The 64,770-nt window shown below is 40.8% G+C and overlaps 1 protein-coding gene across 1 annotated transcript; it reads left to right on the top strand.

The window, feature by feature from the left end:
* The first annotated feature begins 26,611 nt into the window (after positions 1-26,611).
* Positions 26,612-49,262, top strand: OLFM4 (olfactomedin 4). The gene is made up of 6 exons (XM_018071042.2): positions 26,612-26,715; positions 28,918-28,995; positions 32,589-32,741; positions 39,048-39,260; positions 40,193-40,346; positions 48,382-49,262. The coding sequence occupies exons 1-6, from the start codon at positions 26,635-26,637 to the stop codon at positions 49,173-49,175; spliced, it is 1,473 nt and encodes a 490-aa protein (XP_017926531.1). The 5' UTR covers positions 26,612-26,634; the 3' UTR covers positions 49,176-49,262.
* Positions 49,263-64,770: the final 15,508 nt, after the last annotated feature.

Genomic DNA, 64,770 nt, shown 5'->3' with positions numbered 1-64,770 from the left:
TGTACTCAGCGCTGGTGAGGCCACACCTGGAGTGCTGTGTCCAGTTCTGGGCCCCTCAGTTCAGGAAGGACATTGAGGTGCTGGAGCAGGTCCAGAGAAGAGCAACGAGGCTGGTGAAGGGACTCGAGCACAAGTCCTATGAGGAGAGGCTGAGGGAGCTGGGGTTGTTCAGCCTGGAGAAGAGGAGGCTCAGGGGAGATCTCATCACTCTCTACAACTACCTGACGGGAGGTTGTAGCCAGGTGGGGGTTGGGCTCTTTTCCCAGGCAACTATCAGCAAGACAAGAGGGCATGGTCTTAAGCTGTGCCAGGGGAGGTTTAGGTTAGATATTAGGAAGAATTTCTTTACAGAGAGGGTAATCAGACATTGGAATGGGTTGCCCAGGGAAGTAGTGGATTCTCCGTCCCTGGAGGTTTTTAAGATAAGACTGGATGAGGCCATGGTCTAGCAACCACAGCGGTAGTGGATCAAGGGTTGGACTTGATGATCTTGGATGTCCCTTCCAACCCAGCTGATTCTATGATTCTATGAAAGAAATTTAGAAGTGCATGTATTTTAATTTGGTTTGAACAGTCAACATTGGTAAAAAGCCCAACTGTTTACTATAAAATTGCTTTCTGATTCAGCACTACCTCACAGATCTACATCTGTTACTCTTCATTTGAATACGAAAATTACCTCTAGTCACCTAGTCTAAGGGTTAGGTGACAGGAAGAGCATGCAAATTGAGGTAGGCTGGTTTTGTATCTTGACTGGTATCACTTTCTTTCCCTTGTAGATCTTTTTAAACTGTGACCTGAAAAGGGCTTGCATCAGAATTTCCCCTCCAACATAGTAAAAGCATTATTTCTCTTAAATACATTAGATTGCCTCTGAAAAAAAAAAAATCCAACATCCTGGCAATAACATTTTTTTGTGTGTGTAGTAATTGTTTGCTTGGAAAAGCCTCCTGTTCCTGCAAGCCTATGAAAACAAACACAGGCATATGCAGGGAACAGTGTGTGAATTTTTTAGTAGAACGCTTCCATCGACGCTACCTCCGTACAATCCTAAACATCCACTGGTCAGATTATGTGACTAATGCGTCTGTTCTAGAACAAGCAGCAATCACAAGCATTGAGGCCATGTTGCTGAGAACACAGCTGCGCTGGGCAGGGCACGTCTCCAGGATGAAGGACCACTGCCTCCCTAAGATCTTGCTTTATGGTGAACTTGCCACTGACTGCCGCAAGAGAGGAGCCCCGAAGAAAAGATCCAAGGACTCCCTGAAACAACATCTCAGCCTTGGCCATATCGATCAACATAACTGGTCTATTCTGGCCTCCAATCAGGAGGCCTGGAGACACACCTGGAAACGCTGCTGTTTCCTTTGAGAACACATGCAGGATCACTCTCGAGGAGAAAAGATAACGCAGAAAGAATCGTACCTTGCAGAATATACCACCTAAGGAGTCTTTCTGCTTTGCCTTTTGCAATCGGACATGTCTATCTCGTATTGGCCTCATTAACCACCAGTGTGCTTGTAACAAGTGTGGATAGAGCCTTCCTAAATCTTCGTTCGCAAAGCCTAGCCATGATGATGATGATGATGATGATGATGATATCTTATGATAAGTGACTAAGACAGGCAGAAAAACAGTAGTCTGAAGTATTCATGTAACATTTTATATTCCTATTTAAGGTTTCCACTTCCTGTAACTAAGAGAGGACATCGGTTTGTCTTTTCAATGTGGAGATGAGTGAACACAATATAATAAATGTCATATTTGTTTCTGATCTTCTAGTAAATCTTGTGAAATTGCTTTGCAAATTTCAGGTGGAATCTATTTCACCTAGCTTCAAAAAAACCCAAAACACCAGGAGTCGGCTAGCATAAAGCAGCCATCTAGGCTTCACTTTTAGTCAATGAAGAACAACAGATTTCTCCAATTTGTGTTGTATTCTGTCCTAGTGGAGGTATGTAACAGAAATGCATTGGAAAGAGACCTTTTCTAAGGGCTTGTAGTGACAGGACAAGAGGGAATGGCTTCATACTCAAAGAGGGTAGGTTTAGAATAGGTATTAGGAAGAAATTCTTTACTGTGAGGGTGGTTAAGACACTGACGCAGTTTACCCAGAGAAGCTGTGGATGCCCCATCCGTGGAAGTGTTCAGGGCCAGGTTAGATGGGGCTTTGAGCAACCTTGTCTAACGGGAGGTGTCCCTGCCCTTGATGGAGGGGTTGGAACTAATTGATTTTAAGGTCTCTTTCAACTCAAACCATTGTATGAATCTATGAAACGGGGTCAGCAACCTTTGGAGAGCACTGACAAATGTATCTCCACAGTGACTGTGGAGGAGGAAGCTCAGGGAGCAACTGGCTTACATCAGATGCCTGATTCTCTGGCAGTTAGAGTTAGTTGAGGTAAAGGTCTCCCACTATGGTGCTGTTGCAGGTCTGTAAAAGGGAAGGGCACTCCAGTTGGTGGTTTTAGTAGATCAGATGTAGATGGTTAGATGTAGATTTGGTAAGGTGAATGCTGATTGCAATGTCGCTGGCATTCCTGGAAGACTTTTGTTTCTTACTGTCGTTTCAGGTTGTGGTACATTACAGCAACTTGTCGTTCAGCATTCATGTGTCATGTCTGGATGCTCTATCAGAACTGAGGTTAGTGGGTGCTTGGCCACCAAGAAGAGCTTTAAGCCTGTAAGTAGTCTTGGATGTGCCTAAGGCCCCCTACTGTCACAAATGAGGAAGTGTGTGCCATCTTTCTTGCCAAAGATAGAGGATTGTAGGATCTGTGAGAGAAGCTATTTGCATAGGAGTGAGGCGGGACATGCCATACATGTGGCTGCTCTGCAGACCTCTTTCACTTCAAAAATGTTCAGCACCTTGACCTAATTCCCCAGATAAATTATTTACCATTAATATTAGATTGTCCTTTTGGAAAGTGTCAAGACAGACAAGTTTGATACTACTTTGATCTTTCAAAGAATTCAGGCCCAATTATTTAAAAATATGGCATAGGATTCATCTTACCTACCTCTAGAAGCCTGCAGCTTAACCGATGTCTATTTCTGAGCTAGCACTACCAAAAGGCATGTCTTCAGCTCCTGCTCTATGAGAGACGACTCATCCAACTGCAAGTGCTTAACTCTTCCCACTGACTAGGCTAGCCTGGAGCAGTGAAGTCAGACTAGACACCTTGGGTTTAGACATTCAGCAATAAGTGGGATAAATCCTGTTCCTAGTAGGTGGGTATGGCTATTTAAAAATTACAGATAATATTAATGGAAAAGTTGCTACTGATGTGCATGGGAAATGTGACCTTCCAGCCCCATGGGACTTACTCACATGAGTAAAACCCATGTGACTATTTCACTGATCACTGGATCTAAGCCATGCTTACTGCTGTTTAAATAAAAATAACAGTCTTAATTGATTTTAATTCGTTTCGTGTTAGGATTCCACTATAGATCCTCCTCAGTATAATCCCTTGTGCACCAGGATGAGTTTTCTAGTTTGACATTGGTACTTCCCATATCAGAGCACATACAGGAAGTTTCATAAGTCTCCATTGCAGCCATGGAGAGCAGCTTTAGGCAGTAGGTATCTTTGGAGTACCTGTATGGCATATTGTGGCAGGTACTCTATGGGCAGCTGGGGGCTACACTGCTATGGGCTTTTGTGGCTGAAATGTGAGATCTGCTTCAGCACATCAGATATGGTTCGTCACCTGGGCTGCTTGCTGAGTACTGCTGCCACTGTCTTGTTACTGCTTGCTCCAGTCTACTCTCCAGCAACCTCTTGCTCCTCTGGTTCCTTCTGCTGTGCAGAAATCAGGCCAGGATATCAGAGCTGGCTTCAGGTCCTGAGCATTGTGATGTGTTTGTGAACAAGAAACGGTGCAAACTGTCTGTCCCAAACAGCCTCTCCCTTGTCCCTCATATTCCCCCTTGGACTCTTGTTATTTCTGCTGCTGCCTGAGATTGAACTGCCACTAATGATTGCTCTGAGCAGCCAGAGGAACACGCAAGAAGTTAGAGAGTGGAAAATAAAGGAAGATGGCAGGGACAGAAGACTAGAAGTCTTGTTACCCACCCATAGCACATCTCCCAGTTATACATCCAGTGTACGTATCTATCTCTTGCTATCCTTCTTATGCTGCCAAGTGCAGAAGTGTGTTTGCACCAGTGGTCATACTGCTCTTGTCATGTCTTTCATGGGGAGTGGCAGAATACAATGCAGAAAGGAAATTGTTTTCCAATTTTGGGATTTCAGGGCATATGTCTCCCTTCTTTCACCTCCCGATGTCCTTCGGGGAACGCAGGGAAATTAACCCCATTCACAATGTGAGTACTTGTAATTAGAATTCTCATTCACTCTTAATAGCCTCTGGTATCCATCTAAGGCTTGATTTCCAGGTCTGTTGTGTAGTTCAGTGAAGAGGAAAAGAGCTGAAGATACTAAGCTTGTTGGCAGAATGTAAGCAGAATGAGGGGAGCTACTCTGCTGGCTCTGAGAGCAGGCTTGAGAATTCCTAGCTATGCTTGGCAGGCCCCAGGGTGCTATGTGGTCTTGAAAAGCTGGAGGAGTGAGAGTGGGGCTTTTAAAGGCATTTTATTAGACGCTAGGGGCAGGCCAGGAATGGGTTTATAATCTGTTGTCATGGTTCAGCTGACAGATGGCAACTGGTGAGCAGTGCAGTCTTGAATGCTTCATGGGACTGAAGCCTGTGCTAGCTACTCTAACCTGATGGTAAGCTGATGAAAATGTCCCTGTGCAAAGAAGCTGTGCTAGCTAAAGGCTGAATGAATTGAAAAACTGATTTTAATTATACTAGTGCAAATTTTGTGAGCAAGCACACAGTCACCTTGACAGTAAGGAGAGAGATGCTATTAGTGGGGTGTAAGACTCATCCATGCTCTCTAGACCAGGCTAGCACATACTGGAAAGAGTATCAGATGCAAGGTAATTACCATAATATAAATGTTCAAAGTACCCTTATATTATGATGGTACATGTTCACCTGTCCCTTGTTAACAGCATCTAACTGATGAACAAGCTGTAATTCAGAACTCAAAACTGCGAAAACCCACTAAATGGTACTCTATAAGGTATAGGAACAGTGGATTAATAGGGTACAAGGAAGCCTGCCAGATTTGTGTTGTATCCTAAGCTCCACCATCCCATTTGGCAACCTCTTTACAGTGCAACAAGTGTCATGAGCTGGCTGCATGCTGACACATCGGATTTGTGACCTCGCGTTTCATCCCTGTGCAGCTGAACTGACCCCTGCAGCCAGGGATCAGATGGAAAGCCATTAGGGCTGATTCTGCACCAGCACCATGTCCAGACTCATGTCACTGCTGCTTCAAGTCATCCTGGGAGCAATCATCCATGCATTGATTTTATGGCAGTGCTGACACTTGCTTTCATTCTTTTGGAGCCGGGGAGAATTGCTCTTAACCATGCCCCCTGCCGCCTCGGGATATAATCTCAGGAGCATAGTTTAGGGGCACAGCCAGCTTCAAGGAGCATTACTTTGCTTCAGTGCATTTTTATGTATTTTCTTTTCCCTGCAGGCCTTTTTCTGCTAAGGGGGATGTTTGAACCAGCAAATGCACTTCTTTTTTCTTCTCCTAAGTAAAGCAACAGTCAAAATGTCTAAGTCTGTGTGCTGTTGTAAAAAAAATACAAACATTTGCCCAATTTGTTTCCTGGGTAGCATCCTGGGCAGCATCCTGGGCTTATGTCTAAGATTCCAACTTGGTGATAATATCCTCCCTTAAAAAAGGACTTTGTGAAAAAATCAGTTCATCAGTATAACTGCAGTTTGAAGCCTGCATTTGCCAAATCCACAATCCCGGGAATAAGTTTTAAAGGATAAAGCTTCAGTAAGACTATTTATGCAAAAAATTTTTTTTAGCCCCAGGATCAAAATAAGATTTTTTTTTTTTCTATCGGTCAGGAATCCCTTGAAGTCCTTTTTTTTTTTTTTTTTTTAAATTTAAATTTTATTTATTTATTATTTTTATTTTTTTTTCTTTTCTCTGTAATTCTCATTAGCTAAATTAATTGTTGCTCTCTCTTGAAATTAAGGAGAACAAATTGTTTTGCTGGTACTGAAGGGTACAAGAAAATAATTGCAAACAATCTGTTTGTACCTGAGTTTTTATTGTATTCCTCTTGAATGGAATCTCAGGAAAAAAAGGGAGAAAAATTTTTCAAAGAAAAAAAAAAGCACAGTACATTAAAGAAAAAATATATTTGTGTGATGATTTTTTGTGGATGCATACAACATTGCAGTGTTCTGATAATGGAAACAATTTGTTTTAGAAACAGTACAAAGCTTGCTAATTTCCAAATAATGGAAAATGGTCTGCTTGACAGGCTTTTCTCTTTGGTATTTATTCTGCGTATATAGTAGCAAAAGAGCAGGAGCAGAGGCAAGGCTGGGCAGGCAGGGCAGGCTTTCCAACAGCTGCATCGGACCCCTGCTGTGTTGCTGCCAAAGCCAGTGCAATGGGACAGCGACAAGGAGACAGGCTTTTGGGAGTGAGTCCCCTTATGTGATTAGCCCTCTCCCTTTGGGCTGAAAAGGGAGAGAAATGTTTTTTAGAGGGGGGTTTTTAGAGAAAAATGAAGGCAACACCCACATGGGCAAATGGGTTGTTTTCCATATTTTTCTACTGCATGAACAAATATCTCTGAAAAACAAGCAAGATTTGGAAAGGTAACCTGGCTAAGGATCTTTCAGAGCTACATTTTTGCTAAACCATTTTTCATCTTCCTATTACATTTCATGCATCTGAAACAAGGGAAGGAATCTTATGCTTATTTTTTGCTGTTGTATGGGGTTGGAGGTCTGTGGATTAATTAGAATGGGAGATGGTTTCCTGCCTTCTGTTGGTGGGAGATAAAGGTGCCTTCTCACCTCATGGGTCTTTCTGAAACAGTTCATGAGGTTCGGTATTAGAAAAGAGAGTGGATGAACTGAGTGCAGAGCAGTAGGTTTCTGGAGTAGAGTGCATACTTTCTACTTACTGACCAATGATCTTATGAGTGTACTGGTCATATTGCTCTGGCAATATTTGGGACAAAGGGCAATAGTGGACCACTGAGGAAACTAGAGCTGATTCTTGGGAAGAATGGTTAGCCTGGCCCCTATTTAGCTGACGAATAACCTAGAATTGGAATGGGAAAGCATGAACAAAACTGTCCATGCATACCCTATTTACAAGATAGGAAGGTTGAAGAAGGGCTGTTATATGGGCCATTCACATAAAAGTTGGACTCTATGATTCTTGTGGGTCCCTTCCAGCTCAGAACATTCTGTGAAATCTGTGAAATCTACTGCATTTAGCAGCTCGTTTCTTCCTCTATCTACATAAGAAAGCAGTTAGGATGCAAAGGATTGGTTTCTTGTGGGTACATAGTAAGAATGCGTGATGATTGATACATAGTAAAAATATGTGCTGGCACAGTAAGTCACTGAAAAGCTTCACATATTTTGATAGAGGATGAACCATCCGTGCTACTCTGTAGAGGTAAGGTCAAGTTTTCAGTCTTTTCAGTTTCCTATTGAATTCCTTACGGTGAAATGTCTTTCAAAAAAATTTTAGAAAGGTTAACAGTCCCCTAAGAATCCTATAACCTTCTAGACAGATAACAATAGAAGATCTTCAAATTTACTGTCTTTTGGGATTTTAGACTCACTAAATCATAGAAAGCTTTACATGTACCTCAAACTGCAAGTATATAGAAAGTAAAGAGTAGGACTCACAAGCATCCTGTTGATAACAGGAACATGCAAAACTTCCCTCAGTGGGCTAGTTGAATACTATCTGCTCAAGGAGGGCTAGAAAGCTACCTGGTAAAGGAAGGCTTGAAAGGATTGAAGAACAACGAAAGAAAAAGTTAAAGAAGTGTTATGAAATACCCGTGAGAAAAGGAGGAGAAAAGAAGACTCGTACACATGTGGGCTTTTAGGCTCTGTGGAGCAGGGGCCGGCCACCTTACACACTGTTCACAAGGCACTTTGTACATGCAAACACACATAACAAATCTTAGTATCATTCCTGATATGATTACTTTGATAATTCAGTGTATCATGGGTGAGAATGAGTAATTAAAATAAAATTTAAATGTAGGTTTTATTTGCACAGGTACTGAAAAATATTGCTTTAGTAAAGCCTTTTGCTATTGCTCTTTGTACCCTGGGGAGTCTTCAGATGCCTGATCATTTCCCTTGGCTTCCCAGCTCTGGGGAAATCATATCTTTTTGTTGGTTCCCTTGGCTTCCCAGGCAATGCAAAGAGCTGGCTCAATGTGGGACATAAATGTCAATTCACTGCCAGGAGGGAAGTAATTTTCAGGCCTCCTCCCCTTCTTTTTTGCCATGAATATAATAATACACTTTGGAAACATTACTGGGGTAATCTAAAAACAGCAATGCTGTCAGAATTTAGAAAATGCCTGATAGAACTGATCATTCACATAGCTTAGCTATGATGTTTAGAATCACTGTACATCATATTTCATTCTTCACTAACATCCTGCTGGATTTTTCCCCAGTGAGAAGCTGTCTTTGCACTAAACTACTTGTTATTTTTCTTCTCCTTCCTTCCTGTCTACCTCTTTTTCTTCCTTTTTTCTTTTTTTCCCCCCTTTTTTTCCTTTTTTTTCTCTTTTCCAAAAAGCTACTTCATGTTGCAAAGATCATCAGATGAAATGAATGCAGCCCAGCTGGGATTTGCTGGAAATGTGTTCAGCTTGGCAACACCTCTCACAGAGTAGCTGTGTCCCTAAAAGCTTTGTTTAAAACGATGAAATGAAAACAAAGGAGACATAATTAGCTGGTGTGTAATAATAGAAAAGGCTTGTATCCAGCTACTGTAAAAGTCATTTAATGAAGGGTAATCTGGACATAAGCCTGCACACTATAGCTGTAAAATATTTAAGCTTTTTAATGAGAGAGAAAATGGAGAGAAGGGTTTGCTAACGTGATTAGGAAAAATGCCTTTCATAACCATTTTTACAGGGTCTTACAATTCCTAAACTGAGGTTTGTAGCTTTCTTCAAGCCAAAGCAGCAATAAAACTTTTATACTGCACCAACCCTTAAAAGCTACATACATCACATTGGTTTTATATGTCTGAGTGGGAACATCAGCATACTGCTTTTTATGTCTGCAAAGGGCTGCACTGGCTATTGAGTAGCAGCTCCAATTTCTTCCACTTACCTCAGATTGTAGAGTGTTTGTGGATGAGCAGTCATTAATCTTGAACTGCAGTAAAAGTTGCTTTCAGTGATGTTCTTTTTCATCTCCCCTCCTTGTTCTGTTTCTTCTGTCTATGTTCCCTATCCTCCCCTTCTTTCTCCATCCTGAAAAGCTCCCTTCTCTCATAGTTCCTCCACTATTGGAACCAAAACCAATGCTGCGTGGACCAGCTGCTCTGATGTGATGAATACATAGCACTACTTTTAGTCCATTCACGGGTTACTAGGCAGAATGCAGAAATCAGCTGGGGATTTTCTATCATGGGAGAATCATAAATGATGTATTAAAGAATTATTGTACCCCTGTGAAATATTTAGAGGTGGGTATGATTATGGTATTTACCTAACCTGAGTGCAAATGTGTCTATGTTTTTGATACCTATACCTGGGAGGAAGGGATAATCCTGTCACCTGTAGGGGACACCTTCTCTCTAATCAATGGAGAAAGGTGGACACTGAGAAAGGTGGGCACATCTGTAAACCTTCTGGATTTAGGTGTCCCTCTCTTTGTTCAAGAAAATGAATGGAGTGTCCCAGTGGTACACCAAGTTTCCAGTTCTTTTCTAAGACACAAGAATGGCTGAGAAGGGCCACATGATATTGAAACAGAGTGCATGGCTCTCTGAGATCCGGGCAGGGAGATAATGGAGACAGGATGGTTTCCACCCTAAACCTCTCTTTGGTAAGTCTGATGCTTGTCAATAGCAGGACGGCCGCTGGTAGAGACTTCTCTGTAGTCCTCTGAGCAGTGACCGAGGAGGAACAAGGGCCTGGTGATGAGGAGGAGCTGCGGCGCAGCAGTTGCCACTGAAAGTTTTGAGGGTGAAATGAGGAAAGTCTTGGGAGTTCATGTGCCCTCATTGTGCCAAAACATTGCCCAAGCAATGCTTGCCTGCCTGGCTTATATGCGCTGCCATAGTTCAGCTGGCTTCAGCTGTGCTCTTTCCCTTGTTTCCTAGCTGCCTTTTTTCAAGGGCTCGATGGATTGCACTCGTTGTCAGTACAGCCAATCAGAGTAATCGTTGCCATTGTTTCAGTGATATTTCACAGAAATAACATGCTCATAGCCACAGCTTTCTCATCCCTTCAAAGTCATTACTGTGCCATCAGAATTTTAGCTCAAAGGTTTTGCTTAAGCATATAAATAAATATGTGTAGGTCTGTCTCTCATATTCTTGCAAATTCTTCATTTAAGTTTCCATGTAGGAATGGAGATAATAAATATTCATGCATTTCTTCCTACCTTGATATGCTAATTCTGGTGTGGATGGTAATCAAGAAGCAGCTGAAAAAGATGGCTTGATTCTGGTATTATTTATGAATCCTGCACTGAAGTATTGGGCTCGGGCTGTGTGACAATGCCAGTTAAGGGTGATTTAACATGAACTGTTCATTGGAGGTGTCATCTTTGCTTCATCCATTGCATAAAATCATTTAATACTATTGAATTCCCTATTTATTACCTTATTACCTTATTACCTCAGTGAGTGGTCTCAAATTAAGTGAAATTGATTCTTTTTTCCTCACCTTTATCCCAGCCTTCTAAATAAGGTGTTGAACTCAAGTGCCTTGAGCTGTGCACCTAATAGTCTGATCGACTTCAATGAGCTAGTTAAAGCCTAAATATTTGTAAGAGTGGTGGGTCTTCTTTAGTTACCAGCTCTATAGTATAAACTGAAGAGGTTGTTTCTGAGCAAGATGAATGGAAGTTCAAGTTGACTTATTTAGTGTTGGAAGCAGTCACAAAATATTTTCATAATATTGGAGAATTAAAGACACATCTCAAATGAATCTCAAACATAAAGACCCCCAGATTTTGTTTCTAAAAGCTTCATAATTGAAAAATCTAGGACAGAAGCCTGTTTTTCTCACTCATCTTAAGCAGCGATCCAAGCAGTTGCACTATACCTGATAATGTGAATATTAGAGTGAAAATATAGAATCATGACTATTTTTTGGCTAGTTACTTGTACTACAGATCTCAGGACTCTGCTGTTGCCTTCAGTGACAGCAGGGACATACTTTCATCAGTGCCAGAATCTAATTGAGTTAGAAAAGTAGCAGTGGCTCAAACCAATCACTCCAAGGTAACCTCCATGATAAGTGCTTGAAGGAAAGACAAAAGACAGCTTGAGCTACTTGTAAAGTGGTCACTCTGATCAGTGTGTAAACTCTGTCATGCACTGTATTGCATGTTTGCTAGAAGAGGTGTCATACAAATGGACAGAATTAATTTTTCTTTTTTGCTATTTTTAGCATTTCAATAGAATTGTAAATAACAGGAAGAATCAGAAAAACCCTGCTTTAGCCAGTTTTCCATGTCACAAGCTGGTCTCCATTTTTAGTAAGTGTGAAATTATGTTTGTCATATCAGCAAATCTTGATTGCTGAAAGATCAAATGACCCTTGAATGTAAGGGGTTAAAAAGACCAGATGCTCAGAAATGAGTTAATTGTAGATTCAAAGTGCATAAAGCTAAAAGCTGAAAGACTGAGCTTGTGTTTTCTCATTTGATGTTGCAGGTCACTGAGGTTACATACTCTTAACTATTGAAGGCCCTGTGAATATGAAGACTTCTTTCTTTTCATCTAGTGGTTTCATAGCAGAATAACTCATTATGGTTATAAATTACAAATTTTTTTTAGTATCTGGAAAGACAAGAAGGGCTAAACTTTAAAACCCTGATTCAAATATGCCCAGTTGCAAGCTCTTTAACATGGGAACCATGAGGATTGTATTTAACTGGTGGTAGATGGCACTCGACTAAATAATATCAATTTGGCTCATGAGCTGCAGCATCACCAGATGTACCCATAAACTGCAAACATTCTCTTTATTCTGTTTTCTCATCAACACTGAGTAGGTTAAGGAAGAATATTTGTCTTTGTAAGTGGTCAAAAATTGTCTAGTCCATAAAAATGGGAAGGTAGTAAAAAACGGTGTAAAACAGATACAATAATTAAATACAACTTCTCTATCCTCTCTGTAATAGACTTAAAAAATTTCATTATAGTTTTCAAACAATTACATTTCTGTTTGTAAGATCAGTTGCTTATCAGATAGATTTTATAATGGGGGGAGGTGGTTTGCCTGATTTGACACAAGATATTTGTTCTGGGTCTAGATTAGCTGGACCTAAATGGTGAAGTTTATGGAGATTGTAGGATGCAAACTCCATTTTTGTGTTTGCTCTAGAGCAGTCCTAAGAAAAGTGACATTCACTGCATCACATTTATTCAGTCTTGTTATTGCCACTTCACCCTGCTGCAAGGAGGGCCTGAGTGGGAAGGACTCTGAGGGTGTGAGAGTTTAATATTTCTCATTAAGGATGTGTAAGACAATGGAAGGGAGAGTGGGACTTCTGCCAGAGGTGTCAGTGGCAGAAAACAGGTCATTGATGCCTTCTATCAAAATGACAACTCCCTGTAGGAGTTCCTCATCAAAGGCTGCTTGAGACCAGTGGAAAGGTAGTCAATTTTGTTGGTGACAGAGGAGATCAGGAACTGGTATTGTATCCATTGCACCCCCTCAACTGTACTGCTGTATGACCTGCTGGTGGGAAATGCACTGTACAAAGACAGAGGCACTGCTGGCATGGGAGGAGTCCTGCAGAAGTTGAGAGTTGTCAGGAAAGCACTGACAGCTTGTGCTTTTCAGATTTGGTAATCAGCTGATGCATGGCTTGTTTAGCTGTGCTGTGAGGATAGCAGGCCTCTGCCTGCTGTTTTGTGGTGTTGAAGCTAGATAAGTATACGCCACTCATATATTGGTTTGCTCTGCTACTGCTGAAGTTTGAATGTGTTTTTATTACTTTCTTTGTTTTAAGAAGCAGACTGTAGGAATTACTTTTGATTCAGCAAAACATATGTGTCATTAAGTTTAAGATGCTGTGTTTGCTCTGGCTGGCCCACGGATCCAGGTGGAAATCCTGTCTGACTTCCAGTTGGGGAACCTGCTCTGTTCTCACGGACTAAAGCTGAAGGGACTACCACAGCAGGACCAAGAGGGGACCTCTGCAGATAAGGTAGCAAGGAGCTAACTTAACTCCACATAGCCAACTTCATTTAACCTTTGAGCACATCTTTTAGAGCTTGGTGTTTTAGGGCTAATCCCTGCTGTAAGCAATTCCCTGCATCGGTCTTACTGAAACATTGCTGTCTAAAAATTAGGTGTCTAGCCTAAACTCATTAGACATCTTGCCTCTAGACTCTACTGCCAGTGGGGGGAGAGAGAGAGTTGATCTATCTATCCTGTTTTATACAGACTTGACTGTCTCTGAACCATCTCATGCTTCTGCTGTTTCTGAAAGGATTTGGTGGCTGCATCATTTATATTTAACAGATCCTGAGCCTCAGCTTTGCCATATGTATTGACCAGAGTGAAAAGATGTGCTGTACAACATTGAAACACTCCACAAAGAATTGAGTGTCACTTCTGAAGGTAGATTTAGAGGTGGTTTGCTGCCATTGTCATGTCACGGAGTGGTAGCATGGGTGGGCTTTAATCTAAACATTTCTTCTTAAATGTAATCCTGGTGTGCATATTTAAAGTGCTTTCCAGATTCTGGCCTCATTTCTGTTTTAATGGGAAATTTTTACGCTGCAACTGTTTTCTCCCTAGACACAAAAGGAACGAGTTCTCTGTAACATATGATGACACATTTTGCTAGAGGGATAGAAATGAATGTTTTCTGATAAAAAGACCCTGTTAAATAACATCCATCTTCTTCTTTGCAAAATGAGCAGTTATTATTAAGTTATTTCTGTGAATGGCCCTGCTATAATGCATTTTCTTTTGCATTTAAACTTGTTCAGCACCTCTTCATTAGTGCTGTTAAACCCATAGGAAAAGCAATCCATTGTACTAACTGGATGGGATGCCAGATACAGAGGCTGGCACAGAATGAAACTCAGATGGTCACTATCTGCTTACTACACTGCCTGCCAGGAGTGGGATTGACCAGGAATACACAACTTGCTTTAACACATTTTTACAAAGGAGTACATCTTGGTGCTCATACCTGTTCCCCTCTTTTCAAGTGAACACTTGCTTTTCACTTTGTCAAGAGTGTGACTGCTCACTCTGAAAACGTTTGTTGACCCTCTCTGCTAAAATACTTTATTCTTGGTCATCAGGGGTCATGCATTTTTATACGGAGCCATGAGATTTTTGGGTGGTGAATATTCCTAGATTTCAGCACTTACCAATGCTGGGATTTTTGTGTGCTTCAATCCAAAAGAAATATATTTTTGTAAAAGAAAACGAACTTTGATGTAGGCACTAATAAAAGGATTTATTTTACCTCTGAAAGTCAGATGTCAGGTTGAAACTAGTTGTCTTTCTTCCTCTCTAATTAACAGAAAGAGAGTCATATCAAAAATCTTTCTGAGACACTTACCTTAGTGTCATATATGTCACTCTTTGGAATTACCTTTCTCTCTACTGATTTTAGAGATTAATCCCACTCCTGATTTCCTTTGTTTATCTCTTGATGTCATTGGGAAGCTGGATGTTGACATAGAAATTAAGAAACTAAATTTCTTTATGGATATAGGTCCGAGTTGGAAAATTTTGTATGATGATGTTTCTGTCTGCTTCTAAGTTCACAAGTATCACCTTACCTTTTATTTTCACAGGGCAGGGCAGAGGAGAAAATCTCTTCATAAATCCTTTCCATAGAAAAATACTACAATCAGCTGAACACCAGTAATTGTGTTCTAAGTCTTTATAGCCTCAGTTCTAGTCTTTAAAGTATATTTAGAATAGCATATTTAGCTATATTTCTTCTCTTGCTTTAGAATGCCAGGCACACCAATAGAACTATATGAATAATAAATTATAATACTGTTTATCATCTAAATTGTTATCATTTAGAATTTTTCTCTCAAGTGTTTCTTGTAGAAATCTATTCAGCCCTCCCTGATGACACATTTGGATGAACATTTTTCAACTGTGAATGCCTAAAGTTAATCATCTAGATCTATATTTAGGCACAAAAAAGAATGACCTGATTTTCAGAGTTGCTGATTACTTACTTTGATGCATTAATATGAATTTAATAGCTTTGCTGTAGGTGCCAAAGTCTTAAGAATGTTGTTTTTTTTCCCATGCACAACTTGTCTATCAAACTGCAGAACACATGCAGAATTAAATCGCTAATGAACGATGACAATATGCCATATAAAAATGATTTTACATTGATTCATTTATTTGTTTACATGGCTGAGCAGAAATTTTATGCAGAAAGTCCACTATGAAAGCTGATTTATAGTGATTTAAAAAGAAAAGCATTTATTTCTCCCGTTTCATATCGAGACAATGGTGAATTCTTTGAGAAGAAAGGGCATCCTCTGGTTGTTCTTTGTTGTACGCCAAAGAGGAATATCATAGGAAGACATTTTGTTCATTTTATAGAAAAAAACCTTAGTTTTTCCTGATGACTTCCATTATTCTAAAAATTGTGGAAAACTGGAGATTGCACAACAAATTGACGCATATTGTAAAATAAAAGCCTTTCAGAAAATATTAAGAGCCATATGTTCATTTTACAGATATGCAGTGTCACTTTGACATATAGCTTCCTTGCTGTTTAAAGACTTGAATCACCAAAGTACTTGGCTACTTACATTAAGGGGTCATAAGGATTTGCATAAAGACTGCTGAATAGGGGCCTAACAGTCTGATTTGCTATACCTTGCCTAGCTGAGTTTGAGAAGGTGTCCAAACTACTTTGAGGATGCCCAGGACTATATGGAGAGTAAGGACTGTTGAACTATATAGTTGAATGGCAGGATTCAGACTTCAGAGATAAGGGTACTAAATAACCTTTATTTAGTGTGTTGTCTTATTCTCTGTTTTTATATTGGAATATTCTTGATACACACAAGGGCTTTTTGCAAAAAAAAAAAGTAAAATGAGGAGTAGATGCTAGTTTTCCTCTTTTTTAAGAGTTGGTCTTTGGGTCTTGATTAAACCAGTGGGGAGATTCTTACAAGCCACAGTGGCATTGGGTGTAGGATTCCACCTACTGCACTTGATTTGCTGGCAATATCCTGAAGGGGATAAGCTTGAACAAGAGTAAGCTGAGTGAGGACTGCATAGCTCCATCTGACATTATATTGACAGCAGGTGGCAAATGTGGATGGAAGTGCCTGACTATAGCTGAATAAAGTGCACAGTCCCTTCAGCATCAGCAGCTGTGTGATCACTGGGGAGTTGGTTACATGTGGGTTTTTTTCACATCTATCATTTTAACTAAATTGGTTGTCTAAATGAATGGTGTCATGCACAGGAAGGTTACATGGATTTATGGCAGCTGAAATGTATAGCACCTAGGGGATTTGGGGTCCATGAAGCAATGAGTGGATTTCAGAAAAGCATGATTTTCATCTGTAGTAGATATAAGCTTCATCCATTATTCAACATGCTATGCAAAAGATAATTGCACATTGGGTTCACAGGGCAGTCTTCTGGCATTTCAAAAAGAAGAAAAAGGAATTTAAGAGAAAGATTTATATGTTTATGTTGCCTCTGTTTATGATGTTAGCAAAAGAAGTCCAATTTCCTCCTAATTAGATTATAACAGGTGCAAGCAAGTCCAACGGAAGGGAAGCTCTTTGTATAATATCTATACAGCATTTAGCGTGAGTGTAGCAGGGAAATAGGAAGCATCTCTCCGCTATGCTTTTCCCATCTTATGATCTGACAGCTGTCACATGCTCTGCCATCAGATAGCAGTGTTACTGGACTTGGTGAGATGGCCTCACCCTGGATCAGGTTGGGCATCTGAGTTCAGCTGAGTTCAACTGGGGAAGCGAGGCCCCTTCTGAGACCCATTTCATACTATGCCTTGTCCTTCTGAGAGCTGTGTTGCCCCAGGTGCTCTCATCCTGTCTTGTACACCCTGTTTCTTGAAGGCTTGGGTCCATTGCTTTCACCCATGTCGGAGACATTGCAGTCCTTGCCACTTCTTCCCTGCTGATCCTGCCTCATGTTCCCCTTTGCCCTCCAAACTGAAGAGGCAACAAGAAAAGCGTATCACATTCTGCATGCAGATATTGCCTCCTCCAGCCATTTAAGTTGAGATGCTGAGATGTGAGCAGAGAAGCCTTGGGGAGTGTCACACATTCTGCTGTGTTAATGGGTGGTACTACCAGCAGAGTGGTCTGGTGGTCAGTTGGAGTCAGAAAGTTCTGAAAGTGCTACACCAAGAACGGCCACAACTGGTCTCTCAGAGATTTCAAGTTGTTTTGGTATGTACAGATGGCAAGAGTTTTTCTCCTTTCTCATCAGATTTGCACTGAGGAAGCTCTATTGACACGTCTCTGATAATGACAGCAGAGTCCAGATGGGCAGATACTGAAAAAGGGGTATATAGATGAATGTTTCACTCCTGTTTTTAAGCAACTCAGAGAGCAATGTTACTTCAATTAAAATAAAAACTAATGAGTTCAGAAACTTTAATTGCATTTTAAAGGAGAGGTAGATTTTCTGCTTTCATTTTGACTTTGTAATCTAATATATAAGAAAATGAAGATCTACTCTTTAATTAAACAACTGAAGAGATCATATTGAGATCCTATTTGACTACGATGTTACTCTGTTCTTTAAAAACTGCAACTGAAAAATATAGAGGATTAACTTATGATTATTTTAAAGAAATGCATAGAATCATTCATGATGGTGAACTTAATAATTTTCTTGTGGGTAAATTGAACGATTCTGATATCATACTGTGTGTTTGTGAGGAAACAAGGTAAAGTCTATTTCTGTGTAAATACATTTTACCATAACTTCAGACTCCTGGTGAGATCATAATGATAAAGTTGCACAAATAATGTTACAAACCGGCAGAAACCAGCCTGGCAGGAAACTTCAAACGCAATGGCAAACTTCCACAGGCTGTTCCACTAAACAGTCATTGGGAGTATGTCTCATGGGAAGAGAACTGAGTTTTAATACATAGGCATGCAGATGGGTCTTTGTCAAGTTTATGGAGTGACTCTCATGTACCTTCAGGGAGAAGCTGAAATCCAGACTGTAAAGAAAAAAGAGATTCAACAGGCAGGATCTGTGAAAAAACATTTTTTTTTTTCCAGGTATTGCTGTTGGCTCTTCAGAAAGATATGTGAAGAAGTGCATTTACAGAAATTAAAGTGAATATTATAACTCTGGTGGTTTTTTACAACTTGGATTTTCTCCCTGCTTCTCTTTCCTTTTGGCCATAAGTTCTTCTGGTGCTACATTCTTACCTGTTTTTGATATGTGTTTTGAGAAATTGCTCCAGACTTGTCTATAGCGCTCTATTAATAGCAATGCACTCTCTAGGCAGATGCACTAATTCCACTGATAGAGTGCTTTTTTTTTTTGAATTAGGTTAACTCCAGTCAGAGTGAATTTAGACTATTTCAATCTAAGTCACTATTATTTGGAAATTAGAGAGCCTATCCAAAAATTGAGGAAAAACTTATTTTTCTTTAAGGATGACACTGTCTCAGTCTAAATACACTCTGTGGTGTAAACAAGCCCTGCAGAGCATACCGTGTGTTCTGAATTGCATTTGTAAGCTTTTGTGAGTACTCCAACTCATGTTCATGTGAAATTCAACCTACAGCAATTCAAGATATTATCACTTTCCCACCTTCTCCGCTATTTATCACAGTCAGTCTGTCAGAAGTTCCTGCCAGGGTGGCAGAAGCAGGCAGGAGCACCAGCTCATTCAAGTCCTACTGCTTCAGTTCAAAGGGTACTGTCTTAGCACAAGCCTGGTTTCACTCATGAGTTACACTGGACTAAGAACGGGAATGTGATTAAGGATGCAGTTCTGTTTCTTTGACTCTAATTTTGGTGTTGCTTAACTCTTGCAGGGCAGCAGATGGATGCAACACAGCACTGCTGGAGCGAGATTAGCCAGGAGCAGCCCTTTGTCAGAAGATCCCTGAGAGGTGATGTGGCTCAGTAGCTCACCCAGGAGTTTGGGCATTATAGACTCATGTTCTTTCTCCCATCCTTCTATAAGAGACCTTGCATGGTGTCTTTGATATTTTTCTATAAAGAAATCAGTTTTTTCTTGAGGTCAACAAGAGAGCTTTTTCAGCCCCTGAACTAGGTTCATTTGAATACCAGATTCCTCTGAATGCCAGTGAGGCTGTTCAGAATTCTGCCAAAAAATAGCATTCAGAAGAACTGTCTGTTCTCCTTTAACCTTGTTCTTGAAGCAACAGCGACAAAAAATTGTTCTGATCCCCCTGAGTCTTAAAAAAACATTAAGGCAGGCACTGAGATCAGACACTTGAAATTTGGCTATATTAAAACAGACTGAAAATGAGATATTTGCCCTGGTAAATGTCTTAATAGAGGGGTCATTACCTGTGCTCTCTCAATGACTGGGTTAAACTCACTGCAGCTGAGCATGGATCAGACTAATAAACTCTGAAGCAGACAGAAAGTCTGCAGTAGTCAACAGCAGGGAAAGCAATCAGTGTGCGTGTTATAGTGAGAACATTACTGGAGGAAAGCTTGCCTTGCTCAAGGATCCCCAGGGCTGCTTGGGCCACTCTATTACCTTCAGACTCTCTTACTTCAGTTGTCTCAAAGGTGAGAGCGGATATGTTAATTTGTTCTGAGAAGTAGGCTGAGTTGCATAATAGCAACTGCAGGAGATGCAGAGCCTATCCCATCCTGAGGTTTGCAGAAATCTGGCTTGCCCCTATAGTCACAGTTCAGGTCAATCAGCTGTAGAGAACACTTCTGAGCATAACTCTTCTTTGTGCTGCCCAACAAGCACGTTTTTGTGTGGCTTATCTATTTATTTCTAGGGGAGAAGAGCTGCTTTGGCATTGCTTGCAGTTACCATTACGCAAAATTATATATCTGGTCAGAATGGATCATTGTGTCCATTGTAAAGCCCAAAGCACACATGTCCATTTCTACAGGAACTGCAAAACAGAACATTTGAATAGCTTATAAAACCAAATGATGACTTTCTTTTCTAGGGTCAAGTGTTATCTGGGTGTGAGCTTTCTTCTCCCTGAGTGATAAATGCAGCTGAAGAGAAAGGACTACTCATGTAAATAGCTGCTCATCTAGTCTATTTGATCACAGTCAAGCCCCTATATATCCTGTCTAATATAGTGGACATGCCTATGCCACACAGTGTTGGGCAGTTTGAAGATACAATGGCCACACCTTGATCCTGCATGTAATAGTGCTGAGGTGATGGAATGGTCCAAAGAGGCTGAGTAGGTGTAGGATTGGTTTAACTTTGTGTGCATGCCACAGGAAAGGGATGAGGCCTTTGAAATATATGCTACAGGTCTCTTTAGGGATATCTAATATTAATGTGAAAATATTCACAACGCTAAAGGTTAATAAAGCTGCAACTATATCCAGCTGATAGTCTATAGGTTTCCTCATCTCTTATTCCAGTTCAGATATTTTCCATATCCTCTTCATTGTGATATCTGGCTGAGGATGAAAACATGAAGGAGGACCTTAGCAACCGTGCCAAACCCAGAAGATTTTGCCTGTAGAAGAGAAAGTGGTCATTAGTACTTTTGGTGTGATTGAACACTTTACATTGCTTGACCCACATATAGGGAAGAGATTGTATCTCTGAGAAGGAAAGTATTAGTAGAACTGTCATGAAAACACATTTCTCTCATCAACTCCTTAGGTTGGTCAAGGCAACCCTGATCTGAGACTCAAAACAGGTAGAAAGAGTAAGAAGGAGAAGGCCACATCATTCAGATGTGGGATTATTGTGGGGAAGAAGATTTTTTTTTCTTGTCTCTTAACTCTGCACATATGTGCACATTTAATCAAGGGGTCACTAAACACTTGCCACCTTCTGGCTGGGCTAGCCACATTCTTTTTCACAGAGCAGCCAGGGCTGCAGGTGCATGAGGCTGGTGCTGCTCTACAATTTGACAGAAGTAGCAGTTTTTCTGGAATGTGCAAAACCATAAAAAGCAGCTGGGAGCCTTTTCCCTCTGGTCAAGTGGCTGCACTTATATTCACCAACTGCAGGCATATGCAGGCATTAGAGAAATGGCTTTCATTTTTTAATAAAGGTTTTATTGTTGTTGGGACTTGTAACATTGTGATATGTGGAGCAGATGTTTCAAGGACCTTTCTGTATTAAGTCTTTACTATATAGGTGCCTGTAAGCGCTGGGATTCATATTAATGACTCAGACCACATCCAAGTCGTATTCCTCCATTCCTTGGGTCTGGGGACATATGTATGAAGGACAAGTTTTCGTAAAGGAGTAGGTATTCTCATCATTGGATGTACTTTTATGGGAAGAGGCAGAATTAAATGCAAGACTAAGAATTTCAGCTGCAGTGTACCGAAGTGCTAAACAAATAGCTGCTCAGATGAGAAGACAACCTTTAATAGGTTGGTGTCTTTCCTAATTGTGTGTCACCTTTTACTTTTGAAAATTATTTATCTGCAATACAATACCAAAGCAAACAATTATGTTCAATGTCATGCTAGGTCTGCTTCCCAGATGCCTTTTGAAGAAGCAGTTATCTGTTGTCAGCAATAACATGTCCCCTGCCTTGTCATTGCCCCAGGTTATTGTTGAGCAATTATTTAAAAAAATTTGCATGAAGGTTTCTCCTGCATTTGTACATATGGTTAGCTGTCCAAGAAAACCTATCATAATCACAATTCAACAGCGTACCTTTCCTAGACAGACTGTCCTCAAACGCTCCTTCTCCTGGATGTTTTCTTCTGCCTTCTTTTGCCATGTTATATGAATATAAACTACTCTCTGGTTTTGTTCTTGTTTCTTTTAATGAAGTAGTTATTTATTCTTCTTAAGTGTCCTTGCAATGGGATTTCATTTTCTCTTACCATCCCAGCATATTTTGATACTACTATTTGTGTTTAATATATACAGACTTCTAGATTTTGGTTTTCATGCATTTTGATGTTCTCTAACAAAATGTGACAGTTTTCATGTATGCTCTAGCCTTTTTGCCATCCACTCTCCCTGTTGTCCTTCCTTTCTTACAGACCAGCACTATACTTCCTTGATAACTTTTGGCTTTGAGCTCACAGGCAGATTGTGGTTAGAAATAATTAATTTATCCAAGAGTCTCTAGATTGCTTTGTTTCAGGGTAACAGGCTCTTCTGCTGAACCAGAGTTGGTGGCTAATAATTTCTCATACTTCTGTCTGGTGTGTACCTCACCAGCTGTTATCTTGGTCTTATGTCTTTCTTAGTGAAGATCTTTCTTTTTTGACATTACAATAATTTTTTTTCCTTTCATTTTTGAGTCTCAGTCAGCTCAGTTTGTGTCAGTGGTGTTTTTAAAGGTGTAAAGGAAATTTCACCCTCTCTGCAAAATATACTCAGTCTCTAATTCTGCTCCAGGAAGATGCTCCTTTCCTACAGTCTCAGAAAATTGAGGTTCACCCTTACTAACATAATTTTTGAAACTAGGGGTTAATATTTCCCATACACTTTCTTATTTTGAACATGGCCCAGAGGGATATTTTTTAAAACACTAACCTGACATTCTACTGATAAAGGGATTAAATGAAAGTATTTGCATAACGTCTTCCAAATAGATGGGCTTTATGATAGATGACACCAAAATATGTTGCATAAGAATGTGAATCTCTTGAAGAGGGAAAAAGTGCAAGCAATATGTAAAGGGATTAGCAGAGCAGAACAGGTCTATGTCGAACATAGATATCATGAAATAGATAGATATAATGATGTCAGTTGTTACAGAGCACCTTATCAAAGAAAGCTGACCACCTCCTTGTTTCACTACAGGATGATCCTATAATCAAAGAAGCCCAGACTCTTTAGTTTCAGAAAGAAACACCTTCAGAAAATAAAAAGGAATATTAGCTGTTTTGTTCTTGTGTCACAAGATGAATTTGAATTAATATTTTCTCCATCTTTTTGGCTTTACTTCAGGAATACATAGTCTGGTGGGAGGGGGGATTTAACAAGCTTTAGGCAAGCTTTGCTAAATCCACAGTATAGAGGGTACTGGACGACATGCGCTGAAATACTGATTCCATGAGGCTCGGAGTCTTATCGCGTCTGCAGGCAAAGAGTAGAAATGCTTTCACATTAGACTTGCAAAATGTAACATGCAGTGCAGTACTTTCTGTCTGAGCCATTCTGTCAAGTTAGCACCATTAGGTGCTGTACCCCTCTTTGAATCTACTTATTTTTATTCTTTATACCTGTCTTGGGAATGTAGTGAACAATTCAGCGAGAATTTGAAATTGCCACATCAACTAGGATAAATATATTTATTGATGATTACTTGATAGATAGAAGCAAGATACATAACCTACATTCAAATAATGCTATTATTGGCCGACTAAACTGAGACAAGCTATTTACTTTTTTTTGCCTGTATTTTTGCATGTTTAATGTGGTCCCTGTTCTGTAATAGCTGAATGGCTCTTATTCTTGTTAATGCATCTAATTGCAAAACATGGCTCTGAGGCACGGAAATACTATCTTTTCCAAATGTTGATGGGAAACTGAGATGTAGAAGGTTATGTTCATACCACCAAGCATGTTCAAATAATATTTAACTCCGGTGACTTTGGATTGAGCCATCAGCTTTAGAGGACAAATGAATCATCTACCTCTCTGTTAAATAACAATCACAATAATCTCTGCTGTAATAAAAGCAGTGATTAAATTAGACCAGATTTGAGAAGGGATCTGCTGAACAGGTGTCTGAGGGACCTAAGCTGTGGTTTTTTGCAAAGACATTTCCCACCGAAATCAAAGAGAAGGTCTGTTGTAAAAGAAGGGACTTTGCCCTGGATTGCCCACTATGACTGTTGCATAACAAGGAAGTACTGATGTGGGTGCAGCTCTACAAAGAAAAAATTCTTGTATTTTCCTGTTTTCCCAAGTGGAAATTGCTAAATAAGTGCAACTTTCCTGTATGACATAGAAATAGTTTCTCTCCTCTAAAACGTAGACAATGAGTCTAAGTTATTTCTTCAGATGAAGAGCTCTACATAGATCAAGAGAAGGTATTTTTATTTAGCATTAATTATGGTTTGATTAGGAATAAAAATGTAGGCCCCCATTGTCTCTGTGAGGTCATGTGAAAACACACATCCTGGAGAAAATACCAGAGCAACCGACTAACTATTATTACTTAGCCAATATTTGCTTCCTATCTCGGAACTGCCTTTTAAGCATAAAAGAAAAACATTGAGAAATTGTTGTGCTTTGTGGGCGATTTGCAGCACCAGCCTCTAGAAGGAACAGAGAACAGGTTTTTCTCCTGATCAGATATCAGGCTGGAAACTCACAGGCTGTCTTTGCTGACAGCACAAAGCTGCCTACAAAACTTCACTTGCTTGCTACACAGTGGAGCCTGTGAGTGTGGCCATGTGTGCTGCAAGGTTTCCCTCCCTGTAGGCAACAGGATTCCTGGTGCCCTAGCAAGGCCAGCGGGTTTGTAAGTGCCATAGCCAGCTGCCTTCAGGCAGTTTATAGGCTGCCAAGGAGTTTTTGCATGAAGTGTTTTTCCCATGGTGCAAAGGATATTTCATAGCCTACAGCTGCTCTGACATGAACCACTCTGTTTGTCTTGCACTGGAGCTCAGGGCTTGAGCCCTGACTGTACTTACAGTTTTGGTTTCTCCATTCCCTGGACAGCACTGTGATTTACCCCAGGAAAGCAGATCACTGTAACCTGGGAGGAAGAAGCTTGGATTAATTTTCTTGCTCTACCAGTATGGCTCTGTTTCTTTTTGCTTTTACATTATCACATGCCTTCCAGGTCTTGTCTATCTTACATTGAATTATTAGCCATGAAATCCTCCAGTAGAGATGCAGCTTCTGCTGTGAAAAAATGTTTTTGCAAGAACTTATTATATCCTTACCCTGCAAGATGCTTCTTCCAACCTTGTGAGTCTGCCAGGAGGCTTATGCTTATGCAAAGCTGTGGTAAAAACGTGTTACCCCAATGGACTTGACTCCTCTGAAGAGTTTTCTAGTATGGATTTGCCCTAAGCCTCAGCTTTTTCATTGCCACCTGGAGCTGATAGTGCTGTGGTAACACAAGAAAGTCTTAAGAGTTCCTTACCAGGGAGCTGAGTTTCATATGAGGTAGCACTGCTACTCAGAAATACTGCTGCTCCTGCCTTTACCTCTGCCCACCAACACTGAAAGGGAATAAGGGTCTCCTAATCACTTTCTTCACCTAGACACAACCATAGCCTTTTGTTGCTGACCTAATAGAAGAACTCAGTCTGACAAAATGAAGAAGGAAAAGGAAAATGCTGTTTTGGTCATGGTCATGTTTTGGTCTAGGGACTTCTTGACTTTTACAAGTGCACAAACATGGCTATTCCCTTAGTCCTGACTAGAACCTTCCTTCCAAACACCAAGCTCATTTTCCCAGTGATCCACAGAACCTGAGAAACTTTAATTTCTTTTGCACCAGATGGAGGCTTGCAGCTGACCCTACCAAGGTAGTAGCTTGTTGGAAGTGAGGAGTTTCCATGGTGGGTTGGGTGCCTTGGGAACTGCAGGCAGCGCACTGCTTGTTGTACAGCAGTGCAGCACAGCTGGGGAATGTGGGGACCACACTAATTCTGTGTGGCCTTTTTTCATCTCTCTGATTCAGTGCTCTAGAGACAGGACAGTGAATCATTGTGATCAGGTGGCACGTAGCTCCATGAAAAGAGTGCAGCTAAGTAAGCATTGATGGATACACGGTGCTAATACATGAGCAAACATTAATGGGTACATAGTGTTAATATATGATACGTATGACTGCTGGGATGGAAATGGGAGATAGTCTGTGTCTCACCTGTGCTATCTGAGAATAAAGGGAACTGAAAAGCTGTAGAGACCCTTGTGTATTTTACTTATTGGCAAAGGTCTGTTGGCCTTTGGAAAAAAGGGAACATGGTTCTGCTGTGTGAACAGTCTAACCTGACCTGCTCTTCTCTGTACATATAATAAGTAATAAATACCACCAAGACCTGTATAGTCTACATAACTTTGAAGGAATCTATAAGAATTTTTATGATTGAGTCACTGTAAGGGAAATATCTGTCTACCTGTCATAGCAAATAAGCATCTGATGTTCTGCATAACCAAGATTAAAATCAGACAGTGTACTGTACAGGAAAGGTATCCTGTTAGAAAATTGGACATAACTAATTTATGAGGGTAACTTGTGTTCTTTGTACGTTAGTAATTTGGCACCTGTTATTATATGAGTTTATGACATCACTTACTTATCCAAAAACTAAAAAAATATCACGCAAGTTCCTTAAGGTTTGGTTGGGGAAATCCCCAGACTCTACTATAAAACAAATCCTTTCTCCCTTTGCTGTCACATCTGCTGGCTGAGAAGATGAAGTGCACACAGGTGGCTGTGCTGCTCCTCATGCAAAGCCTGAGTGCTCTGGCTGGAACAACGACAGCAACTGAAGCGGTAAGATGGGGCTCTCATAACCTGAACTTTGGTGCCTTCTTGTATTCTCATGTAGGTTGCTGAAAATTCTTTCAAGGTTGCTGGAAAATTATGAGATCTCTGCATCATTTTAAGAACAGAGAAAGTTTAAAGTATTCCTTCATCCTCCCCCCCAACTAATATATAGGGACTGGGTAATAAACGTAAAAGCGAGGCACAGGTTTAAAGTCACAGTCAAATTCTGCCTTTGGTTAGATGAGTGCAACTCCCAGTGAGGATCCAAGTCGGATATTAAATGCTCTGTGTAGCTTCTAATTAATTAGCAAGGGCTTATAGCAGGAATAGATCCACATCTTTGATGTGGAAGGATTTGGGAGGTGGGAGCTTTCCCAGTTGCATGACTGCTGTCATGCTCTGAGACAGGCAAATGAAAGCCATGTTGCATGGTTTTTGTCGGGTGCTCTCCCTCTTCCTCAAAATACTGTATCTGGTTGGGCAAGAGAGAAGTTCAAAGCAGATCAAATCAATCAGAAAAAATACCACGACAACTCCAAACCAAAGGCAACATCAAATTCAGGGAGGGAGGTAGAAGAGGAAACTTTGAAAAATGTTTTTTTTAAGAAAAAAATTACAGTAGTGAAAGATCATTTTGATTTTGTACTGTCTTTTTTTTTTTTTAATTTAAAACTGGACTTCAATTGTTAAAAAAAAATGTTTGTGAATAGTTTAAAAGGTCTTTCAAATGAAGCAAAGCATTTTGGGTTTTTTTTGACCCAAAATAACTGCCTTTTGGTATTTATTAGTTAAAATTGGAGGAAAACCATTTTGGCTCCCTATGACTCTTTCTGATTTATCTGGTTTAGTCACCAACCAGAAAATTCCTGTGTGCCCCTAGTTATATTTTTTGAAGTTTGAGAGTGCTGTGGATGCAGGCAGTGAAGTCAGCATCTCCTGGGAAGGTGTTTTTATCCACTCCAGGAATGAAGAGTTGCAAAAGTCAAGATGGAGGTGTAAATATATGTTGATAAGCTGAGGATAGAAAGCTTCATAGGGAAGAAATTCCTTCTCAGTCTGCTTAGCTTTAAGTTAGTCCTCAGTTTGTGTAATTTACACATTTTGTGATGCTCCTCTGCCCAAACACTCTTAATTGCTACTAGCTGCCCCCTGTTGTGTACAGTGTAATCATGGAAGCACACAAATGACTGTTCAAGTGGGTTTATTTGACAAACTGTCCCACAAAGCTTGTTTACACTGTGCCACTCAATAGACCTGCCCTTTGCTGGCCATTTGGATTTCTCCTGGCTCAGGAATATGGTTCCAGCTGGGATTTGGGAAATGCAGAAAGACCCAGCAGAGAGTGTCCTGTTGCAAGGGAAGCCCATTTGGTGCTCTGTCTGTGACACCATTTGACATTGAGGGTGTCTTGCTCCAGTTTCCAGTCTGCCAGAGATTTTGGCAAGACCCTGTTACGGTTGACAGTGTGTTGCACCACGGCAATGCACCGTGCTCTGCACACTGTGTGAGGATGAGCTAACCCACAGTACGGGTGACAGCTGCTCTCCTTGCTGTGGCAGGAAGGCAGACATCTGCCACAGATGAAAGTTAAAGTAGTGTATATAGTCTTACTACCTAAAAGGTTCCCAAGGTGGACCTGGCTCTATCCTTGGCAGTGTGGTGTCTTTCCCCAGCACTCCCTCTCCACAGTGGGATGCTGTCACCTCCATGGTGCTAGTAGCAGAGGGACACGTTCCCCAGCAATCACAGCTCACACCCTGACAACTTGGTGTGAAAGGTGCAGTGAGTCCTGTGCTGAGAGGCTGGAGCATGAGCTGGGTAGTGAGGTACAGACATCCCTACTGGGAGGACAATATTCTCTGGATTTATGGCAGAGGGGCATGGTACTATCTTTTTAGACTGCCATACAATCTGCCAGGGCTCAGAGCCCCAGGTCCCACCTCCTGGACCGGCTGAGTGTCCCCTGCCTTGCACTGGTCACACAGAGCTTTTCTTCAAGAAGAGGTGTATGTGAAGTGAAACTCTGCTCAGGGAAACCATTGCCTCAGCAGCAGATCAGAAATGCCAATTAATTTTACAGTTGCTGAGGATGGCTCCCACAATAAAACAAAGTGCTTTGGAGAGGCAGGATGGGGCCTAACTGGTGGGGAAAGGATGGTGCCATATGCAGGAAATCACACTGAAAAAAATATTTCCTTTTCTTTCCAGACCACTCATCTCTATACAATGCTTCCTTACCTGACTCAGCCTAGGAATACGAATGGCACACTGCACACTCCGCCAAAGGTATAACCATTACTATGCTTCAACAAAGTCCAGAAAAGAACAAATTTAGGAACTTCTGTCCCATTCTTTAAATGCTACACAGTCACTCAGAGGCTTAACCCTGATACATATAAGCTAGTTAGTCTGTCTGGGAAAAGCATTTATATGTTGGGTATCCAGTATTTTAGGAAGTAGTGAATTTCTAAAATCTTCGCTACTGCTACCATGGCATTCAATGCCTTAAGTCACATCCAGAGCTTTGGCATTAACCTTGTAACTACTGAACTGGACCCCAGACATGAAGCAGGTGGGGCCCTGGGGATTTGATGGCAATGTGCCAAACAATTTGGTGATTAGCCTCCCTGGAGGAAGTCTTCTCTCATAAACTAGAACAGGGCCTTGAAACTATTTGCTAAGGAGTACCCATTTCTGGTTGCTGGGATTCAGAAAATCTCGATTCTCACTGTTCTACTTCACTATATATTATCAGCTATTTGCTGATAGAGGGACCCAAATCTGATTTCTGTGCCTTCTCGTACAGTGCTTAAGTCCACGGCCTGCAGATTTCAATGTTTGGTTTCTTTCCCTCTCTCTCTCAGTGACTGGTTAATAATATGTTTGCCTTGGGACAGATTCAATGGGTTACACTTGCTCTGAATGGTCCTGCAAGCTAGTGTCATAAACAGAGTTTGTTCAAAGAACAGCTCCAGATTAGGTTGGAGATGGTAGACAGCTTGACAGCAGATCTTTCTTGTCTAGGCTAGCCAAGTGTGGCACCTGGGATGTGTGGAGGGACCTCTTCTGAAACAGAGTTAAGTCTCTGACTCCCGTAGAGCATTTAGAAAGTTAAATGGAGTCAGGGGTCTCTCTCTCTGAGTCCAACTAGCAGGACCCAAATCTTATTCATCTCCTTGCCCAGCTGAGGTGGCTTCTGTCCCCCCCATGGTCTCTGTACTTGTCATGTGGTTTCTGTGGATCCCATTCTCTGTCTTAGGATGAGCAAATAGCTGATTCAGAATTGTAAATGTCACTAGGATACAGTGACAAATTTCCTGGTTTTCAGAAAATTGAGTAACTGCTGGCTCCCTTTCTTAATTTGAAGGGATGTGGAGAAGGAACATTTCTCATAGCTTCAAATATGTATATCTAACAGCTTAATTTTACAGGGTGAAAGTTGCTGTCAAGTCCTTGCTGTCGGCTAGGACAGTTCACTCTCTTTTAAGCATTCTGTATAAATTATTAAACTTTAAAAAACATACAACTCCACCAAAAGTAGCACACTTTCTCACGCATTTTTCTACAGGATGAAGGAAGACATTTTTGTTACAATTGTCATTTGACTGGTATTATATTTTGATTGAAGCACTTACTGACCGAAGGGGCTTTTAACTAAACATGCCTCTTGGTCTTGTCAGCATCATGATCCCAGTGTCTGTAATGTCAATGGAAGAATGGAAGCAGTTCTGTCTGCTCAGGTTTACTCTTTTGGAAAAACTGTCTCTTGGCTTAGATATAAGCTGCACTTACTGCAGTGAAGCTCTGCTTTCAACTCAAGGCTCCCTCCAAATGTCAAAAGATAATGATTGTTTTTCATAGGGAGGTTAAAAACATGAATTGGAGTTTTTTTGGGAGATCATCTGAATACATTTATGAATTTTTTTTAGCACATGAAATAAGCAGGAAATCTAGAAAACTTACTGCTATATACAGTAAAGACTGTAGTTTATAGCAGAGTGTACAATGTATACAAAGGTGTAGCACACACTGTGCTATACTATGTATAGTACACTCTCTCTTGTAGACATATGCACATATTTGTGTTATACACAGAAGGAACAGAATACAATACCTTCCATATAAAAATTAGCATGCCAGTGTGCAACAGTCTAAAAGAAGGTCCCATGTACTCACTAAGCCACATTTATTTCTTCTTTTGGTTCCCCCCCATCTGTTTCTTTTGTTATTGCTGAGCAACTTGCCATCCCAATCACGCCCATACACAGAGGACTCAGAGATGCAGAAATGTCTGACTTAGGAACTTATTTTTCATATTTTCATATTTTACATACTTGTAGCCACATCTTCGAAAATACTTGGAAACTTAGACATAATATGTAGTGTGTTCTCAGTGGGATTTTCAGGGAAAATCAGTGGAAGTTATGTGCTGGGACATTCTGGAAAGCTTCTTTTCATGTTAAATGTCTTCTGCAGTCTGTCTATGAGTGAAATTTTAAGACCTGTGGTGCTTGAACAACACAGATAAAATGACTTTTCACGCTTTCTTTCAAAATGAGATGCATGTTGTTTGTTGTGACTGCAGTAAAGAGGTTGCCAGAAGTGTGAACTGTGATCATTCCTGCTTGCTGCTGTTCTCTTTTTGGGCTCAAAGATCAAGACAGCTTTGCTGCTGGCCATCACTGTGTGTTCTGCACTGGTTTGTTGGTGAGGATGTTAGTTGAAATCACTGTGAAAAAGCAAGAGAAGTGCTGAAATGTCAGATTTCAGGACATAGTTTTGTTGTTTGCATATTTAAGAGGGAGAGAAAAAGAGAAAACACATGAATAAGACTAGTATTTCTGCAAGGCAGGAGGAGAGATTATAGAATGAAGCATGTTTAAAGAGTAAGTCTGTAGCCTTAAAATATGCAGCTGCATTGAAGTGTGTGCTAGAATATTTTAAAGTAACATAGAATATCTTTATTAAGAAATTTGTGATAGGTTTATGAATTGGGAAACATTTTGTGAGCAAACAAAAAAGAACTGCTCCAAACATACTCAGTATTCAGCCCAGTATTTATAGAATATAGTGTGCTTTGACTGTAAATTATGGCAAGATCATGAATTGCCAGCCTTGACCTTTTCATACCTCATACACATTGCTCCAGTGATGATGCTTTGAGCATGCAGACAACTGGGACAAGGCAATTCATGCTAATGGCACGGTCAATAGCTTTGCCAGCTATTCACAAAAATGGATGGGTGGACTGTGATGTGTGGGTGTTACGAGCAATATTTTGTAGGAAAATAAGAACCTCAACCTTAGGCCAAACCTGCATATTTAATTCATCACCTTTCAGTGGTGTATAATTAAATATATGTCTGTTTGCTGTGGCTGGCTGAGAAACTTCAAATGAAAGATTTTTCTTTTCAAAACTTTCCCTGTTACTAGTTCTACTTCAGTGCTTTCATCTCCATGGATGGAAATGACTAGATGATTTGATCAATTTAGATTAACAAAATAGTAAATATAAGACATAAATTACTAAGTTACTATTTTCCTGCTGTTGCCCACTTTTCTATCTGCTGGAAAAGTTATTTCATTATGTTAGGAACATTATCCATAAGATTAGGAAAGTCAGGACTATTATAGGCCTCTGTTTTTCTAATGGTAAAATCTTTACAGCAGTATTTGACTATTTTCAGAGAGATTTGTAACACTGAGTCATAAAAATTGCTAGATATTTTGAGTTCTTTGGAAGAAAAAGGTGAAAGCTGGCTAGTAATGAAGTTATTGATCTCATGATTGTCGCAACTCATATTAGTGCCAGACATTATTAGGTACTAATTGTAGAGAAGAATATTAACACTTTTTTTCTTACCAATTTGTTATTGCAGCTCTTTGCCAATGTATCCGGCTCTGTGGATGATGAGGGAACTTGCCAATGCTCTGTGTACCTGCCGGATACCACCTTTCCAGTGCAGAAGGTTGAGCAACTGGAAATTATAGCCACAACACTCTCGAAGAAATTTGAGACAGAGCTTTCTAAAGTAAGGTGTTCTTTTCTCTTAAAAATAACAGTTGCATCTTTCCTGAAAAATGGTTGCCTGGGAAAAAGTACAGCAGTCAGCACTTTTCTGTGGTGTGTCTTTCAAACCATGGGAAACTGGGCTCTGTAAGAACAAGGAGAAAGGTGATTAAATCTCTAATCTTTGACATTGTAGCATGTCATACATTTGAATATCCTCCTGTCTCTTTTCTAGGCCTTTGCAGCTAGAGACATATGGTATTTTTTGGAAGAATGATTATGTTTTTCCTCTTTTGGCTCAGTTTTATTAGTTTGTGATTGCTACATGATGCTATAGGAAGCCAAGCCTCCTGCTCTTTCATGTGTTATTATTTGTATCAAGCCAGCCAGATTGTAGGAAGGCAATGAAGGGAAAGAGGAGAAAGGTCACCACAGGCCAGAGTGAAGAAGTAGGTGAATATTTGCTCCTTCGCTGATTCTGCTCTCACAGATAAAAAAATAAAAAAAAAATAAAAATCAAATATCTTCCTTGTCAACATCTGAAGCTGTCACAGTGAGACTGCTGAATTATGCATTTCTGTTGAAGACAAACATACCTTACACTGCTTTGGCTGCTTGTTTCATGAACTGAGATCCGGTTTTTTGAGGAACTCAGGCAAACCTACACATGCTGGAGTGCACTGGGTGAACTGCGTGTGAAGACAGAACTCTGCCTTTTATTTTTTTATAGTGAATAAATATTCAGGATTCAGATTAGGTGCCCAGCAGAAAGTGTTTCCTTCAGAAACCAAGCATCTTAAGAAATGAAGTGTCCTTGAATTAATCAGCAGAAAAGGCAAAGCATTAAATTATAAATTCTAATCATTAATATTCATAACCCTCCTCTGGTATAATCAAGAACAGATAAGAAGTTATGCATAAAAAACACAACAACAGGCATGGGATCCTGTGGTAAGATCTTTCAGTTCAAACTGTGTGTTTTGAAAGAACTGGAGCTAACAGTGTAAAACATTCAGCTGTCAGCAGGCATATGAAGGACAAGTTGAAAGAAGTCCCACTGCCTCCAAGCACAGGAATTACCTGATCCCTTGCAGCATGGAGGTGTAGCTCCGAGTTAATGAGCCATGAAAATTACTGAGATTTCAGATCCCCATACAGTTCCCACTGTGGTCATTTGAAGCTAACTGCACTGGAACAGGATCAGGGGCATGATTCCCAGCCAAAAAATTGGCATGATTCGTCAAGGTGCTTGTACACCACCTTTCCCAGTCACTTGTCCTGGCGTGACCAACCTCTTACCAGTACTTTCCTCAGAATGATGCATGCTTCCTTTATCTGAGTGCCATACAGGTATGCAGAGCATCTCAAGTGCTGCTTGACCTCTCCATGTGGACAGTCTCAGATATCCTTTGAATTCAGACATCATGCTTATACATAAACATAGGTTGCTATAGATACCTAAAATTAGGTGTATGGATTTGCACCTGAAACTCACCTCTAAATTCACGGCAAGCTGAATCCCTACCCTAGACATTAATGTCTAGGTTGCCAGCTGGTGTCAGCTGGTGACAACTGTGTTGTCATCCTTCGGTGCCCAGCAGTGTACCACATTACTGACCTCAACTTTCAGTTCTCACTGCAGACAGTGAAAATTCTTGACCGTACTCAGGCTTCACTGAATTTCATCCTGTCGAGACCAATCCTCCAAGCAGTGTTACAATGCATCAAGTTGAAGTGTGACGTATACTTCAGTGTGATATGGGCAAAGAGACACATTGGGTCAGAAATTAAAATGAACAGATTGTGTTTTGGTGTAACTTTATGCGTGGAAGATTTCTCAGTTATAATGTTGTGGATTTTTTTGTAGGAAGAAGAGAGCTGTTGAGCATGGCCCTATTGAGAACTGAACTTAAGTACTCTGAGATCTTGTGATGCATCCCCATGCTCAAAAATTCTTCATGTTTTCCATATGGAAAGAATCCTCCTTATGCAATTCTGCATATTACTTTAGTCATGATAATACTCATAGAGAGAAGGAAATAATGAAATGGAGGAAAGCCAAGCATTCAATACTGATCACTATTAGAAATGATCCAGAGCAAATTCCTAGGGAATTTCATTCAGACATAACCCAGTCTCACCACAACAGTGTGAATTTCTACTGAATGCTTCCTTTTCTGACTCTCAGAATCCATGCTTTAGTTGCTCTTCTGAAACACCCTTTGAAGCTCATGGAAACTTTTCCTGGGTAAGAGCTGCAGGATTGGACCCTCTTAAGGATGCTTTCCATGCACTAGAAGTCCCAGAAAAACAGCCTGATTGACTCATTAACCTTTTGCCTGATTGTTGGTTAATTCAAAAAGCAAGGGGGTCCTTTTATAGAATCAGCAGGCAAGGAAGCTTGCAGATAAAGAGATGCTCTCATGTGCCAAGTGAGTACAAACCATAGGCTGAAAATACCAGACTAATTTTTCCTCTGTCACATCAACCTTTGCCAGCATAATTATGATTACAGAAGAAAATTAACCTTTTAAAGCAAAGCAGTAATTGGCTGCTCCTCTCAATAGAAAAGGGGAAAGGACACTTCCATAACAGGGATAGATCAGCACATGGTCACAAGGAGAAAAAATGCCTTTCAGAATATGGCTCACAATGGCCACAACATCCTCACATAACCAAAACAGGAGGCAAAAGCATGCTTGCCCTCTGCTTTGCAAAACCGGTTAACCTGTAATGGAATTCTTCTCTGTCTCAGGAGGCAGACTGCCAGCCTTGCTCCTTATGGACCTACAGAGTGCAAGCCTGCCCAAAGCTAGTGTCCTGGGCTGAGTGATTTCATGAAGTTGCTGGTTTTGTCATTTCTTTCTTATCTTCTCTCAGTCCTCCCACATTTTGTCTTTTACATCTTCATCCTGCAACTTTGTTCCCCCTTCTGTACTCTTCAAATGCGTACTGGAGAAGTGTCTTTTTGCATGCTGCAAAACCTGTTTTGATAAATACCAATTGCAGGTAAATGACGCAGTAAATGAGCATTGCAGATTTTTCCTGCCCTTTTCATTACATGAAGGTGACGATGCTTGGAAAGGAGGAAAAAACTGAAACTGAGGATTTTTTTCCCCTATATATACCTCACATGACTCCATTCCCTTCCTATACAAGGCTAACACAGGCCCTATGCACTCATCATACCCTACTTTAGGCTTTATGATAAATGTGACTGCAATCAGTACTAGTTATTGGTCTGTATCCTTAAATATAAGATACGCACAAAATTTCTGTGCCAGCCTGTCAAGAGACAATAGCCAGTCCCTAGAAGGGAGATGCAGTAGAAGAGCAGGGATTACAAGCTGCTTAAATCTATCTGCCAATAAAAGAGCAACATCATGTTCTTTTTTCAAATGATATTTCTAAAGTATGGAAACTCCTAAACCAGATCTGAGCAGGTGGTGATTTCCACGCAGGGCATTGCTATGCTTGACATATGTACTGGATTTGTCTGAAAAAGCAGTATAGACCTGTTAGAGCAGCACTGCTGAGAAAATTTTATTTGTCCAATAATTCGCCAGGGGAGATATTAGCTTAAGTTCATTGTGATGCTGGTGTGGCCCTGCAGAGTGATGGTGCTAGTTCAGGCTCAGCTGTACTCTGCTGGATGGTGTTGACATGTCCTTAAATGACCTAGATGGTTGACTGAGTGAAAATCCGCTAATATGGGAGGAGAACTTCAGGTCTGTGTCCTGCAGCATTCTGCAATCAGTGCTGAAATAACTATGTATGCCTTGTTCCAGCCCTCAGCATTTTGTCCAGGCTCTGAGGACCCTGGAGAAAACTTCACATTCATAGGTTTCTCACTAATGAATAGCCAATACTAATTCCAGCAGCCTGTTTATTTCAGTGGTTTGTGGATTTGTATCGCATTATTATTACCAGTATTACTGTGAGAAATGTTATTAATACCTAGAGAGGTTTCCTAATACCTCTATGATATACATAGCTTCACCTCTATGATATACATCGCTTCACACAGCACTGCCATTTTGTTCAAAATGGCCTTGCTTTATATTTCTCGGGCTGCACTAATATATTCTTTCTTTTTTGTTGTTGTGCAAACTCTAGACACACACTGACATTTGAAAAGTTTTTTTTGAAGATCTCTTTCAACTCCAAACTGATTTTGGTGATCACTGAATGTGTGAGGTCCAACTACCTCAGGTTTTTCCTAGAGCATTGTTTGGTTATTCTTACTGTTCCCTACCAAACAGATGATGGTGACAACTAGGAAAAAGGATCCCAGTTCTTGGCACTGTTGCCAGCCAGTTACAAGGAACTAGGTCTAAGTCTTGGTAGGCTATTATTTTTTATTCTTTATTGCAATAAATAGCTTGAAGTTTCCCTGGCTTGACCTGGGAGATCTAGAACATCCAGTGCTATTAGTCAGGGTGCTACAGCTTGTGGAGACAGTTTCGAGCAGCTCAAAGTCTGGCTGCTTCTTTAGAACAGAAGACCTGTTTCAAACTCTGATTTAAATATACGGAACTAAGCAACCTGGTTTTGGTGTATACTATGTATGTGCATGCAGAGGTTTTGTAGTGGGTTCTTTAAGATTTATAATGTAGTTTTGCCACTATTGAAAATTATACTTTTGAACAGAGGATCTACTCTTACACTTCTCCTTAATTCACATCACTAAATAACTTATGGACTTAATGGATCCTTTCTGCCCTTCACGAATTTCCATGCCATGAGCTCCCATACCTCCTCTTTGGTACACAAGGAATCAAATCAAAACTGAAAGGAATTATTTGATAAATATGGTTTTTTTGGGGGGTCCCAATCGCAAGAGCTGGTGCCAGAACAGAAAAAGGGAGGATTCATTGTCTTTACACCATGACAGAATCTTTGATGACATTTCAGAGACAATAGGGAAAAATACTGACTTTTATTTAATATTAGGGGCCCTCTGGTAGTCTAATGGTTAGGATGCGGCGCTCTCACCGCCACAGCCCGGGTTTGATTCCTGGTCAGGGAACCCCTCCGGGCAGATGGAGCTCGTCAGCCCTGTAAGGCCATCCATCTAAGAGAAGGTCACTCTAAACAAACCTACGTCCTGAGGACCTCGCTGCCACTGTCCAAGCTAGCTCGGCCCTGGCAGTTGAACCTTAGGATTAAAGGGTGGGCTCAGTTCAGCGCACACTGTGTCTCACCTAAAAAATCCACTGTGCAGGCTCGAAGGGTAAAGACCTTTCCCAAATCTTCGCTCGCGAAGACTGGCCATACCATTTAATATTAAGATAATGTGAAAATACTTGAGAAGAAAATCTTTCAGCTGAAGAAATAATAGTTATGGAAAGAACAGTGCTCTACAGAGAGGCACACATACCATCTCAGAGTATAAATACGGAGTTACTAGTGCAACAAACTAATTATATTTATTCTTATTTTTTGTGATATAATGATATTGATTTAAGGGAAAAGAGACATGACTTTTATGAAGCATATGGGAGAGAAATTATGTCTCTTTACCAAAGTGTTAAATTTTGAGGAATTAACATTTCTAAGGGAAGTCTCAAATCCATATCATATTCTTAACATTCTGCATCACAATGCTTGTGCTGTGACCTTTACCTTCGCAGATATATGTGTGAAAATATATTTATCTGGACAACTGCTTAATGGTTCAAAGACTGAAAAGGCTGCTATATAAATTACTTTAGGTAAAGCCCACAATATATTTTACACTTTCACTTAAACGAGATTTGATTTTTAACACTGTGTTTAAACATTTTCCCCCTGTCTAAAGACAAAAATCAAACCAGTATTGCCAATGTCTGACACAATTCAAATGTACACAGGGTAATGTCCTATTTGGATTCAGAGTTAATAGGAAATGAAGCTGAAAAGCTTGGGAATCCTTTGTGGCATTTTCCAGCCTCCTCTGGTTGCTTCTGAGAGATAATACACTGCATATTTCCTAATAAAATTTTCACGAACAGAAGTTCTTGGCATACTGAGGATAAAATTAGCTTACAGAGACAATATTGGCAAAGAATTAAAAAAATGGAAGACTGTGAATAATATTCTCCCTTCAGTTATCCCCAGGCATTCCTGAGGGGATTTTGGGAAACTGCCAACAATAAGCGAGGGTTAAATTTCACATTTTTTATGTATGTGATGAGAATTTCATTTACGTAGTTTATGTGAAGAATATATATGTCAAGTATGTGAAAGCTATGCATAGGGCACTCAGAAATATAATAAAGATGTCAAACAGGCTTGTCTTATTTGCTAACCTGGACTTAAATATGTATCTCTTTTTTCTTTCTTTAAGGTTAGAGAGTACTCAAAAAGGATTGAACTGTATCAGCAGCAAATTCTTAATCTAACCATCAGAGTGCAGCATATGGAGGAGGGCAGTATATCCTACACAGAACTGGACTTCCAGTTACTGAAAGTGGAAATCAGTGACCTGGAGAAACTGGTCACTCAGCTGAAACCCAGCCTTGTTGGAAGCAATGTCATCATTGAGCAAATATATTTGGAGGTATTGTCAAAGACTTAATTAGCCACAGAGGGTTCAAATATACAGTTAGTCTATTCTCTCTTTAGTGTTTAGGTTTAGGAAATGTAGCCTGTCTCTACTGCAGCTGGTGGAATTATTTTAGCATTTCATCAACATAAATTAAAAGAAAACTTGACCTTAAACGTGTTAAAGTCTTATTCCTTGATAAAAAAAGATAAGCACAGAAAAGTAAAGAAACCCAAAACCAAATGGAGACCACTCCTTTTTTGCAGAATATCTGCCTGAAAGTTAACAGTGTTGTGTAGTGTTAAGCACACAAGCTGATGAAATTACTATAATGAATATTAATTTACAGACCCCCATGCTTGAAAGCCTCTGTGCTTTAATTCAGATAATTAAAAAATCAGCTTCTCGTTGCTAGGGCAGTGGCCCAATCAATATGAAATCAAGAAGTGGGAAAGACTATCACCTTCTCAGCTGACTATAAATCACATTTTCAAAACTGTAGTTAATCACTCACCTAGAGAGAATAATTACTTCAGATGGATAGTGAAATATCACTTTCTCCATTGTCCTCTAGATCATCAAGTAGGTGATTAAAACCATTATTTATCTTTGCAAATAAAATTTCCAGATACTTTTGTAAGGCTGGAATAAGTACTTTCTATATTTAATAGGTAGTACTTGCCTATGACTTTCTGGCTATTTTTTTACTAAGTATAAAATAACACTATATTTTTGCATTCTGTTATACAACTTAGTCTTAAAGCATTTCCTTGTGTTCACATACCTCTGCTGGAAATGTCAAGTTGAGGCTGGTAGGATAAGGCCTATTCTAAGGATATTTTTTAAAACCATTTTCTGTAGTGCCTTCTGTGTTGTGATCAACCCTGCCTGCAAATACCTGTACAATAAAGTTGACATCAAGCTTGTTCTGTTTTTTTCCTCTCTAGATCACAAATCTGACTATACTGGTAAATGAACTAGAATCACTGGACAAAAACAATGTCCTTGCAATTCGTCGACAAATTACGTCCCTGCAGAAACGACTGAAAGAGTGTGAAGAGAACGCAAACAAAACTACAGTACCCCCTTATTTCCCACCAGGTAAGCATATCACATAAGAAATAACATAATACATAGTTAGACCAGTAAATGCAGGTTTCTCTTTGTTAATATAAAATACAATTGTAATGATAACCCTTAGCTGTCTTGAGTAGACAGCTCCTATTAGTTTCAGCAACGGATTCAAATGGAAAATGAAGGCAGGAGTCAAACTCTTATAGACACAGTAGCTGTTTTCAACTGGAAAAAGTTGTAATCTTCCTCTCACCTATAGTGCAAAAAGCAAATCTGTACCCCTCTTCTCTTTTTTTCCAAAACAATTACCTGTGGGAAAGTATGGGTTTTGTTCTAACCAGCTTTGATTTTTAATAGTTTCTGTGAAAGTGACCTGTGACATGGCAATATTGCTCTAATGCTGCTTGGGAAATGTGTGAGCAACAGTCAATGTACAAAAGCTGTTGGCATGTAAGCTCTGGAAGGTAACCTTGCATGAAGATTACTTTTGCTTCACAGGCAAAAGATTCTTCTAAAACAGAACGTCAAGAGACTTGGAGAGAAATTCTGGTCTCAGGGAAGTAAGTGGGAGCTGTATTACTGCTTTCAGTGGAACTAGGATTTTATCATTTTCTTAACTAGGAAAGGTTATATTCTGGGGCCTGGAACAGTGACTCCCAGAGTGCAGTTCATATAATGGTGTCAACAGTCACAAGGTGTGTGGTAATTAGTTTTTAACCAGAATAACTTTTGTCTTGACATTGTGTTCAGTTTGAAAAATCACATTGTGAGTGAATCACAGTCTGAGAAATTTTGAGAGTCAGATATGATACACTGGAGCAGACCATTCAGGAAACACTAGTTTAGATATGCCAGGTCAAGCATCCCACTTGCTAAGAGACAAGAGGATTTATCAAACTGTGTTGATCCCCTGAGTGTTTTATACACAGGGGGTTCCTTTTGGCAGAGTATTGTAAGAGCAAAAGTGCTGTGTTGTATACAATACACAGGGGAAGAATCTTGCTTTTTCACATAAGCTGGTTAGCAATCAGCTAGAGGAGCCTATAAAAAAGGACAAGTAGTGTCCTGCTTGCAAGGAGCACAGATTTGCACCTATCAGCATTTACCTTTCATCACCTTCAGGTCAGCTAATTCAAACATCTCATTGGAAAGGTGAGAGGCAGAAATACAAGCTTCCCTTAGGGTGAGCAGCTCATCACTGGGTCTTCATGGTGGTGCAGGCAGTTGCTGTTTTTCTCTGACAGAATGCACGAGTAACACCTTGTCTGGGAATCAGACAAGAGACAAAGCCAAAACAAAAACCTGTATTAAAAAATCTCAAAGCCCTTTTCTGCCTCTTAAGGAAGGGCTTAAAATGTTTCAATGAAAAAAAAACTACATGAAAGGCACCTCACTGATTTATTGAGGGTGATGGTGTGTGGAAAGGAACAATCTTGTTCTCTTCAAGCCTACAGCAAACCTTTGTTTTGATGAGAAAGTACTGAGCTTTGGAACAAGAATACTGTTTCCTTCCATGAGTGAAGAAGGAAAGGGCTGCTTTTAGGTCTGGGTGGCTGGTGTGTCTGGGGGACATAGCAGCTTTCACTAAGTGGGAAAGGGAGGACAACACTTCACAGTGCAGCTCCATGCAGGGACAGGCAAGTCGTGTCTAGAGCAGGATGATAACTCTGGGATGGATAAATGTAACTGCAAGGAATTGTGACCGGAATAGAATTATTTGCCATTGTTTCTCAGGGCATGGTAGGGAGATGGATAGAGTTTGTCTGGGACCAAAATGGTATTGCTTTAGCATTGTCTTATTCCCAACTGGTGAGCCAGCTAGCTCATGCATCCTTGCATTGTAGCAGAAATAACCAAGGAGGTCAAAATCCTGCCTGATATAACAGCTTCCAAAGACTTACTAGCACTGACGTCAGCTGAGGACAGCCTCTGGTGTTGTCTGTGAGTTTGTCTTCTGTTCACAGCAACAGGAACCTGGGAGGGGTTCCTGTGTGTGTGAGCGTATTGTCACGGCCTCCTTAAGGATGAGGGCGACCTTTAGGGTAATCTCTGCGGCTGGCACAAAGGACTGGCAGAGAAATTGCTGCAGGCTGGCAAGTTTTCTTTGTGATGGGAGATACCAGCTCTACATATAACCCAGGTGTTATGTAGGCTCAGATCCTTGCTAATCCACGCAGGACTAGTATATAGCATATGCATAGACTTTGTGTGACTGATGGGGAGCAACTCTCATCTGTGCAGAGAACTTTGTAGAGCAACTACATGTCCTGCAGACTGTATCTGAAAACACACAGAAGTAGTAAGATGTGATTGCTTAGGACGATGAAGTAAGTATCTACGAGGGCTGCATTTTCTAGTTGGTCATTTTGAAGTCTTGGCATGGATGCTCACACCTAAACCTCTGAAGCTCTCTAGCACTCATTTATGTGTTTGAACACAATTTCCATATGTTTTCTCAGCAAGCTTGAATGCCTTGAATTTCTGCCAAACCACTTGGCCTTGCCCTGCTTTTAGTTCATATTATATTTATAAAGTTTGTATTAAACTGACTCTTTGTCCTGTTTTCAGATTGCTTTTTCTTTCCCCCTTCATCCTCTCTCCTGCATGTCCTGGCTAGGCAATGTGAACTAGAGAGACCTTGGCTAATCCCTAAGATATCTAAGATTATGAGTCTAAAGGCAAGTTTAATTAAAGCTTCTCTCTTTGCATTGCTGTAGTTAGCAGCCCCTCTGACTCTGTCCCCCAAGGCTTTTGCTGCTGTATTTCTCAGAGTGAGCAGGCCTGTTCTCAAGCAACATAACAGAAACAAATCACTTGTTTCCATTTGCCCTGCCGTCTGACTGGAGAGGTGGGTGTTGAGTGTTGAGTGTAGTTAATCATCCCCCTCATCATCACTGGCTTTCCTATCTGCAATGGTTCCTGGCATCTCGCTCCTCACCACTCTGGTGGGAAGAAATATTTATCCATTTGTTTTCTTTTGTGCCGATCTCATGTGGCTGCATTGGGCAGGTATAGAGAGGAAAGACCTCAGGATGGTTCTTTGAGTACTGCAGAAGATTTTATGTCACATCTCACTGAAATAATCTAAGAGAGGGAGAGGAGAGAAGTGAGTCAGGTGAAACTCAAAGGCAAAATAGAAAGAAAAGAAAAAAGGAGCAACGTTGGGTTTTTTTCTGGCTTTTATACACTCAGAAATTAAGGATTTCAAGCTACTGGTGAATATGTCTCAGCAGGAGGAAAACCTGAAGTAGCCTAATGCTGAAACTCACGCAATTCTATTAGTCTTACAGTGATTTCAGTTTACCTATGACCCAAGTTTTCTGTGTTTTTTGAGTAATTTGGGTTGTATTTTGAACTGAATACATCCATCCACAAAGAAAGAGACATACCTAGATGTGAAGGAGCAAGATTCAGGATGGGAACAGTTCCAGGCATGGAGGAAGATATACAGCAATTGACAGGACTTTATTATACGGACTTTACAGTTTTTATGTGCTTATAAATATACACATTGTGTGTTGCCCCTATATTTATATTTCCCGGGCGTGCCCAGGCATGCCTGCTTCCCTCTCCCTGCTTCCCCGCTCCCCTCTCTGATTGGCCGGGGAAGCTGGAGAGAGGAGACAGACTCCATTCGCCCTTTCCTTACCCGGCTCCTCCCACGTTCCTCCCCCTTTTGCCTGTGTCCCTATCCCGGTTTGTTCCCCTGTTTGTCTGTCTCATGCTCCACCCCATGTTCTAGCACTTTCCCCGCCTGAATTGATAAAAAATCCCGTGCACGCCTCAATAAAAGATTCCATCTGCACACCTACCTTCTCTCCGGACCCATCCGTGCTGTGTCACGGCCCCATCCCCCCTCGGACCGTGGCACCTAGAAGCACCAGAAAAGAGCTGGCCAGTCTTTCTCTCCAGGACTTCCTGAACTGCCCCCGGAGACACATGCATTTCTCCACTGGCAGTGAAGGGAGCCGAGCTAAGGGAGCAGAACTTATAGTTGCTTTAAGGCAGGTCAGATGAACTCCAGCCCTCCCTCCACCTCATCTACTGTTACATGTTGCCAACACAGGTCTTCTTTGACAGCTGTCAGCCTGTATCTGTGCCCCGTGATAGTGGTGAAAGACTGGAGTGTCTTTGTTTGTCTTCCTATGTCAGTGAGACAGTAGGAGACAGGATGAACCTTTGCATTAGAGCTCTGTCTTCTGTATCTCAAGTCCTAGTAAGGCTGGTAACAGCTCACATATCTGGATGCAGTGGTTCATCTGATGGGACAGGAGGGTGCACATCTGGTGCTTAGGAGCATGTGTGAGAATATAGAACCATCCTGCTTCTGGTCTCTGTGCCCCTCGTGGGAGTTCCTTTAAATGTGAGTCCCACCTTGTTTCGTAATCTTTGGCTTGATAGGCCAACTGTGGTCCCTTCTCTTCTGCAATCAGATGCAGCTGCTTGGTGGGAGGAGGCTGCTGGAATGTTTTCCTGTATTGTTGGAGTGAGAAGCTGAAGTGCTCTGCCGGTGCTTCAGAGTGAAGTGGGTAAAATGAGACCCAACAGGATGTGTCTTACGTTCAGTTCTGCAGCCTGTTAGCCAAGCAATTCAGACTCACTCCAGTCCTGACAATTAGGTGCCAGCTCCTTTTCTGATAAACCAGAAGGATTAGGAGACAACTGAGCTGAGACACTGGTTCTTTGTGTAGGGAGGAGAAGTATACGTGTATGTACTTATGTTAGTCCTTCCCTTGTCTATTTGCTACATTAGCATGAAACAGAGGAAGGCAAAAATACCAGGGCATCATTTATCAGTGGCCCAAAATGGTGGAGAAAGGAGTTAAAAATCTGAAAGTTTGAATAATGCATATGGATTTATTTCAAGTACCTTCTAATATTTACAAAATTACATGACACTTTGTTTCCTTTGTGCATTTTTTCCCCACAAGATCCAGACACAGAGGCAAGTTTAGATTAAATAAACAACAATGAATTCTTCTGAACCTGTGTAAAAGACGAATCACCCCTGACTATCACAGTTCTTTTTAAAAAAAAAAAAGTGAGAATTTTTTCAAGGAATCAAAATCAAGCACATTCTCTATAGAAACTGCAGACAATTTTTGATGTCATTAAAACGGAACACGCTTCTAACTTTATTTTAATAATTCATTATTTCATAAATAAAAACCAAACAAGTGTTCAGCAGAGAGATCTCTTTAAGGGGAGAAATAATAATTTATTATTTCTTTTGTAAAAAAAGGTCTCTCTGCTGAACACACGTTTGTTTTTTATTTATGAAACAATGTATGAATTATTAAAATAAATCTGGAATTGTGTTCTGCTTAATGGCATGAAAAATTGTTTGAGGTCGCATATAGATGAGCTTAGCAGTGCTCTACTACCTGCAAGCTTCGGTGCTATAGTTTTCTAAACAAATGAAGAGTTTTAGAGCACTTAATAACCATTTAATTCTGAGATAAGTTTATTGTGATTTAAGCACAGTAATATATTGAATAGGTCACCAGCTTTAAAGAAGTCCTCATGCCAGAGTTATACATAATAGAGATATAAGAAAAAAACAGTTTCAAATGATTTATGAAGTCGGCAGACTGCAAACCATTTTGCTGCCTTAGCTTTCTTCCTTTGCATGAGCCGAGGTATAAGCACCTCCAAATGCTGGTATCTGTGCCAAGTGCTGAGGCCACATTACCAGACATGCTACTGCCATTTCCAGAGATACAGCCTGGACAGCCATACAGCAGTGCCTGCCTTGTGTGCTATATTTGGAAATGAGATTTCTGCTCCAGGGCCTCATCCTTTGTAAAGCACTTAAGTGAATGCTTAAATGCTCATCTGCTCTGAGCCAGGAATGCTGATTTCTGTTGATTCTTGGTGGTACAAAGAGAAGCAGTATTCAACCGGGGTCATGCCATGTTTCAGCTGCAAGAATCTCAGGACACAAAAGGGTCTGGGGGAGGAGATGGGATTGTTTACAATTCATGTCACCCTCTCTGCCATCAGCTGGACACTCAGTGATGAAGAGCTGCTCTCATGGGCAATACTGACTCCAAGGAGGTTGCCAACATGGCCTGGGGACACAGGGATTTAGCTCAGCATAGTGATTAATATAAAACTGCTCCTCATCTTCCTCACAGATGTTGAGAGGAGGCTGCAGGTGAGTTACCTGTCCCTCAGGTCACAGTCCTTAGCACAAGACCGCACAAAACTATGAAGAATGAAGGTGTAAAGTAGGGGAAGCAAAGAAATACTGCATTTTGATTGAAAAAGAAGACATGAAGAGCTTCACTGCCCAAATTGACTTTACACCTTGGCACAAATGTTACCCACTTGCTTGGACATTACTAACACTCAGAATACAGGTTTCCTTGTCCCAGAGGCACAGCACCTTTCTCCTGGGCAAAACAGATCAGAAAGAGGTTTCTCTGCATTTGCAACAGTCCATTTTTTTCACCAAATATCTTGTTTACCAGTGTTTTTCCAAGTACAGTGCTTCATATTGGTCTGTCTCTATGTTTCCTTCTATCTGTGGAATGGACTGTGATGTCTTTGAGAACAAAATGTCTCCTAGGTTTTTTCTATCAATGGCTTTAGGAAATTCCAGTTCTTCTTCATAAGTATTGTCTGGCCTTGCTTAGGGATGGTCAGCTTTGAGGACAAAAGGTAAATTCTTTCTCTGTTATTTCTCTTTGTGATAAGACAGAAGTTATTTATATGCCAGACATCACTTCATATGACTGAGCTTATGAGCCATTCTTTTTGTAGAAGCTGTAAGAAAATGCATGGTTCCCATACAAAGTATTAAAGCCTAAAAAGATAATCTTGACTTTCATCATTGACGCCATAGCTGGCAGTGCATGGATTTCCTGTGTTGAGGGAGTTATTATTAACATCAAACAATTGTGGTCATTAATTTATTCATTAATTGATGTGGGAGGCTTGGGTCTATTCATGTTATACTCCATCTTTAATAAGAAAGACTGTCTGGTGTCTAGCGCGCCCTAATGAACTGGGAAACATTGAAATACCACTAAGCTTGTGAGCTGGTACCAATCACTTGACATCTCTGTCTCCATTACCTCAGGGGAACACACTCTTACAAAGAAAAATCTGGGACACTTTTGTGGCAGTAGTAAAAAAAGCTGATATTAACATTTGGAAAAACGCATGCTAGTTTTTGCCAGTGGCAGCTTCAGACTCATCAGCAGCCCATGAACACTTCTGAGTGCAGGATTTTTACCATCAGTGACTTATAGTACTGAGAATTTGTCAGGAAACAGGAAAGTCACTAATTCACCATAAGTAAAAGGAAACTATTTCTTGTATTTAAATTAAATTTTCCATGATCCTGAAAATGGTTTTGCTGTTGATATGTGTAAAACAAAGCTGTTCTGGTTCAGCTTGAAGTCGTATTTTTTTCCAAGTCACCTCACATGAAAACTCAGAGTAATATCAGTCTACATTTCCTGGGTTGTGATTGTTACTGTCTGCAGATTTCTTTGAGGGCCTGAGGTACAAAGCACCATGTGGCTGTGACGCAGTGTTGTAAAGCTGTGATTCTGACAGCAGAATGCTAATCTGAAATGTGACTCTGGAATTACTGCTGCTGCTGCTCCTTCCTTCCTCTTTTTTCCCCATTGCCCAAGCTTTTGGTTCCACTGAGGTAGAAAATAACCTAAAATGCTTCTGAACTTGTATTTTCCAAGGGATCTCCTAGTGTATCAGGCTGGCCAACATCAAATGGGTAGAAATAGAAATCTGTCCCTTGTATGGAACAGCACAGTGAGCACTTATTTTCTTATTCTTCAAATAACTGTAATGATATGTACTCTGTTTTCTATTGTTAAATTTTTTGACTCAACTTGGAACACTGAGTGCCATTCAGTTGCTGACCTTAGCCCGAAAGGAATCTTTTACACATGAAGCTATTCATTTATGTCTGTGTTTTGCCACAAAGCTAACCTCTAGTAAGCCCAATCTAGAGGCTATGGTCTGCAAAACCTCTCTCCTGGTAATGACATTTGGAAAATCTGTTTGCTTTTTTTTTTCTCTTTAATTGCAGGTACCTGCATTCATCGTGGACTGCTGAATGTCAGCCAGCCCTATGTGGTAAAGCTGAACTGGAGAGGATTTTCCTACAAATATGGCTCCTGGGGTAGAGATTACTCTCCCTCTAATCCAGAGGACGAAGTCTATTGGGTTGCACCATTGAACACAGATGGGAGATACTTGGAATACTACAGAATTTATAATTCCTTTGATAATTTGCTGCTGTTTAAACCCACGTATGAAAGTAGAATAACCTATGGGGAAGGAAGTGGTGCTGCTCTTTATAATAACTATTTGTACTATCATGCTTATAATTCAAGATATATGGTGAAGCATGATATAAAAAGAAACACACAGGTTTTGAGGAAAGAGCTTCCAGGTGCTGCTATTGGTAACCGTTTCTCCTATGCAGGTGTAGCATGGCAAGACATAGATTTTGCCGTGGATGAAAGTGGGTTATGGGTAATATATTCAACAGAAAATAATGTAGGCAACATTGTGATTAGCAAACTCAATGAGACCACACTTGATGTGCTAAATACTTGGCAGACAAGACAGTACAAGCCATCTGTTTCCAATGCTTTCATGTTATGTGGTGTTCTTTATGCCACAAGGCCATTGAACACTAAGAAAGAGGAGATCTTCTACATGTATGACACGAGTACTGGCCAAGAAGATAGAATTAGTGTCATTATGGATAAAAAGTTAGATACAATCCAGAGTATTAATTATAACCCCACAGATCAGAGACTGCATGTTTACAACGATGGTTACCTTGTAAGCTATGATGTGACCTTTCAGCCTTAGTACCCTAGTGATATATGCATGTGATAAAACTGGCAGCAGCTAAAATGAGAGACCCATTATGCCTTTAAACAGTGCTATTGCCAGTTTAGAGTTCATCTGGTCTGATGTACTGTGTCTTTGGGTGTCATATAGTTACTTATACTCTTTAAAGGGATTGCCTGCTCTATTTGTTGCTAGTATTGCTGGCAGCAGTGTTTGGCACTACTGGGTTCTTTAGGTTTTGATTAGTGTTTATTGATGCTCGGTGCTTTACAATTGTCCTGCCTCTGAGGGTTGATTTTGTGTATAGATTTAGTGCATCTTGTTTGCAGAAATAGCTGGGCACAGCCTGTCTATTGACCAAGAAGCTAGTTACCCACTGGTTTGCATTTGTCAGAGTAACACAGGCAAGGCACTCAGAAACTGAGAATGAATTTCCACTTATCTTCATCAGAGTGAAATAAGGCCCCTTCTGTCCCACTCTGCTTCATCTAATAATTTCTTGTGTCTAAACCTGGTCTTACGAATGTCTTACTACAATTCAGTCATGTACTCCATTTTCCTGGCAGTACAAAGCAAGAGACATTGTTTTCCTTTCCTTTATGCTCTTATAAGTTGATGCAAATCTTTCCATTGACTTTATTGGCCACAAGCAGCTCTTGGTATATATAATGCATTGCCATAACAGACATGTTATTAGATGTGCCTCTTTTCAGCATTTTTGCCATTCTGTAATTAGATTCCTGAGAGCCTTGTTAGTCTAGGGTCCAATTTGTTCTCTGGGTAATTCTATCTTATAGCAAAGTAAGAGGTCTTGTGGAAAACAGGAGTCTGGTCAAACTAATTCAATATTATGATGTGGTTTTGTTTTTTTTTTTTAATGGGTATTGTGTGATAGTTTCTGAGTATGTGCATTGTAGCAATGTCTTATTTTCATAATTTCAGAAATTCAGAGCTCTGACTAAGAAAGCAGTTCATGTGGTTCATTTTGTGCTTTTACATATGCAACTGTGTCTGTACCCTCTAATAATCAAAATCAACACATATACAACTGATTGTTTTTGTTTTAATAAAAAAAATATTTCAAAGAATCTCAGTTGTTCTATAGAGGCATTTAAAGCTGCTTGCGACAAAGTGCTTGGTAATTTCTGTGGTGCAACAGTAAGCCAGGGCACCAAATGTTTGAAATAGAATCACTGCACTCAACCTGGACTCTGTATGCTTAGGTAGGAACAACACAAAGGTATGAATCTGTATGCCAACAAGTACAAAAGGGGGGCTTTATTTCCCTGCACAGAAATATGGTGGTTAGGGTAACACTTCTCTGCCAAGCTGAGATGTTACTCAAGATATTGAAGATATCAGATGAACTGATGATATGTTTTGAATCCAGGTGCTGCCACTTACCAGGTATCAGTATCTGTTTCTTGTAAACCTGTGAAATGAATTTGAAAGCCATGGAGGTGTTGGTGCACTAATCAGATCAGGCAGTACAGGCAGGACTGCTGTGTGAATAATCTGTAACAGCACAAATAAGGATTTGGCTGAGAAAGGAAGAAGAAAATACTGCAAAAAAAATATTTTTTCCCTCTTTATCTCTCTGTGTCGTGGAAGGTGAACAGCTCTCCACTTATTTTCAAGAAATGCCATCAGTGTGGGCCTTGAGGCTCCTTAGCTCATCACTGCTTTGGGAGGGAGTTGACGTTAGCATGTAAGTGACTTATTCTGGTGAATTGACAGTGGTACTCAAATCCTTCTTTCAATGTCTTTAATGTTTCAATGCCTTTAAACTGAAGAAAGGTAGATTTAGATTAGATATTAGGAAGAAATTCTTCATTGTGAGGGTAGTGAGACACTGGAACAGGTTGCCCAGGTAAATTGTAGATGCCCTATCTGTGGAAATGTTCAGGGCCAGGTCAGATGGGGCTCTGAGCAACCTGGTCTAGTGGAAGGTGTCCTGCTATGGCAAGGGGGTTGGAACTAGAAGATCTTTCAGGTCCTTTCCAGCTCAAACCATTCTGTGATTCTGTGATGCTTGGGAACAGTTTTCTCCCCTTTGGAAACATCGGTCAACCTGGAATGGAGGCTTCCACTTGAGGTGGGGATGCTGTGACTGCCCACCATGTTCGTTTACAGTGTGATCCAGACCCTGTATGACTTGGCACCAGGTTCTGGATGGATGTCACTGAGGTGGGAAGATTGTGACAGTAGCCATCTCTTCAGGTTACCACTCAGTGTCACCACAGAGAAGATAAACCACAACTGGGTTGGACATCAGTAGCTCAGCACCAGAATGAAAGCAGAAACATCCCTGAACTTTCAAAACCTTAAAATATGTTGTGTAGAGGGGCTGGTTCAGGATGTTTTGGTGCTAACAAGGCTGAGCTTGTCCTTTGATTTTTGTCCTGTGCTAATATTTCTCAGGTAGCAGGTCCCAGGGTGCAACTGGGACTCCCAGTGGGTCTGTCAGGGCAGGCCTGGCAGCCAGGGCCGATCCCAATGCCCTGGCCAGGATCAGGGCAGCCCTGAGGCACCAGGGCAGCCTCAGCCCCAGGTGTTGGACACCTCCGCGGGCAACAGGCTGAGGCTGGGCTGTGACATTGGGCCCATGGGTGGGCCAGGTTCCATGGGGCCCATGGCTGGGCAGGGCAGGGCTGCAGGGAGCTGGAGAGTGGCCCTGCTGTGCCATCACTGGTTAGGGGCTGATGGCCCTGAGGGCTGACAAGGGGTCCTGGGCAGGGATGGGGGGAGCCCCAGCGGGTGGGCACCTGGGGCAGCGAGGCACATGAGTGCCCCTGGGGGCACTGGCAGCTGGCAGTGCTTATGTTAATGTTATAAGAGGTTTTGCAGAGTTGTAGAATGACCACTGTCCTTTTAAAAAACAGAAAAAATAAAGGCAAAAAATGACTTTATTTCAGCTCTTGGACTATTGATTTGTTATCCCCCATGGAGGTTTTGGGGTCTATAAACAATATTGAACATAAATAGTACCTGCCACAGAGCCTGGAGGAGAGGACATCTGTCTGTGTGGTGACATAGGGAACTGCAGTACAGGGGCTTAGATGCAATTTCGCTGATGAGTGGTTTTCACACCACCTAACTCAGGTCACCTAAGGTGGGAAATTCGGCTCTGATCCATGCACTGATGGCATGTGGGGAGAGAGGGATCTTCTGCAAAGGAGCACTTCAAGAAGAAGGAGTAATATATCTTTTCACTTCTTCCCTTAGACCTGTCCTTTGAGGCCTTTGTTGAAGGTGGTTCAGTAGAGCTGGCTATTAAAACTAAAGCTCATTCTTGAGCTGGCCGTGGCACACAACCTTGGGTAGACTTCATTAGATGTCCCTGTTGCATCCTCTCCTGTCACTGGTGCTACCTCTGCTTTATTTGGGGGTGTTTCCTCCTCTTCTTCCTCCTTGGATGTGGAGAAGACCTCATCCCCATGCTTCCCAGTAAGGACTCTTACTGGTTTGGTGGCTCTACACCATTTCTTGAGAAGGTGTTTGCCTGCACTGACATAAGTTTCTCTCTGACCATTTTCACCTACCTAACACCCGCTGACCTTGTTCTCCCCGGTCTATTCAAAGTGCAGTGACATATTCATCCTCTTTTGCATTTTGCAGTCCTCCTTGGTCTCACTGTTTTTTTAACAAGTTAGGTACAAGCTCTCAATTCTTTGATCCATGACTTTCACATCCTTCCCTCTCAGCAACCTAAGCCTCCTTGCTTTGCTGCCTAGGCAATGCTAACCTCCTTTTTCTTTCTGTTCCCTTGTTTCATGCTCTTCCATTTATTTCACTTTTCTCTGGGATGTCCCTCCCTGGACTCCTCCAAATTTCTCACTAATTTATCTGTAAATATCCTGATAAATTGCTAACTGGATACAGTTAACTTTTTGCCTTCAGTAGGAGATTGGTATTTATATGCATCGAGTATTCAATTAGCTGGCACATCAGTGCATAAAGCTGGCACATATAAACTGTCTTATTATTCATTCCCGTATGTTACTCCCTCACCCCCTGTTACAATCACTTGTTATATCTTGTCTTAAACAGAGATAGTATGTTCCTCAGGCAAAATACCTGTCTTTAAGTTTGGGGTAGTACAGCACCTAGCATAATGGGTTGATACCTTCTTCCTCTTTCCCTGGTACTTCTGAGCAACAAACAATAAGGAGCAACAAGAGCTGACTAGGGATTGTTGCACGCATCTGTGTTTTTGTCTAAATTTTCATGCATGCTGTGATGTGTGCTGCATACAAATTGGCTTTGAAAAGTAGACAAACAATATGCTTCCAGACAACAGTGTAAACATTCTGTTGGAAACTGTTTCAGTAGCTATACGCACATAATGTAGCTACAATGCACCCCTAAATTTGTACCATGTGGGGTAGGATCACTTTTTCTCCTGTAAATATTTGATTTCTTTCCTTTCTTTCTTTGTGTTTTTGTGATGCTCAACAGTTGCTCCCTGAAAGCCACAGACCAATGGCACAAGTGTGTGCCATGTGCAGAGTCTGCAGCCACAACCTGTTTTATACTGCCAGAAAACTTGAGATTTAGCAGAAATTGGAGTTCTCTTAATAGGACAAGAGCTTTGTTGGTGAATTGGGTTTGGAGAGATGAGAATTAAGGAATTGCAACATTATGGTTTGCAAGAGTAAGTATGTGTGAGGGTGAATATGTGTGTCTTCCCCTCTGCTTTCTGGGTTGCTGCCAGCTTGCAAGCTGTTAGCTATGTATGGGGAACCAAAGGAAATGAGGGAAGATGCATGGGCAACTGTTCTTTCAGGTCTTCAGGGAATGGCTCCTGCCACTGGCCTACATTCTCCAGGCCAGTTTGACTGTACTTGGCCATGGGCCACATGTGAAGGCAAATCGGGCTTTAAACCATTGCCCTTCATCAGCAATGAGGGTGGAAAATGGTGGTTGAGTTCCCAGCTCAGCAGCTCCCAAAATTCTTTAACTTCTGCCTGCTTTGTATGATTCCTGTGGAGTAAATGGACACAGCCATATGTCACATACATCTTTCTGCCTTTGGTACATGAATCATGCTGGAGAGAGAAGGAGGTGGACAATACTGCTATACAGCTGGTGGATCCACCAATGGCAGGAAGTGTCACTGAAAGAAGACGTGAGAGAGCACTGCTTTTGGCCACAGCTGTCCAGAAGAGGGACAGAATCCTAGATATAGGTCCCAGGAGGTGTCTTTGTCCACTCCTCTGCTTGAAGGCAGGAACACTTTCTAAGCTGCCTCTGACAGCTGTTTGTGTAATCTGTTCTTTAAAATCTCTAATGATGGAGATTTCACAGTCTCCCTAGTCACCTCTTTTGGCACTTAACTACCCTCCCAACTAGGAAATTTTTCATAAATCTTCTCTGCTAAAAATTAAGTGGATTTGAGAAGATAAGCATGACTATGTTGCTGAGACCAAAGGCTCAGCTGACCCTGCATCCTCTACATAGCAGTGGCCAATAGCAGAGGCTTCATAGAAATGTATAGGAGCAGGACAAGGATGCAGTGATAATCCTGCTACTGGACTTCTGTGGCTTGATTTTTGGGAATGTTTTATTGGTCTGTCTACAACAGGTTCAAAGCACAGTTAACTCTCATCTGTCTAAGAACCATTTATGTAGTGGAAAATGCATTTCATGTAGCTACAATGGCTCTTTTCTAGATAAAGAAAGTCTCAATTTCCACCCCTTCCTTCTAGGTCAAGTTTTATAAACCTTATAATATTTGTGTTGATCTCTCCTTTCAGTTGACCTATGACTCTTTTCCTCATCACTGAGGAGGATGGACTGGTTACCTCTAAATCTCATGTGTAACACTCTGAATTGGCACCACCTTTTCTATTGCTGATGAGTTTAGGCTCCATCTGGTTTGAAAGGAAGCACTAAGGTGCCATAAAGAGAAGAAACAAGAAGAGGGCTAATACCCTAGCCCAAACAACCTCCCTGAACACAGAGAGTCCCCCGACCTGCCTCCTGCATCTGATGTTCATGAACGGTGTGTATGAGATACACAGAAGCTGCCTAACATATAGGAACCAGCCTTAGGACTTCTTCCTCAGAGAAGCACAGAAGAACTGGGCAGTTGTTACCCCTTAGGACCCAGGGATATTGCATTCCTTCCTGCATGGTAATACAGTTTTCAGAGGAAGAATGGAGAATTTGCACCCATACTGCAGCCCCTGTATTATTCCTGCTGGTGCTGTAATGAGAGTTGAGGGATATATGGATTTGTATGGGGTTTGGCTCTGACTCCTAGTGTTGCAGTGCCATCTTACTGGGAGATTTCAGTCTTTGGCATTTCTTTCTGGCTGCCTCAGTGTGTTGGTTGTTCCACATCCTCTTAGAAGCTCAGGTCTCTCACAGTATTGCATGGGGAACTGAGGATATGTCTGTGCCCTGCAGTGCAACTCCTTACAGTGACACTTGAGTCATTAAGCTGCGATGATGTAAAGCTGCCAGTGTCTCTTGGACCAAGGACAGAACCCTCTTTGCTGTCTTTCATTTGGCAGTATAGACAGCTTCTTGAAGTTGAAAACAAGGATAGCTGTTTTAGCAGATGCTAACATGAACACTTGGCTAGCAGGCTATGCTAGTGTGGCTAACTGGCTTCCAGAGTGTGAGCACTCCACCACAGAAATAACTCGGATTGTTTAGAAATACCTGGCGAGCAATGTGGCATGGGTACATCGACAGGCAATTTCCTCAGTGCCAACATTCTGCAACTGGGTGTGGGAATGCCTTTTGTGCCTTTACCTAGTGAGACATAGCTTTGTTAACCTACTGGGTTCTTGGCTAATTTTACATGCATCTGTGTGACTCAATTAATTAGCTCCTGATCTGTAATCAGGGTGGGCCAAAGAATACTCTAGAAAAATTGAGTGGACAGAGTAGACTTGATGATCTCAGAGGTCTTTTCCAACCTGGCTGATTCTGTGATTCTATGAATCTATGACCGAGGTGATGGAAGATTGCTGCCATTGCCTGTGCGATGGAAGATCATTGTTAGAAAGATTGACAAAAAGAGCTCAGGTTCTTGATGTTTATGTGGGAAGCACATGCACAAACTGCTTGAATCATTAGCATCTGTATTATGAACAGACCCCAGAGCATTAACCTGTTCAGTTACTTACCTATGCTGGAAATACTGTTTGTGTTGGCAAAGCTGAGGTACAAATCCTTCTTATGCATAATGCAGGACATTTAATACATTTTACAGGAATGCAATTTGAAACATTTTGAATGGAAACATTCTCTGCTAAATTGTTTTATTGTGATGAAAAATACCCCCAAGTAACAGTGACGTTAAAGATGCTGGGTCTTTGGAACTCAGGAAAGTTTGGAGTGATAAAATGCACCTTTATTTAACATTTGCTGAATCTACATTTTGGTGTGTTTTAAAGCAGGAAGAGATTAGTTTGGCCTTTTTAATGGGAATAATAATAGTTAGCTCTTCGTAGAGTGGCTTTTATCTGTGGGCCAAAGTTTTTCACTAGCAGTTATTTAACGTGGAAATCCCAATGTGAAGAAGGGGAAGATATAATAATACTCATATTACCATGACTTTATAAATGGGGAAGAAGAAAAATTCATCTGGAAGTTGTGAAAGATCTCTTTATCTGCAAAGCATTCCTTTTATAGATTCTCTCCCCTCGAGAAATCTACAGCTTTGTAGAAGGGGGGACAGTCATGATTCTGTAGGTCAAATGAAGCGTGTGCACCTGGGCTTTTGTCTGCTGATTACTGAGGTCTTTTCCTTTTGACCAATCTGACTCCCTACAAAACTTTGGGATGCAGTCTATGCAGCTTCTCACTATGCCCTGCCATGCAGTACAGGAACCAGGATGGGGAATGGTACTGTTTCTGGCATCACCAGCTCCTACAGGGATTTCTTAGTGCAAGTCTTTGGGAACTGGATTATGTTTTGGAAGCGATTCTTTGATGTCTTCTTATTGAGGGCCCAGGGGCTTTAACTGTGTGTCTGTTCTCTGCTGGATATGGGAAGTATTTTCTCTTTTCCCTAGCTCAGAATAATTCCTGCTTTTCCCTTTATATTGACAATAAGAGAAGTGGCCCAAAGAGATTCAGATGTGCATCTGCAGGCACAGAATCAGGCTCAAGAAGAATGGCAATTTTTTTTCTTATTCTGATCTTCTGGAGTGATGTCCAGAATCTTGGGTGATGGACATTGCATAAGAGCCTCAAGATGAATAAGCTTCAAAGAATAATCTCTTGATTTTTAGTTTTATCCAGTGTTAACTCTTCATGTTTCCAAATGGAGAAATATGAGCCAGTAACTTCTTTCTGTTGCAAAGCAACCTTCCCAAAAGCATTTTAATATAGTGACATTCATAAATAAATGACTTTAAAGTGCACTTATCCATGTCGTGGGAATGTAGGTGGATTCATAAGCAGGTCACAGAAATCCAATTTTGCAACCCTCCGAAAAATAAATGTCACTATTGCAAGGGAAATAGGGCCAAGTCCAAGCGACACAGGCTGACATACTGGTGAGAAATTCCAATTCTTTCACAGCTAATTCTTGAAAAAATCTAGTTGGAGAGCAGAGACAGGGAGTCAGGAAACACCACGTGGAGGATCAGCAGTCCAGCACGGTTCCACACCCTAGGTTATTTGAGTGTAGATTTTAGTGCACAGCTTCAGCTTACAGCATCGGGATTTCTATGACTGACAGGCAGATCATGGACATACTTTTTTTGCAGCTTGGGAAACAGAGTTCCATATGAAATGCACCTGTAAAACATGAGGAAGAAGTTTTTCCACAGCAGCCTGTAGAGAAGTTTTGGACAGGGTGTCCTAAGTGATGTGTCCAAGATAGTTTGAAGGTGATACTAACATGATAAAAGTGAAAGCTATAGGTAGAGGTTTGTTACTGAAACAAAAAGAAGGGGTTTGAGTGGTTTGGCACTGAAAGAATTTGGGGGTGAACAAAGAACGAGGACAGACCACAAGGTTTCTTGACTTACAGCATTCAAGAGAAATAAAGCTTAACCAAACTTTTTTGGCAGTTAAGTACTTTATTAAGTAAGCTTTTACATACTTTTCCTTTAAATAAAGAGTGTGTGACTACAGCTTGTTCACAACATTCACAATGTACTTTTGGCCAAGAATGATTTTGTACCCACAAAGCAAACAAGTTTGCTTCATACAGTGAAAAATGTTTTGTTAAATGAACAATGCACTAGACAGGATTTAGCAATAGTACCTGTGGAGCATTCCCAGGAGTTAATTCTTGATGTATCTTGGTAAAGAAGTATTAGTAGACTGCAACAGGGTGAAAAGCATCTTACGTTAGTCCACATTGTAAAAATCCTTCTACTTCGGGGAACAAAATACAAGATAGATGTTACCATAGGTACTAGTTGCTGTATTGACAGGGTCTCAGTTTTACTGCTGAAATAGGACACTCTAAAGAGCACCACTTAGTTTTAGACATTTCAGACATGATCAGCAGAAAAGTGGTTAATGTGCTGAGAGCTGGAAAAGAGATTATGGTTAAATGGAGCAAAAATTGCCATTTTGTACCTGACTCTTCACAATCCTGCCTTCGTTTGCAGCTGTATTGTGTCATCAAACCATGAGCAATCCATGGGGTTTCAGCTGCATGACTCCCATTAATTTTAATCAGAGTCAGGAGAATAAACTGCTGAGCAGAGCACTCTGAAAATGTACCCCTCCATTCTTAACAATTATATTACTCTGCTTTGTGTGGTGGGGAATCTTCAGGAGGGAGAACTGAATGCTCCATCACTTCAATACCTGCTCTTTGTGCATAACAAAATCATCACCATTTGCAGCCTGCTCCCTACTACAGTTGACTACTGATTTCACTACAGAAATGACCAAATGATTGACTTCAGCATTTCTCTACATGAAACAGATACAAATCTTTCAGGGAAATATCATCTGTGTCCTGTGCATGTGTGTGAGGTTTTATGGAATGGAAAGGCTGTTTGTGAATATTCAGTGATGTAGTCCTTTAATTAAAATTGTTGCCAGGATACTGTCAAGTTATACAGGATAACTGCAGCTATGACTGTTCTAGTGTTAAAGAGATGACCAAATACCAGCAGCCAGAACCAGTGCTGTGTGTTTAAGGCTAGAGCAGAGATCTGGGTACAAGCTGATACATCCCCACTGCCATATTTTCATGAACTATAGCAGGCATGCAAACCCCAGAGTGGTCCATGCAAACAGCCTTGCAGCAGTCAGAGCCTGTGTGAAGCTGAAAATCCTCATCCCTCATTAGTGTCACTGACTGAGAGATACGGCTGCTCAGAACCACAGATAGGCAGTGAGCACGTAGAGCTGGCATCCAGCCCTCTCACTGTATATGTGCTTCCTGGCTTTTATACCCAGGCTCAATTGTTCTGAGTAAATAACTGCCCTCGTTTACAAATCTGCATTCTGAATAATTTCTTCAGCATTCAAACACACCCCAACCTTTTACATGATCCTCAAAGTGCAGATAAAACCTCAGAGATTTCCTGTGGGAACTTTAAAAAAACAATAACCACAAACTCCTCTGAAGGACAGATAAATATGTGGTGAAAGTTTCATTAGCAACAAACTCTAGCCCTTTTAGTTGCACTAGCAGCCATATTTTTTGTTCAGTGGGACAGTCTTTGCACAGATGTCAAGTTTTGCTACTTGAGGAATGTGAAAATGGGAACAGAGTTTTCAATGCATTCGGATCAGTAGGCATAATCAGGTCTTACGACTACCCTTCCTTATCCAGATAAACAGAAATTCTTTACAATGATTTCTGAAGTGTACCATGTTCCCATTTATTCAGACATGCAGTGCTTATAGTGGGAACCATTGAAAAGCGTTGTCCTGCATTATCTGAGGGATTTTGAAGGAAATGAAGCAAATCTGCTTTACAATACATTGTTCCTGCAAGGAAGGATCTCACAGAATCTAATCTTTTTTCATTCATTTTTTAGTGTAGCCTGCACAACAGAGGCAGCTCTTCAGCATCATTTGTATGATAATAGCATTGTTTTGTCCCAAATATGGTGCACATCTCAAGGACCTCCATAGTCACATCAGGAGGATTGTTCAGTCCAGACAAGGGGGAGGCAATTGTGGAGGGAACATGTCCAAACACAGTGAAGTGAATTTCAAATATTACCATTAAATCATTACATTAGCTTTTTCATCTGCCACCAAAGAGCCTTTTGAGCAAGAGGAATGCTTGGCTTCCCATGGAATATCTGCCAGACCAGAATACACTGAGCTTTTCCAAGAGACTTAGTCTCCCGAACGTCACCTGTCTGCCTAATCCTGGACTGCAATAGAGCCTTTAGGCAGTCAATAAATACTTAGCCTCAAAACAGAGGTCCTTTTCAGTGTGCATGGGTAATTAAAGATAAACTTCTGGGAATTTTGAGGTGAAGTAGGAAGTCACTTAGACCTCAACGTAGTTTAGGTCTAGAGTTGTCTGAGGTGCCGTTCCTGGCCGCCACAATCATTCCAGAGAGGTCGGTCCTTCCTCTCTGATAGCCATGATACCCCAGGGTGTCTTGCATGGTCCTAAATACCCATGTGAGAGCAATCACAAGCTAATTTATTAATGATTTTAAGCGTCTACAGGACTATGAGGGCTCAAAAGTCTGCAGAATGGATTGGTGTTTGAGATGTAGGTGTCATATAGGGAGATTGGTTCCTTTTGTTCTTTCTCTGTGGATTATGCAGGGAGCCCAGGGAAACTGGCCTCCTAATTTAGGCACTTCATTGGGATGCCTAAAGCTGGCAACATGAATACCCCAAGTGCCAGTTAGAACAGTGCTTGGGCTTCCACAAGTGAAACTAAGTGCTGTCTATGACTGTATAATGAGTACTTTTATTTTAACAGAGCAAATGATTTGGATGTATGCTTTAATTATAAAACTGAACCCACTTTTCCTTTTTGCAAAATGTTAGTGAATAGCTCATGAAGTGCTTATTGTGACTGGTTGTGTAACATTCATTGTCCTCTCAGTGTGATGAGTTTGCTGTGAATATTTGAAGTTCACACTTGTTATTATATTGCAAAGCTGTATGAATCAGATGGAAAGAAATTTATTTTATGCATCATTTTATTTATCAATCTAAAACATGTATTACTTCAAGCCAGTTGAATAGGCACTATCCACAGAAAGAGTTAGACACTGCCCAACTATGTTTCACCTTCTCCTTTAGGAAAAATATGAAATAATCAAAATAGATAGGCCAGATAACAGTCTGGAATGTTGTTGCATGATAAGTGGATTAGATTAAGCAGATGCGATTTAATTCTCTGGCCCACCCTGCCATTTTTAGGGCCATTTGGAGTGCTTTAGGGTATACTGCCTTGCCTGTATCTGGTCTAGTGAGATGTATTTCCCATAGCCCCTTTGTTATAGGTACCTCTTCTAGGGCATCTTAAACAGCCCTAGGTGCTTCCATTGTGTTGCGACTGAATCCCTGAACAAGTGTCCCTCAGTTGCCTTGGTCCAAGAAATTAGAGATTTCCTTACTGATCAGACGTATATGTTTACTCTAGGTTGTGTTCAGTACCTTTCTAGTTTCTGTTGGTTCTATTCCCTTTACCTCTTGGATGAGACACACCTCACATGCAGAGATCTGCATTCTGGACATCTACATGTAAGTATCTGGGTTCTACTATTCCATTTGGGGGGAATTAAGTCGAATGAGATGAATGTGACCCAAAGGTTTTATTCTAATGACAATAAAAACAAGTAATAGCATTTACAGTTTGAAGGTTGAGACAAAAAACTGTGAGAAGAAACAACTAGCTCAACTCACATCAAACTGTAGCATGTTTCCTTCTTGGGGGTGAGATAGAGGACCCCAAAATAATCTGATTTGCTTCATACTTGGCATAACTAAAATGTGTGGTTAACTAAACCACTCATTCCCTATGCAGTTGAATCCTCTTATTTTTAAATGAGGTCAATTTTGATATGAAAAGCCATTTTGAAATAAAAAATGCAAAAGATTCCTTTTGAAAATGTTGAAATGAAATGTGCCATTTTGGAAGTTTCATTCCTGTTTTTTCAAATGAAATGTCAAATAAATGCAAATCAAATTTACACAGTTTCTATCATGTGAAAACAACATAGTTTATCAAATCTATTATTCACCTATATTTTTAGGATAACTCCATGTTTGATGTGTGAGCAGGCAACTTATAAAACTAGCACAGTGTGAATTCAGTTGTAAGAAGAAGATGACAACTCATTTTCTGTGACTCTCTGCATTGCAAAAGAATGACTGAAAATTCAGCTCCCATGGTATTTGTGTTAAAAAGGTTGACTATATAATGATTTTTACTGAATAGACTACGAATGGAAAATAACTTCGACTTCTAAAGAAATAATTCTGGACTGTGTTTTTGCTTGAATTGAAAACCAAAAGAAACTGAACTCAGCATATAAGATGAAGATAAGGTCTAGTCCCCCTACTTTTTGTATTTAACTTTAGTTTACATTTTAAGCTGCTGTTTAAATGATCCTGCCATAGTAATTACCTAAGTATTTATATGGCTGTTTTCTGTGTAGATATTTGGCAGTGGTAATTGTTTTTGAAAAAACTCTAAAAAGTTATGTAGTCCATCTATATTTGGTCACTTGAGTTGGACACATAACTGCTCTACTGAAGTCTTCAGTTTTCCATATTTGCCGTGTAGGGACCAAAACAATTTAGGAGGGCTGCCTCATCATAAGCCTAATATTTAAAGCTTAACATAGGGGCCAAGATCATTGAGTTGGATTGTGTTCGAATTGTCCGGTGACATTGTTCCCAGACCACTGCTGAGAGTTAGGGATAGAAGGACTATAGACACCTATAGGAGGAAAAGAAACTGAAATGAAAGGTTTCTGCTGATATGCACACCATTTTTCAAGTGTGGCCTAAAACTTCAGCAGGCAGAGACCTGTGCAGCAATTAGGTTCTTACTTTTGGCAGTGATTTCCTAAATTATGGCACCATAAGGTTCAGGTTTTGTGTTTTTCCTTTGAAAGAAGCCCAGCAGCCAAATAGGTCAGACTTTCTGGGCAGTGGCTCTGCAGATCTGGAGACTCAGATGGAGTGAATCCACACCTCATGCTCAGGGAGCTGGTCTCACTGCATGTACAGAGAGATGCACATGCTCCCATTACCCATGGCCTCCAGCATCCTTAAGACAACACTGATTTCTAGAGTGAGTTTCCTATATGACTTTGGACAAGTCACGCTTTAGTTTCCTCATCTGTAGTCTGGGGATTATATTGCTGGAATAAATGGAGGCTAAAATCACTGATGTTTGTAATTTGTGTTGATATTCTCTGAGGGGAGGCAGGCACAATAGAAGTGCAAATAAATTGTTGTGGCTGTTTAGTATTTCAGTAAATGGAAAAACTCTTCGAAACAGAATTTACAGCAAGTACAATACGGTGGAAAATTACATGTGCAGAGCTAAGAAAGACAACTGAAGGATGTGAGGAAGCAATTTCATTTCAGTCATTCTAGTAATCAATGAGATGTGTGCATTTATTTGCCAGTGTATATTATAATATTAGCAATGAGTCTCTCAAGAAGATCAGTATTGGATTTCGGCAGGTAAGGCAAATCTGAAACAGGTCCAAATTTGGTCACAGAAGTCCAAGTTGGTTTCCACTTCCGTTTTCATGCCTGTTATTTATAGTTAGGAAGTAGAGCTACATATTTCTCTGGGAAGGGACAGCTGAGCAGGCTCCTGACTTTAAGATGGACCCACGCTTTCCTCATGAGTCTGACTGCAGTGGGATCAGGCATTTGACAGCTTGGGCAATAGGGGATGGCTGGTTTGGTGCTGGCTAAACAGTGTGGACATGCTGAGCTGAGACCACCTATACATGTGGGGGTGAAGGGCAGATGGATCATGGAGCTTTCCATGACCGTCTCAGGTCCACCCACCTTGGGGGGATAAACTTGGGCTTTGTAGACACTGGAGGGGTGAGCATAACTCTGCTGAGTGGGAACAGGGAGGCAGCTCTTGCTTAGGTCCTGACATTGGAAGTCATTCCCACTTGGTGAGGAGGGACTGGACTGGTGACAATGCAGGAGGCAGGTTCTGAGGTGGAATTATGAGAACCAATTCCTTTTGGGCCGGTTACTCACATTTGTTGTAATCATCATTATTCATCTTCTTAAAAGAATATATATTCCTAACAGGGATGAGCAGGGTGTCTGTAACTGTAGTTTGAATATGAAAGCCTCCATGTACATATCAGAGACTGTGACTGTGGAAATGGCCATTTGACAGCTTATGGGAAACAAACTATTTTTCAGCCTGGCTATTAGAAGAGTGGTTATCCTCACGTCAGTGTTGACCCTGTAATGCTTTGCACTGGTGATCACAACAGCAAACACATCAGGGCAGAATGAGTGTGTATTACTCCCATGGGTATGTTTCCTTAAATTCTGCATTGACACATACCATGAAGTCCTTGTCATGCTTCTACTAATGCTACATCATTTCTATCCCTGAGCAAGTCTCCTAAATTCCCAGACTGTTATTCTCACACTTCTAATAAACAGTCAATTCCCTTACAGAGAGAGATTGCACAGAACCAGACCTCAG

The sequence above is a fragment of the Manacus vitellinus genome, unplaced genomic scaffold (genome assembly GCF_001715985.3).
Source record: "Manacus vitellinus isolate BGI_N305 unplaced genomic scaffold, ASM171598v3 scaffold_2_pilon, whole genome shotgun sequence".
NCBI classification, from domain to species: Eukaryota; Metazoa; Chordata; class Aves; order Passeriformes; family Pipridae; genus Manacus; species Manacus vitellinus.
This window is presented reverse-complemented; position numbering and strand designations above follow the sequence as displayed.

Excerpts from the sequence above, each read along its gene's own strand:
- OLFM4 (XM_018071042.2), top strand. The coding sequence starts at position 26,635 with ATGAAGTGCACACAGGTGGCTGTGCTGCTCCTCATGCAAAGCCTGAGT. Across the intron at positions 32,742-39,047 it reads TTGAGACAGAGCTTTCTAAA|GTTAGAGAGTACTCAAAAAG; the intron begins GTAAGGTGTTCT and ends TCTTTCTTTAAG. Across the intron at positions 39,261-40,192 it reads TTGAGCAAATATATTTGGAG|ATCACAAATCTGACTATACT; the intron begins GTATTGTCAAAG and ends TTTCCTCTCTAG.